At 40.2% G+C, this 51,921-nt stretch overlaps 1 protein-coding gene and 1 long non-coding RNA gene across 2 annotated transcripts; both read right to left on the bottom strand.

The window, feature by feature from the left end:
• Positions 1-15,749: 15,749 nt before the first annotated feature.
• On the bottom strand, positions 15,750-21,748 carry LOC114138499 (protein FAM161A). The gene is made up of 4 exons (XM_028007811.1): positions 21,322-21,748; positions 19,748-20,028; positions 16,983-17,159; positions 15,750-16,756 (listed from the first exon to the last, which is right to left on the bottom strand). The coding sequence occupies exons 1-4, from the start codon at positions 21,418-21,420 to the stop codon at positions 16,024-16,026; spliced, it is 1,290 nt and encodes a 429-aa protein (XP_027863612.1). The 5' UTR covers positions 21,421-21,748; the 3' UTR covers positions 15,750-16,023.
• A 673-nt stretch (positions 21,749-22,421) lies between these two features.
• LOC114138500 (uncharacterized) lies at positions 22,422-43,172 on the bottom strand. Its single transcript, XR_003594222.1, has 3 exons — positions 41,937-43,172; positions 24,400-28,604; positions 22,422-23,714 (listed from the first exon to the last, which is right to left on the bottom strand). It is a non-coding gene; the product is annotated as an uncharacterized LOC114138500 (long non-coding RNA).
• Positions 43,173-51,921: the final 8,749 nt, after the last annotated feature.

The raw sequence follows: 51,921 nt of genomic DNA on the forward strand, positions 1-51,921 counted from the left end.
CAAGATGACATGGGCAGGTCACAGACTTGTAGTAGGATGTACTTGAGACACTTGAGACAAAGATCCGAAAAATGAGAAAACTGAGTTACAAGACACAATCCTGACAATTCAGCTAAGTTATGGCGTCTGTCACATTTGCCTCTCCAGACACATTTTCTCAAGTTATCCGGTTTTATGAATAAGGGAGTGAGAGGAAGTGACTAATTTTACAACTTTTGTCTTTGTCAACAGGAATTGCATTAGAATAATAAAAGATTTCAATAACTCAAACTCCATCTCTTGATTCAGATGTCGAAAACAGCATCACTGATTCATTTCTAACAAAAAGCTTGTTTGATTTATTTTTTTTGAAGTTATGTCTATTTCTTATGAACTTTCTGCCTGTGTAAATGCAGAAATGAATCAGGTAACACTTTATTTGACAGGGTGTGCATAAGACTGACATGACACTGTCATAAATATGACATAACACCTGTCATTATTTTGTAAATATTGACACTTTAACGCAAAGTTGGCACTATTAGCAGCCTTTTAAGCCAACTTTTAAAGCCACTTTGCATTAAAGGGTCATTATTTACCAAATGACAAGTCATGACAACAGTCATAAACATTCATAAAGACTCCTTCATGTTCATAACAGATGTTATGTCATATGTCATTAGTCACTTCCTCTCACTCCCTTATTCATAAAACCGGATAACTTGAGAAAATGTGTCTGGAGAGGCAAATGTGACAGACGCCATAACTTATCTGAATTGTCAGGATTGTGTCTTGTAACTCAGTTTTCCTATTTTTCAGATCTTTGTCTCAAGTGTTGAGTGTACATCCTGCTATAAGTCTGTGACCTGCCCATGTCATCTTGCAGTTTTGCTTCGGCACGGATATTTATCCGTTTCAACCACTGAAACAACTAAATTAATATTTGTCCAGTAATCAGAACCTACAGATGCATCTTCTTATGTCTTTTTGCTTTGCTGAGAAAAACTGTCCAGAGCTCTGACTGACAGGTTCTGAAAGCATAAAGATAAAGATATGCTTTATCTTATGCACGCCCCGTCAAATAAAGTGTTACCATGAACCAAACAGCAGTCTGACCTGTTTGGTCTGACACTGAAGAACTTTTTGATACAGAAAACATTCAATGTGTGAGATCCTTAATTATCTATATCACATCTGTTGGATGGTTGGCATTAGTCATACTAGTGCAAGCTGCAATAGAAAAAAGCACAGATGAAGAAACAGAAAAATATTATTTTGTATTGTTGCCATCATGTCGCCTGTTTTTGTGAATGAAGGCTACGAGGAAGTGGTTTGTGTCGTAACTTCTGTGTCAACAGGAAGTGTAGATATGTGCCTTATCTTTATTTGGCTCCATTGACTGGTCATGTGATCAGAGTTCAAATAGAGTTATTGGTGACTATTATTCATTGTTCAAATTGATTCCATTCTTTAATGTTTTCTAGGCAGACAGGCAAACTTGTACATGCTATGGACATTTCTGACAGATTTCACACTAGATATTCCAATGAAATATCTATAAATATAAATATAAATAAATGAAATAGTGAGTAAAATAACTAAACTAACCTGTAAAGCGTGTCATTGACATTCTCCTGTAAATATGATGAGCCAAGACTCAAACGTGGCGCAATGTTTGCTTCTCCAAAAAAAAGGTTTCTCATTTCTTTTTTTTTTAATGAAGATTTGAGGATGTGGTTCTTGCACCATTTCATCATGTGTCAACAGGAAGTGTACGAGGTGCGGTATCTTTTGTTTCATTGACTAGCATCTCGTGTCCTCAAAGCTCAAATCATCTTTTGGTGTGATTCTGATTTGTTGTTGAAAGCAAGTTGATGAAACTCTTTGGCTTTTCTAAGCTATACCAGCTGCTTGGATGAAGTCGGTCAAACCTCTACGTGTTACAGAAGCTTCTGTCTCAGTAATAAAGAAAACATATCAAATAAATATCAAAAATAACTAATATATCAGTCATTCAAAGTGAATCTGGACCAAGTGATCCATGGTGTTTTATTTTATCATCTGCTTTGTCAAAACATATCAAAATTCTTCTCAACACTAAGCGAATGCAGCAGTGGTTAATATTTCCGTGTCTGGTCAGCAGTCAATAGTGATTTCATTGGAATAAACAAAACACAAGTTTTCTTGTAGAAACGTTTTTATTGTCAGTTTTATATTGCCAGTAAAAAGCTCAAGAAAACAGAAAGGTTGCAATATGATGTTTCGATAAAGTTAGCAGTGTTTGTAAAACGATAGCAATAAACATATAAAAACAATCGTAACATGTACGCTTATTTCATCCTCCGTATGAAGTTCTTAGCTTACTTTGTTTCCATCCAAAACGCATTTAAAACAGAGTGAAGCTAATGTTTTAGCTTTCTCGGCTGGCGTGAAATATTGCCATCTAATCCGTTCCAGTAGTTGAGAGCCACTGTCCTGCATTTAGTGGATTCCTCCCTCCTCCATCACACCAGAACTACTTCCTAATGATCAGCAGAGGCCTGATCATTAACCAATCACTTGATTCAGGTGTTTTGACGCAGGGATGCATCCAAACAATTGCAGGTGTGGCACTCATGGACTGGACTTTGAGAGCTTGTTTTAATAAAAAAAAGCATAATAAAATTTTGTAACAGACTGAAAGTGTCAAAAGTGCTTTAAGGTTTGAATTCAGCTGCACCAGAATCCTGAATTGATCTGAGTTTTCCTCTGCCTTGCGGTACACCCAGCAAGGAGAAAATCAAAATGTTTCAGTTGACTGCAAAAAAAACCCCAAACTGTTTCACTCGACTGTCAAAATGTTTTTGGATGGCACCATGTAAATGATATATTTATTAAAAGATAAATCTTGTCACTTTTCTAAAAAAAAAAAAAAAAAGAATGGCCTAAGTCATTTTTGCCAAAAGTGATTTTAGCAAAAATTGGACCATAATAATTTTAGGAAGGTGATAATATTTAATATGTATTTTCATCTGCATGTAGCAGTTGCTTTTTGTTCTATATATTATCAGATACTTTTTAATATTATGTAATAAAAATAGATACCCATATCAAAAAGAAAAAATACAAGGTAGGGATAGACTGCCTGGCCAAAAAAAAAAGTTGCCTCAAAATAAAAGTCCCAATATTTCGTTTGTCTGCCTTTATCTTTGATTATAGCCCACCTTTACTGTGGCATTGTTCTCGTAAGATTCTGATTAAGCTTCATCCAGGGTTACATACATTTTTCACAAAGTTCTTCTATTGATGATGGGAGAGTTTCACCGCTGAGCAAAGTTTTCTACGAAACATCCCAAAGGTTCTCCGTGGGTCTGAGGTCTGGACTCTCGGTCAATCTGTATGGGAAATGTCTCACGCTCCATGAACCACTCTTTCACAAGTTGAGCCTGACAAATCCTGACATTGTCATCTTGGAATGTGGTCATGTCATTAGAAAAGAAAAAAAAAAGGAATGATCTTTGTTCGCATTTGTTTTGGTAGATAAAACCAAAGCGAACGCGAGAGTCTAGCACTAGTGGGAGAAATGGTTTGTGGTTGTTCACCAGACAAAAGAGAAATTCTACTTCCGCTAAAATCAGACGCTACTCCGTTCTTGTTTACTTTCAGTGAAGAAGGAAGTTGTCTTCTTCAGAGGTTTTTGTGTCATTTCCTTCAGTGGTTCTTGGTGCGGCGCCTCCGCAGGCAAGGAGGGTGAACAGGCTCAGGGTTTCAGAGGGTTTGTTTGGTTTGACACAGTGCAGTGTGAAAGCGAACCACACCAAATGGAAAAAGGGACAAATGTTGCAATTTTGGTCTCCAATCAAACTGAGTCTATGAGAGTATCAGGCATGAAGACACCCCCACTTTCAGTAATAGACACAGTTGATTTCTCCTGTTGCTTTTCTTGACTTTGACAGTCATTCAGGATGTTTTTCCAACCACATTTCCTCCTCAACTTCAATGGTTCCCCACTTTCTTTCCAGTTTTTATAAAGTGTTGGACAGTTCTCAACCTAACTCTGCTCGTCTATCTAATCTCCTTTATCAAACGGGTAAAGGTAACACACAACCATGGGCTGAGTGAAAAGTGAATCACTCACAGAGTTGAGTGTCAATGACTTGTTGCTGCTTGAAAGATAATGGCCGATTAAGTAAATATTCAATCAGAGGCTGGTGTCTGTCTGCTTAGTTAAATCAGGGTGGCAACTTTTTTGAGGGGCCAGGCAGTGAATATCAAACGGGTAACACTAGCACGGCAGTTTAAAGCTTATAAAATGCATTATAAAGTTAGGTTAAAGCTTTAGCAAATGTATAGACATCCTGAGTAAGGATTCAGCTTCATACAACATGAGTAGCATAAAATCCAAGCTCTGTGTGTGGTACATTCAAGAAAGCTTCCACAGCTTTTTCTGCGCACCAGTTAATACTGACAGCGACAAAAACAGAAGTTAAAACCAAAAGTCAGACTATATCAGTGAGCTGAAATAATCGGTCAAATGTGACAGAGAGCAGTCCAAAACGTCTGAATGTAGACCAGGACTGGGCTCGACACACGGGAAGCAACGGACGACAGCGAGAGGCGAAAGTTATCGCCGCTCAGGGGTGAAACCCAAATTATGGGATGCGACTTCATGAATCGCGCTCTCGGATCATTTGTCTGCAAGAAATCTGGTTATAAAATTGGAGGGAATTTTGACAGTTTTCAAAACCAATAACATGAAGATTTTGCTGGGATTGACTGAAATCTCGCTGCTGATTGTACAAGAGAGTTTTTGAAAAAGACATTCAATCAACACCTCATCACAGTAGAGACAACATACTGCACAAGTTCACCTTGGCGCCAACAAGTTCCCATACGGCTGCCTTTTTATCTATACCTCTATAATCACTTTGTGAACCTTGACAGAGTACACCAAAGCCAGACACATGCTAAAAGTGGTGTTTGGTTTACTCCCATCTCATTGGTCAGTCATTGAAAACCTCGTCTACGGGTTGTAGTACCGCGTAACATCGAGAAAAGTTGAACAGTTTTTTAACTTTCTTGTGTCGTGATGCCACGTACGAACGTCTACGTGTGCAAAATTTCACATGCAGGAATGTGGACAGTCACTTTGTTGGAGGAGAGCAAGAGATTGTCGCCTCATTGTGCAAGTTTCATAGGAAATGAATGGAGAAGATGGGACCTTGCCTCCCGTGTGTCGAAGCCTTTAGACCTTTGGCCGTCACAGTAGCTTGTTACTGGTTGTAAATTATAGCATATATGGACAGGGTTAGTAAAATTTTCAGCAGGCATGGATAGAAAACTGTGTGATTTGTTAGTTGACCTATCATAATAGAAAGTGAAACAATATATGTGTACAAAGGGAGTACACAGTGTTGAAAAGAAAAACTCTCCTCCATCTTGCTGTTGACACTTCATAATCCATTTTGATTGCGACGTTGACGTCTGTAAGCAAACAATAGTAGCAATTTTAAAAGACGGTGGCAGCATCATGTGCCACCATGTGCCAAAGTCTTGACCTAAATTCAGTTTAGATGTTGTGGCAACACTTAAAAATTAATATTCATAGACTCTCTCCATCCAATCTGACTTGAGTATGTATACTTTTCCTTAAGCTTCACAGTTATGCTTTGTGTTTGTATGTCACATAGAAATACTGAAGTACTTGGTCATAATAGGCAAAATGTGAAAAGGTTCAAGAAGTGTGAATGTGTTTGCAAGGCACAGTAAAGTCGTGTGCCATCCTACATACCTGCAGCAATAAATCAACACAATGGCACAAAAGGTCATGACGATGCAAATCACCGGGATGACCCAGTGGTTGATTGTTCCTAAGAAAAACACAATGAGTTCAGCTGTTCATTTACATCATTTGTCTGATTTAGGTGAAATTAAGAGTTTTTAATTCCCAGATGAAACAAAAACTTATGTGAACAATGAGTATAGAAACTTATTTTGTTGTGGAAAATTCATTTTCTCTCATATGCATTTTCATGTTTTTCTAGTTATTAGTTATAGTAACTCAGCAGGCCTGTGGGGTGTGTGTGTGTGTGTGTGTGTGGGTGGGTGTGGGGCGTGTACTTGCTTTGCTCTTAGGACTATTTCTGTAATATTTACCTTCAATGGGCCTGATGTGAACCAAAGCCCAGTCCTAACACAGTGGAACTTCTTGTTTAGGACTCGGCATGTACAGTAACGGTTAAGTCATGATTCTGGGGTGAATTGGTTTATAATTATGTTATGGGTTTTGTATAATCAGTTTTTTCTGGTAGGTTTGTTTTTATAAGTTATTCTGGTGCTAACCTTCCTGAATAGTTTCTGATGTGTTTAGGTCATTCTAATTTAAATATTTTCATATTCTATTAAGTTTCTTTTACTTGTCAGATTTTGTCATGTCAGTCCACGTCTGGGTTCATAATTTATTCTTTAGCCCTGATTATTAGTTGTTGTTTTTTTCTCTTTGGATTATTCCTGTCAGGTTCTAGCACCAGTGGTTTGGTTTTCTTATTCGTCCTCATTAGTTGTGCTTTTTAGTAAAGGTTATGTTTTTCTTGGTGTTATCCTTCTTGTCTATATTTTCTAAGACTGTTGTCAGGCCTGTTTGGTTCCGGTTCCTCAGGTAGCTAATTGTCTTAGCAATCAAGCCCAGTGATCCCACCTGTGTTTCCACCATCTTAGTTATGACCCGCACCTGTTTGACCAGCTGTTTAGGTTCCTAGCTTTGCTTTCTTTTGCTCGACTGTCTGTTCTCTCAAACTCAGTTCATGTCTGTTCCTTGCATAGTTCAATACCGTTTAGGTTTGTGGGGGTTTTGAGAAAATAAATCTATCTAATGACACACTACAGCAGCAACTTGGCTCACTGAGGTCCACCATGACCGGTTAAGTTTAGGGTACGGGGCCAGGAGCGAGATAGAAATGAATGAATGGAAGACAATGCAATGTCTTTGTGAAGACAAAGTCATACTGCGTGTGTGACAGGAATGTTTAATCCTAGCTTTGCCGCCTTTTAGATAAGATCTAACCAAGGTTTGGGTTTGCAAATTAGTCTGTGATTCGAGAAACTTTATGCAAAAACAATGGCTGCTTACTGTGCTAACCTTCATTAAATTAACCTGAATATATAAATGCACTCAAAATGAATATTAAAAAGCTATTTGATTTATGTAAGAACCGTAGCACAATTCTTTGACAGCCACTTTTAAAATGTGCTTTACGTGCGACTGACAGTGTAGTGAGGATTTATGTTTGATGCAGCTGAACATGTTGACTTTACCAACATATTTGCTGACTGCAAAAGCAGATCCCTGGACTGACTGGACTGGATTTGTAGTTAATCTCCTTCCTTTGCATGATACATTGTCAACCCACACATAGAGACAAAGAGAGGATGTGTAGGACGACGTGGAGTTACACAGGCACACTCCATTAGTTACGTGGACCAACTCTGGATTTCCTACAGAAAAAAATAAAATCTATTTATATGTTTGTGTCAATTTGACATAAGTTTCTGCTCCACTGGGATGTGGAATAAACTGGACATAAACAATGAACAATACTTGAATTACATGAGCATTGTGACTCTATTGGATGGACTTAACTCGGTGACTAATGACTTTGTAGGAGTTTCTACATGACAGTCATTAATCATCGCATCCAGATGCATAATCTCTGATCTTGGTTCTGCTCACAAGTCGCTTGTCGTTCGCAAACATTAGCAGATTTGCTGTTTTTGGCATGCTTTGTTGGTAATTCATCTTCTTAAATATTTCAGTGGGTTAACAGTGAGTTGTGTGGAAAATCCCAGCAAGAGAAAAAAAAAAGAAGGTTCGCCGTTGCTTAATAATGCAGTCACTAAACATGCAAGTTATAAACTCAGCCCTGTTGCATTCTTGCACAAACATGGTCACTTTTCGAAGGGGCTTTTCCTTTCTGTGCTGATTACAGCCAATCAGACTGGCTGCTGATTGGCTACTGCCTATCTTGTGTTTGTGAGTCATTGCCGACAGAATCTGCTCCTCATGCATTCCATACAGAGAAAGTGGTACATATTAACCTCATAATTACAGCCTAACTTTTTTTTTTATTGTGGGCATATTAACACAAGTACCATTTAGCATTTGCACAGTTACTTACCACTGTGTTTTTGCCAGTCAGTATTAGTAAGGTGCAAAAAAGAGACACAAAGGAGAAAGTTGAAAGCAGATAAAGGAAATACTAGCCTCCTTCATGAAATGCTGTTTCTGTCACATTATTCGGTTTAAACCTGCTACTTTAGGCAGCTGCTCTGTGTGATTTACACTTGGAACAATCTCTGCTGTCCAAGATGTACGTAGGTTGATGTGAGTAAATGGCCAAGAATGTGCAGGGTAGAGATGAGATGCACAGCAGACAGGAGAAACAATGAATAGGTCAAAGATGAGGATCAAGATGAGCTGGTTAATATACTCTAAGCTTTTGATGTCGGTGGTGTGAGGGATTCCCATGTATTAATACCACACAACACAGACAATGAGTCAAAAGCCACCAGCACTGAGACAAACAGAGCAGGTCAAATGACAGACAGGAAGCTGAACCTTATATTGTCATTTTTTCACTTTGAACACCAATGTGAAGGGTGACATTTTTCCCTATCTTATCATGAGGAAAGGAAAGACCATATGAGGTAACTTTTCAGTCACAAACCGTTAAAGAAATGTAATTGTTGTGGCTATTTTGCTGTTTTTCTTTACCTTCTGTGTTGTCCGATGTACCGGAAAATCCAGCACTCTCAGAGCAGTTAGCTGTAAAAACAAGAAACTCATCATCAAATAAAGACTGAAATAAAAGTAGAGTGACTGCAATTAACACAGCTAAACTAAAAAAGAAAAAAAAATCTGGAGAATATCATAATTACAAAGTAACATCAGTCTCGGACGTGAAGAGAATCATGCTTCAGTTAGCATAACAAAGTAGACAGACCTAATGTTTAACCAGTAGGATTATGGCAAATCATTATCAGATTACAAGGTTTGTAATAATGGAAGACCACCACTGCATCCAATTAATTTACTAACCAATATATAGTAAAATAATTTTTCATTATGTATGAGAAATTATTCATGAGAAATTATGGCACAAAATATTGAAATTGCAATCATGAAGTTTTGCTTTGGTTGATATTATATTACAAAGTGACATGCATTCAGATTATGCATGCTAATAGTGTGCTAATTCCCCTTGCTGCAAATTATGTGATAAACTGATTGCTCTTGATGCTCATGCTTTGCGTATTTCTAATAGTAGTTGGGATTTGGTGATGAAGAATAAAGCAGAAGCACTTGAAAGCTTTTGAAACTACATGCCTTCCTCATATTCTGCTATAAGCAAGTGGATACTCACTGACACATGTGACCATTTTATTTAGCTGAGGAAAAGAAAAGACAGAACAAAGGAGTCAAATATTTTTTACTAATACGTATTTCACTTTGTGTTTCAGTATGATTACCTACCCGTGTCGATGGGTAACAGTCCAGAACATACTTGACGGCGTTGTGGCAGCTGCAAGTATGCAAGGTGGTGATGTTTGAGGAAACCACCAAGCTGTCATTTTTCTCATCACCATTTGCTAAGGTGTTGTTCTAAAAGAGGGAAGTGGAGTTTAAACAGGTAGAATTGTCTACTATCTGTTGGATAATTCATATAAAGACGAGAGACTTCTAATAGACAAATCTTGCAGTAGTTCAATATCAAGCTTCAGAACTTCTTGCTACACCATCAGCTGAAGGTAATACTATTCACATCCTTCCAGCGTCATTAGATACAGGTATTCTCTACAATGTGTACAAAAAAAACTAATTTATTTTACTTACATCAGCGTCAATCCAATGTGGGGTACAGTGGGGCTCGCCAAAGTCAGGGACCTTGTAGAAGGTCCCTTTATCAGTAAAGGTGGTGCTACAGGGCTGCTCCCCAGAGGCGATGCTTTTTGTTAGCAAAGCTGTGACAAAATAAAACAACATTGTTTGAAACAAAATTGTTCCAACACAGTTTTATTGCAGTTGTGTGAGAAGCCATTAGTTAAAGAAATCTTGGTGTTACGATAGCAATAAAGGGACTCTAATGAAAGACTAGCATAGTTTCAGACGAATGCAGGGCAATAAAAGTCAGATTAGGAAGCTAATGCCTCTTTTTAACCACACCAATCTACAGCTGTGAATGCTTATTTGGATAAAATAAAAATCAGACAGCATTACCTTTTAGATTTATGTTCAAAAAACATTAGGGTTTAGCTTTACATTAAAGTAGAATTAGTTTTTAGCACTAAAGTCAAATATCATTAGGCTTCAGCTATATCTTCAAATAGGATTAGCTTTTACCTTTATAAATGTTATGTATATTTTTCAGGTATTGAAAGTTGTAGTTTGTTAACTACTACAGATGGCCAAAAACGAACACGTTAGCTGAATATTCAGCTAAAAGCAAATGCTATAAATGACATGTATGTAGTGGATTAGTGAAAAAGCTAAAGAAGCTAATCAGGAAGTCTGGTTGGATGGATGGATGTTCAGAGTAGCACAATTCATAAATTGAAAGCCTTGTGGTCGGCTGTCAGCATCTGCTTCACAACAGAGCAACTCAACAACTCATTGTTTTAAGTCAGAGGCTTTTTTAAAGCCAGTGCAATACGGACAGCTACAGGTGTTATTTCTGTCTACGGTGATAACTCATCCATCCATCCATTATCTTACAGGCTTATTATCCCTAGTAGAGTGTGGAGGGGTTCTGGTGCCTGTCTGCAGGGGTCAACAGGCAAGAGGCAGGGTCACCACATCAAGTCAATACAAGGAGAGTTGTGTCAAGATCTCATTTACTTCTAATACATCCAGAAAAATATGAAAATGTACATGATGATATTTACCTGGTAATACATGGAGAAATATGACATGCAGTCGTTGTTGCTGTCTGATGAAACCATCAACTCTTTAACCCTTTCATGCATAGTGGTCACTACAGTGGGCAGCTTTCTAAAAGCCATTTTCTTGTGCTTCCTGTGGATTTTTATGTTATAAATGCACACAGACCACTGAAGTGGACACTAATGCATCATAAAATATACCATCAACTACTGGCCATCAGCTGCAAATGCAAGAAATTATTTTTGTTAAATACAATATGGCCGACAGACAAAAAAGCATGAGAACAGACCCGGTCCCTCCTTCTACTGTAGACGACTCTTGCAAGTAAAAAAAATATTGTGACATCAGATAACCCCTAAGGAACAATACTAATGATGTATTTCTCAAATAACAACTTTGTATTTGGACAAAATTACAATTGATCACATAAAAATAAAAAAAAATTATTTTTACAAAAAAAATTTCCTACCTTTTTTATGCCTTAAGAAAAACATTTTAAAAAATGGAAAAGAAATTCTGACACAAAGGATCATAATTCATGCATGAAAGGGTTAAGCCATTTTAATAAACTTTCATCAGCTTTTCAGTGATTCAAAAGCCACTAACACTTTAACCGATAACAGGTCATTAGTCATTAGTCGTGCTGTCATTAGTCAGCACGTGTGTGTCTGACTGACATTCACTAGCAGCTCCCGGTTGCTTAGTAACGACACCCGGAAGCGCAGTAGCCCCAATGAATGAAGACATCCAAGTCATGTATAACTTGGCTTATACACATGAAATCAGCGTACAAGCTAATCCAAAGCAATTTACCTATCTGATACAAATCCATGTCGAGCAATGCACTGTACATGTAAATACTGTAGGACGAGCAGCGCGTGCAGAAATCCGGGACAAGTACGTCACCCTGCTGAAAAGCTGTACCCCAAAAAACAAAGAAACTTACCTAACATAAGCCAGAGGACAGGGAGATGCATCGCGGCAAGATTCTAAAGACGTAGTTCAGAGGCGAACTTTCCTTTTCCGTCTGGTTTTATCCGGTTTTATGTGGCGGTGATGTTCCTCCTTCAATCTCCCCAGACTCACTGCGTGCCCTGCAGCAGTGGCTCGCTAATTAACTGCGCAGCGACTTACAGATGAGCAAAGGGGGCAAGATAAGGGGAAAGAAGGGCGCTCCGTGGAAGGGAAGGAATGAGGAGACATGTGCCATCTTGTGGACAAAGGCATAAACTATCAATCACGTCTAATGCAATATTGTTTTATCTAAAGTTGAAAAAATATTTCTGTGTAATGTGCTATATGTAGTAATAATAATAATGATAATAATAATAACAATAATAATAGAAGAAGAAGTTGTTTTTTTTAACAAAACATTTACTGTACAATAATTTAACAAATTACATAATCAGTTAGAGGAAAACTAACCAAAACAATAAATATTTACATTAGCAGCTCGTTATATTTTAGTTCCTCCTGATCAGAAATGGTGCACAAAACATTATTAAAACCCCACAGTTGTAAAAAAAAAAAAAAAAAAAAAAATCATTCAAATCCCCCATGGCTCTGTGGAAGCACATCTCCAACCTCAACCTGGCCTTGATGTTACACTTCCACAGAGCCACGGCCTCAAGTCGAGGTCCAGGATGCATTTTGTCTCTTCGAGTTAAATAAACGGCCATTCTGGCATCGGCTATTAAATAATTTAAAATCCGGGACTTAAAACTCGACTGTAATGCACAGCGTTGATAACAACGGAATTGGTTAAAAACCACGCCAAAGAGGCTAAAAATTCTCGTTAAAAAATTTGCAAAACTAGTTAACCGTACACAATCCATAAAAACATGAAACGGACTCTCGGACAAACTGCAAAAAGGACACTCATTTAAAACCCCAGGACTGATGGCCAATAAAAACGAGTTGAATCTGCCACTGCAGATCACCAGTCCGTTTTTTTATTGGAGGCTTGTACAGTATAAAGTCCTCCACTGAGGTTTTTGTCCTCCGAGTTGGTCACTCCATCCACTCACTGCTCTGTTGTGGAGAGTTTTCCTGTTCAGGATTTTTGTACACCATTTGTACAGTACTTTTGGGTTTGTTTTACATACGTTCATCCCTGAGTCTGTACTTTGCACCACTGTGCTCCTCAAAATTCGGATCCAGGAACACATCTGGGAACGGGTCAGTCGGGTCAGGCAGGCACTCTTCCATGATGTATTGCTGCAAGAGTCGCCTCTCCCCAGCTGCCATCCGCTCCTTCACCCACTCCAGGAAGCACCGAACCCCAAGCAGAGAGCCCACTTCCTACTTCCTGGATGTTACAAAAGTCTGGTCCAGCCACCTGCACCAGCCGCTGCAGGGTCACCGTCCCGGACCTGGACAACGCCTAAGAAAGGCCCGGCACGGTGCTGTCACGGACGTCCAGTCTTGCTCCACACACTAGCGGTTCTTCTAGAAGCCAATGCAGAGAATTATGCGTTGGTAAACACTCTGGTAAAACTGAGGCAACCCTTTTAACTTTAAAAAACTAAAATCAGTTAAAAATGGAGCACCATCCAGCCCCAGAAAATTTACACGTCTGAGAATGCAGCTGGCCACATCCCTCCACACAGGGGATCCTGTCAGGAACTTCTGAAGGAAACGTAAACGAAATGTAGCTGTTCTGCTGGCCAGGTGGACAAGGCCCTGGCCCCCCTACTCTCTTGATAAAAACAAGACAGACTGTGGCCCCCAATGTAGACCGTTCCAGAAAAAGTTGACCATCTCTGACTATATTTTTACAAGTAAACCAGATGGTGGGTCTAAAGCGGAGAGCTTGTGCCACAGCTGTGATGCAACAAGGTTGTTTACAACCAGCACCCTGCCCCGGTAGGACATTTGTGAGCGTAGCCACTTCCATTTTGACAACTTGTTTTTAAGTTTTTTTGCTCAATGTTCTCCCAGTTCTTACACACAATATCTTCACTGCCTAAAAACACACCAAGATATTTAAAACCGTCTTTCTTCCATAAAAGACCTCGAGGGAGAACCCAGCAGATCACTCGCCGACGGCCAGGGCTTCGCTCTTTCCCCAGTTCACCCTCGCAGCAGACAAGGCAGAAAACTTTTCAGTGATCTTGGTTCAAACACCTGACATCTTGCTGATCCTTTATAAAAACAACATCGTCAGCGTAGGCAGATAAAAACCATATTGTTCTTAAAACCAGGTAAAACCAGAAGATAAACACTTGAGCGTAGTTTCTGAAGGAGGGGTTCCAGGGAGAGTGTGTAGAGCATCCCAGAGAGCGCGCAGCCCTGTCGCACGCCTCTACACACCCTAAAAGGAGCACACAGGCTACCGTTGATCTCCAGCACACTCTCAATGTCACTGTACCGAACCTGGATCGTGGCAATAAGACCCTTGCTGAGTAATCATGTTAGTCTAAGAATCTAATATTTTCAATCTTTGAAGTCTATTTCTGTATGCAAAATCAATCTACTCAAGTAAGGACTACGGCATATTAGGATCAGTGTAGACCAGGGGCGTCAAACTCATTTTCATTTTGGGCCTTATTAAAAATCTGAATGTTCTTAAAGGGCCGTTTGTGTCGGGATCTATTGATGATACCCATTAGACTGTTAAAATATCAATAAACATTTGTTTGTTTCTGTATTCAATGCATGTTTCTTAAAAAGAAATATTAAACATCTTTTCCCACTGATCAGTCCATCTGGGATTTTGTGCTTTTGTTAATTTCTATAATGTTAAACGTGACATTTTTTAATCGATCAATGGTGAAAAATTTGCAGTAAAATCAGAAAGAAATGTGGTTACCAGTGGATTTTGCGTGACTTTGGAGATTTGTGAAAAAAACTTATTGATAAGAGGAACTACTTGATATAACTTGGGAATCTAGACGGCCACATAAAAAGCCACAGCGGGCCAGATTTGGCCCCCGGACCTCGAGTTTGACACATGTGATGTAGACACAGTACATTTCCACCCCCAAAAAACCTTGAATTTTTCTAGGGAAAAAAACCCAACAAGAAACACTTCTGAGTTCCAAAATGTGAAAATTTGCTAGAATCTTAAAATTTGGTACATTACTTAATAAGCACATTCTAAGAACTTATCAACTGACAGTTCATAAGTTCATGAACTAGTTTACAAGTATTTATAAGTTCACAGTCAAGTAAAAGTAAAAAGTAGACTGCAGTAAAACTATTTCTATGACTTCCCAGCCTCCTCAAACAATTTGCCAGATGATGCCTCAGTCGGTTTCGTACATTATTAATGACTGTTGCCCTGGCATCCCACATTCTGAAGGTCCTGCAGAGATTCCTGTTGGTCCACCTGAGTGGATTGTGAGACCGAAGGACTATGTGCTGACCATCTTGTCTAACAAGACGTTCAGGACTGTACCCTCACCATTTGTTTTCACTCTGTACACTTCAGTCTTCTAGCACAAATCCGACTTCTGTCGCCTGCGGAAATACTCAGATAATTCTGCAGTTGTCTGGTCGTCTCCAGAAACAGACAAGAAGCCATTTCTGGTGGTAAAGAAGGCTGGTTATGTTCTGGGAACTGCTGTGGAACCACTGGAGATTATGGTGCAAAGAAGGATTGTACATAATGTCAAGAAAATTATGGACACAACCCTAAGACTCCTCTTCAAGAGACTGTCTTCATTCTGAGTCTTCTTCAAATTCAGTGTAACACAGACCGCTCCAGATAAGTATGGTAGGTTAATGGGTTTTCTTAAACTCACAGGTTGAAGTGTGTTTTAGCTGGAACCAAATGTTACTCACTCCACAATGTGCTGAGGCAAGAAGCGCTAAGAAACAGAGACTTGAAGATTGCAAAATTAATCACATTTATTTTGCACAGAGCCGATCACATGCTATTACACCAATAATGCTCTAAAACATTAGCATTACTTCAACCAAGTATTGCCGTTTCATAAAGATGTACACTTCCTGAGCTACCAGCTGTTTGTACAGAGAGCAACGTAGCTACTGCTCAACTATGCAGTGCAAACGTATTCTTCTACACGATAAAAGAATAACTTGTTTGTGAGAAGAAGCTGGGATCCACTTGGCTACAGATGCTTACAGACGTTTCTGCCTCGGACTTTGAAATGGATAGTGACAAACTACTTCCTCTCCTTCATCTCTATGGACAGCTCTATCTGCTTCTTCACTGACTTGGACGACAAACATCTCTGCGACCCGCTGAAGTCTAGGGAGAAATCAGACTGCTGGGGTTCTTGCTCTGGGTCGGAGCTCTGATCACTCTGGCCCTCTGTGGCTTCTCTTTCCATCATGAAGACAGTTTGAAGTTGGTGGTGGCGGCGGCTTGGGCTCTTGGCACGTCCGCCGCGGTACACGGAGCTGGGCAGCGGCGTGGCCTTGAAGCCCTGTCGCTCCTCTCTCCGACTAAAGTTTCCCAACTCTGCAGCTATCCTGGCTTCCCTCTTTTTCCTCTCCCTCTCCAAGAATTGGAAAGGCTCCTGGCCCCTTTCAGGGACGCTGCTGTTGCAGCCGCCTCTGGGGCGACGGTTGATGACCTCGTAGAGAGGCAGGTGGATGTGAGCCGGCGCGGGCGAAGCTCTGAACTTCTTCTGGCATTCTCGGAGCTCCTCCAGCTCTCGCCTCAGCAGCGTGTTCTCCAGCTCAACCTCGGAACGCGTCCGCACCCTGTGCCTCTTCCTCTCCTCTTCTCTCAGCATCATCTGGAAGGGTTTGGGGACGGTAACTTTGGAGCCAGACTGAGCTCTGGCACCTGTTGGATGGGGCAATCTTCCCTGTGGTTTGGGACAAGAGGCTTTCGGCTGAAACCTGAAGCTCTTCTTGGCCATCATGTGTTCGGGACTGTGCATCATTTTTCTGGATGAAAATACAAGAGAATACTTTTTGACACTGGTTCAACTCAAGTAGCACAAAATATTGAAGTTGGAGACTTACAACCCAAACCAGAAGGACTGATAATAAGTTTAACAAGAGAATTCTCAAGGACAACACAGACAGTCTGAGGAATAGTTTTTTTTTAAGAGTTATATCTTCAAAAGTAACAATCTGAACCTTTCAGTGAAAGCTGACTTTCAGGACCAACCTCTGAAGGGTTTGCTGCTGGTTGGAAGTCCAGCCCAGTTCTCCTAGGAAATCCTCTCCGCTGAGTTCTGATTGGTCAGAGCCGCTGGATGTGTCACGGAAGTCCAGCTCCTCCTGGGAATTAATCCTCTGCAGCCTCCTGGTGGGGCCGCTGCCGAAGAAGGCGCTATTACCCTTCCTGTCATGAAAACATTTACAAGTCCGGAGTTATTATACGCTTGACTTGCATTTATTTGCCTAACAAATTGAATGACATCCGAGAGAGCCATTACTGTCATCATTATTATTTAGTTTAGTACTTTTTCCTATGTTAAGTTACCATTACATACATCGCTGAATTTGGCGAGGATCTTATGGGACAGACCAACACAAAGCAGTGCATATTTGTGTACATGTGAGGTATTTTAACCACATGACAATAGTAGAGATGTCTCAATCTGATATCATCTGTATCAGGCCCAATATTTAAAAAAGAATTATTGGGACTGATGCCAATGTGTCTGATTCATAAGAGCAGATCTATTCAATCTAATTCCATCATTTGTGCTCTGAGTGAAGTCACGCTTTATTTATTTTATTGGCTGTTATTCACCTAATTGCACTGAGTGCAAATTACTGTTGTCTTGTGTTTACGTTTGACCAAGCTTGTGAAGGTATTGGTGTATCTAAGTGTGCTGTACTGTCCAATTTGTAATTCAGGACATCTGTGTCTGCATTTGAAAAAAAGAAACATTTTAAGGGGATTCAGCACCGTGTTTTTGTATGGGATCGGTGTCGGCCGACATTAAAACTCAGATATCTTCATCGGTATTGGAAGTGAAAAAAGTGGATGGGCGCATTCCCACTTCCAAGGTTGGAATCGTTGTGAAATAGCCTGAGGAGACATTTCCAAACTCCACTGTAGGTGTTAGAAAGATGAAACCTAAGAACGTATGCTCTTTTTATTTTTCTGTGTTGTTATTTTTTCAATTTTAATGTAGATTCTTTCGCTGTGAAAAGTGCCATTTTCTCTACAAATGCAGATGAACCGACTCAGTCTTGACCCGAACCAGCTGCATCCTGTGTGATTCCCTCACCAAAAACACACCTGGAGTGTTGCCTTGATCCTTTCATGAGTGTTTGAGAAATCCTTTAATCTCCCATGGCAACCATTCAACTGTCCAAAATGCCTGGCTGGACCTAGCCCCGCCTTCAAGGTGCAGCTCCGACAGACTAGCCAGCAGCAATTAGCAAACACCCTTTGCATTTGTGTCTCTCCTGAGCTCATTATACGAGCAACTTCTCAGTGAAACGCTGGTAAGAAAAAAAACGTTGCTAAAGGGTTAATAGAGGAGCGATGTTGAGATGACTTCCTGAAGGCGGAGTTTCAGAAAGAGTAGGAGTTTTTTTTTTTTAAGCGACAGAGTCCTAATTTCAAGGCGTTGAATAATTAAGTTAAATTGTTTTTAAGTGATATATATAGCGACACCCTGCTACAGACTGGCGAACTGTCCAGGGTGACCTCGCCTCTCACCAGGAACGTTAGCTGGAGATAGACACCAGCACCTCCCGACCCCACTAGGGACAAGTGTGTAAGAAAATGGATGGATGGAAGGATATATATATATATAATAACTGCAGTTAACATAATTACTAGATTATGCTACAAAATAGCATTACATGCCTGGAGAACACAGAATACTGCCCTTTTAAGGTCTGTAGATGTAACATGACAAAATATGCAGCTTCTACAACAGGGGTGTCAAAGTCAAATGGACGGAGGGCCAAATAAAAAATTTAGCTACAAGCCGAGGGCCGGACTGATCGAATGTTCATTGAAATTTTTTTAAATGACGCATATAGTCTAGTGAACCTAATTGAACCTACTGAAAACCTAACAAATATATTCCAATATGATCAGATAAATAAAGCAACATTTTCTTATGGCTCTGTCAGTAATCTTTAATTTTCAACAGACACAACTGAAATATTTTTAAAATATAATTGGATTGAAATACAATAAAATAAAGAGCAAAAATCTATTAATCAAAAACAGCACTTTCATCAAGGAGAAGTAACATGCAGTGAAAACAAATATTAAACTTTAACTTTTAAACTTGAACTGAGTAAAAACTCTAAATATGTGATTGCACAGTAATGTTCACTTGTTTGAGGTTGAGGGTGATACTTGGTGGTGTCCCATCTTTTCCACAAGTTCATCAATGTTCGGGGTAAGGCTCTGAGCTGAGGAAATCCTCAGAATTGAGTGAAGGTGTTCAGCAGTAAGTTGACTTCTGTGTGATGTTTTGTTCAGGTTTATCAAAGAAAACAGTTGTTCACACAGGTATGTGCTGCCAAACATAGACAACGTTTGAGCAGCCTGGATGCGCAGCTACACGTGTCGCCGGCGACACATCTAAATTTGCAGTACCGTAATTCCGCAGAGAGTGTAATTAATCCGGGGGGCACTCCTTTAATAGATGGTATATTTCGGCAATAACTTGGTGGATATTGAAAGTTCCGGTTGTTATGGATACATGGGTAAGTACATCATCTCACAGAACATTTAAAGAACTACTTACAGTTCAAATAAGGAAGGTATTTTTTTTTCAGACGGGGTGCCGGCTTACTGCGGTCTGCGGGCCGGTTCTAATAATAAATCAAGATCATTCCAGGGGCCGTAAAAAACCTTCTCGCGGGCCGGATGTGGCCCGCGGGCCTTGACTCTGACATATGTGTTCTACAACATGAACCAACATCGATAAGGAACAGCTGAACGTTTCTGACCGGATCATTTGCTTCTCCTCACTGTTTCTCCCTCTCCCCAGAACGTCGTCATCCTCCCTTCCTCCGTGCCTGTCCTGCCCCTGGCTGATGTACATCCTCTCCAGGTCGGCCATGTTCCTCAGGTGGGCGCTCTTCAGCTCCTCCAGCCTCCTGTAGTACTCCTGGTTGGAGAAGAAAACGCGCTCCTCCGTCTGCAGGCCGTAGATTTCCGGCGACAGAGAGCTGCGGCCGCCTCGGCCGCCGCTTCCGTCCTCGCTGCACCCCGAGTCCTGGTCGTTCTCCTGGGGGGTCGGAGGTACAGTCAGTGCGTGTTGAACACTGAGGATGTATTTTGCATTATTAGAGAAACAAACCTTCAGATGGTCCTAGTGTGAGCTGACTGTACGTAAAACAGGAAGACTTTATTTTCATGGTTTTCTCTTAGAGTATCATTTAGACGCATAGATGCAACCATGCTTTTTAGGCTGAAGCCGATTTTCAATTTTATTAATGCTGATGGTTTTCTTTTTGTTTGTTTTTTTAAAAAAGGATTTTAACACATTGTGCTGAGGTGATGTACACATAAAAAGTGCACTGAAGTTTATGCTTTTTTTTTACTATTAATTTGCTTATACCCCAAAAACAGTTAGAAATATGAGTTTTAATTAATTTACAGAAAGTAAAAATAGGCTGTTTTCCAGTGTTTGGAATGCCATCACCAGCTACAGCCAATCATTTAAAAAAATAACATTTTGTTTCAACCCTCTTCAGTAGTTCTTGTGAATTTTGCAGCAGATATACGAGTCCTATTTTAAGCTACATTTTTAACACTGAAACACATTTTTAGCTGAGATATTAAAATATAGTGAACTAAATAAGATCATTTGTATTATTTCTATGAATTAAAGAAAAATCAGCATAAGACATAAATTAAGTCTATTTAAAGTTGCAAAATGACTCTACTGCAACTTGACTTCCATTTGTGTCCATAAAAATAAATTCCTCCCTGTTCATTTCCTGCAAAAAGTGTCCTACCAAAGCACACGGTAGCGTAAATGCCCATCACTTGAAAGCAGTTACATTTTACTAAAGTGATATTTACTGTCTGCATGTAATCTGCGTCTTTTTCTCAACTTAAGTCAAGTTTATTCGAATTCCAGCACCTCAGCAGTTCAAAGTGGTTTACAAGATAAAACATCATACAGTCTTCAACTACGAAACAAGCAATAGACATTACTTGTCTATTGCTTGTTTGACGTCACCATCAAAATCATCAAGCAAATAAAACATCAAATGCATTTCAATGTACGATGCAAATTACATGCATTTCGTAAAAACTACACAGTTCGGTTACAGTCTTGTATTATTATTATTATTAATAATCTTGTTTTGATTATTGCTTTTAACACTTTATATTTGTTGCTGCTGTTACACCTGCACCCCTTTGCAGGACAAGAGAGAGGCTGTTTCTTCTTAATCGGTCTGATTCAACTCTAAACTTCAAGCTGAAAAATGCTGAACGGAGGGAAAAAAAGTTGCGGATTTTAAAAACAAGGGTGATTACCATTAGAGCCACTGTGGGTACAAAGCCTCACCTCACTAATGCAGTCCTCGTCCTTCTCAAAGTAAATTTCTCTCTGCTGCCCGTACAAAGCCATCAGCTGATTGTTCTCCAGAGCAGGCGACCGGTACATCACTGCCACGTTCTTCCTTATTTCCTCTGAAATCAGCCAGAAGCGTGTGTGTGGGTGTGTGTGTGTGAGTGTATCCTCCTCTGTCACCTTGGTGTACACACTGACCTGCTGAACAAACAGCCTGTTAAGACGGCAGCAAAGATTAGCACGGACTCCCCATCCCTCTCCCTCTCTCTCGCCCTTCTCTCACACATGCAGACTACCAGCGTTATCCTCTTACATGCAGGACTGCGGGCCAGGTGGGCCATATGGTCCCTCTGGGCTTTTCACTTATAGGGGCGTAATCATGGGTGTGTTAGATGTCAGAGTGAATTTTGCCTGATGTGATTTTCAGATTAACTCGACGGTGCGAGAGCTGATCGGCAGGCTGCATCTGTTGGGGCTCGGAAGGGGTCTGCAAGGCAAAACGGGGTCAAAGCATCGCAGAGATGGAAAGAGAACGACGTACGCCGCTGCACATTTGTGCCAACTTCTTCATCTGACCAAGTTTATCCACACCCAGCGTGCTCAAGGCTTTCCACGGCTCTGTGTTACGAACGTCACTTCAGAGGTTGTGTGGTCTGTGTGCGCGTTACCTTCAAATGCAATGCTTCGAGATCATTTTTTAGGCCGATCATTACAATATTTGCAAGGTGTTACGCAAAGAGTCTTAATAGATTGAGAATATATTTAGAATTTATTTAGAACATATTTGATTTTTAAAGTGAACAGGTTTATAAATGCACTTAAAATAACATCAAAATGTCTAATTCTAGCATAGAATAAGCACACAAATACATTTAAAGTATAAGTGTACATATAGTTGTACTTTAGCACATAAACGTAAATGAAATACACTTCAAGTTGAATTTTAATTGTATTTAAATTCTACTAAAATTTACCAAGCATGAAATCAATTGTTTCAAAATAGCTCTTAAGATTTACTTCACTATAATTTATGAAACATATTTAGTGTGACATTTTAGTACAGTTACGTATATATATATATATTTTCCCCTGGGTAAGTTAACACTAAAAGATGTTTCTCATGCAAAAGGGTAATCAAAAGCAGATTGTTTATTTATTTTTTTTACTGTGGTTTTTGCAGATTGGCTCATACGTTAAGCTCAGGTGAAAACAGACTTGGCCTCAGGAGCTGACAGATGAAGTTGGAGAGTTATACCACCAGCCACAGCCAACCGATAATCCTTTTACTTTGCTTTCCTGACACACTTGTTCATCTCGTGCTTGGGCAGCTCTCGCCATCTGTCTCCTATCTTCTTTTGCTTCCACCACCTGTCTGTGTAAGATTCCCGGACTAACGGCTTTGTAACCCTTTCCTCTCTTTACACAGGTGTGTGATATTTGATATCAGTTTGGTCAGTAATTGCTGTCTTTCACAAGTAGAAGTTTTGTTTTCCACTTGTCCTGTCCTGATGTTTGACTTACATATTTATTATTTATTTATTACCTGCCACCAACAAGCCCACAGGACAGCACCCAGGTCACCCCCAAGAAGTTATCATCCTGGAGGAAAACACAAATGATACTGCATTCACAGCATCAGGCTGTAAAACGCCAGCGCCTCCTTCTACAAACAGGTCTGTCAGAAGAACAGATTTTGCTGGACAATAAATTGTCCCAGAAGTTATTGCGATAAATGAGCATCTATAATGGTAGTGGTATAAATGAAGCAATGAAAACCCGGGTACAAAATGGACCCACTGGGTACCAAATGGGCTAAAAAAGTGTGTTTTGAAGTGGGATAGTCTGCAGGTTTCATATTGGCCCATGAAGGTCCTATGTTGGGGAAAATCTGGGCACTGATTTGGGTCCAACAGGTAAAAGTGCACAAAAACTCATCTGGGAGCCATTTTTCAAGTTCTTAGGGTGGACGTGTTGGACTCTATTGGACCGACAGCAGTTAAACAATAACGATAAAAAATTGTTAAAGTGACTGCAAATTAAAACAAGTCTAGAAATGTAACCGTTACAAAAAAATTATGAGGGCACACATAACACCTTCTTTTTTTTTTCCACATTTATTTTGTCCAACAACTAATAATGTGATTTAATTCAATTGCAAGTCCTAAAAGTGTAAACTGTTGGAAAAACATGAAGAATCAGACTGAACTAAAATCCTTGCATAGTGGGAACAATATGGGGAAAATTCAAAAGCTTTGAATTTTATCTGAGATAAGCAGTGTTTTGTTTTGTTTTGTTTTGTTTTTTCAAAGTGCCGTAACTCGTTTCCAGCTCCAGTGAACCACTTGGCCTTCTCTGCTTCTTCTTGCTGGTTGACTTTTGACGTCAACCTGAAAAACATCGAGAACAAGAAAAAAGTACGTTTAGCACTAGTTTGCTTCTTTGCTGTCATCTATTTTGTCATTCCAGTTGATCGTGCTAAATAAGAACATATGGTTTAGACATTGTTTTGCTACAACATTTGTGAGTACAGTTGGTGTGTAACTGCTCAATGCTAAACTGTTCACTCTTCCACAGGAAAACGCAAAAGGTTTTAAAGAACAGGCGCCCTTGCCTCAAAAATGGAAACGATTGCACTGTAACTAATCTAATTTGCACTTTATTTTAAAAAAAGAAAAGAAATGAACACAATTTCAAGTGTCTGAAGTTAAAAATCTTCAGACAGCATTGAAAACTTGCCCGTCTTTGAGCCTTTTACATCCCCATGTCAGCCAGTTCAGGCGACATGAGGAATTTCATCATCCTTCTTGTGACGTCATCCGCTCCCAGACACCGCTGAACTTCATAAACTTCAACCAAACCAATTTCAGGTGCAACAATGCAATGTGTCCACTAGATGGGGATGTTACGCCTCTTTTTTTTTTGTGCTTCCCTTGGTAACAGATGCAGCACCGGTGCAAAGTGATTTTCAACTTTGTGCCGGAAACATCTTTTACTTTCAGATGAGACGTAATCAGCCCGCAGTGTTACAGAATTAGATAAATACATCTGTGTTTGCCCGTGACACCTACTCACATGGAGACGTCTCGTGACACTGGAAGCTGCTGCTGCTCCTGGCTTGTTTGTCACCTCTGGAAATCAGCCTGCCTTTTCTTTTTCTGCCCCATGCAAGTCTCCTCAAACACCTGGCTCTAGGTTCACGTCAACCTTTCCTTCACAGCATCTGAGGTACAGACGCTCCTTTGTGTGAGAGAGAGGAACACACTCCAGCTGCGGTGAAATAATCCATTCATTCAGTCTGGTGCTGTAGTTCAGCTGAGGCCAGTTCAGTTCACGATTGGTCAGATTCAGGGCTGTTTAGTGATGGCACATAATAGCAGCATCTTTGAGCAGGTTGGAGGACAAACGTCGGTAAATTTGTTAGAAGGTTTTTCCATGAGTATGCTTCAGCGTTACTCCCTGCACTCTGAAATCCTTACGATACATATAAGACATTTTCTGGCATAGTCACTAGAATGTCTGAAGACCGATGGGCCTTGTAGGGCAGCGGTCCCCCACAAGGTCCGCTGCCCGGGGTTAGGTTTACGGCTAAGGTGTGAATTGAGTTTAGGGTTAGGCGTGTACTGATAATGGTTAAGCTTAAGGTAAGAGTCGGAGTTAATCTGTAGAAATTAATGAAAGCTGAATGGAAGTCAATAAATAACCATTGTGAAAATAGAAAGACACTTTTGTGCATGTGTGTGTGCGTGTGTGTGTGCTTATCCAGAGTGTTTCTTTTGGATGAATGGATGCAGTGTTCGGTCAGAGTGGGGCAGAGTAAACAGTCGTCTCAAGACTGGATTTTCCTTCTCCTCTCAGGCCTCGGCGGAGTCTCTTCTGCACCAAGTGGGAGGTTTAGAAATCTGAAGGAGCTCACAATCCTCAACACAGATCCCTCAGCTGTTTCACCAATCTTTTGATTTGGGGATGAGTTACTGTAACCGACTGCTTCAAGGGTGTTTTATCAACCACAGTGCCTTCAAGCAGACAATTACGTCCCGTCAATTAAGAGAATTAGGCATGGTTTTCAGCACTTGTTACCAAGGAACCATCTAAAAAGTGCAGCATTTTATTTTGTAAAACCACAGTGTTCAGACTACACCGTTTGTTGCAATTACAGCTGCAAGGTTTTTTTGTTTGCTGTACATCAAGTTAGCGCATCCAGACACAACGGCGCATGGAGAGGCTCAAATCTTTGCCCATTATTCTTCACAACTCAGCACAAGCTGTGTCTGATTGGATGAAAGGTGCCTGTGAATATTCATTTTTAATTCTTTCGTCCAACAGTCAAATCCACAAGGCTGTGGGTAGGTTGGTGTGTGTATGCGTGTGTTTCTCCTGACCTCACACTCCAGGGTGTGACTTCTGCTTAAAGTGTTCCTTGGAGTTTTGATAGTTGTTGTTTTTCCTGGTAGAAACCAGTTCCTGGCATCCAGCCCTCTTTCTTGTTCCCTGGGATTATTGAGGAGATCTACATATTTCAAGGTCAACAAAGTGAAAGTTGACTCAACTTCGAGAAATGCAGGAGGAAATGCTTCACACCAACTTCAAACAGGGTTGTCCAAAGTCGATCCTGGAGGGTCGGCGTCCTTCATGCCTTGGTTCTCTCCCTGGTGATAGTAACTACCTTTTCATCCACTTGTGTTGAACCGGGGGGGAAAACTAAAACATGGAGGACGCCGGGCCTCAAGGACAGACTTTGGACACAGCAAACACTTGCAAAAGACAGTTTAGTCAGACGTCTACTGACTTCTAAAAGGAACAAAAAAACATCATCCTGGGCTTTTTTGGGCAGCAGTGGAGCAGCGCGACGGTCTTCTGTCACCGTGGTCCGAAAACTTGCACAGAATCCTAACTTTTTTCTAAAGTTTTCTAACTTTTTTCCTAGCCAGTTTTACAACAGCTGGTACTAATGATCGGGCATATGCTCACCTTGGACACCTGCAGCTATCCATCCATCCATCCATCCATCCATCCATCCATTTTCTAACACCCTTGTCTCTAGTGGGGTCAGGAGGGGTGCTGGTGCCTATATCTCCAGCTAACTTTCCAGGCGAGAGGCGGGGTTCCAGCTGCAGCTATTGGGAGTCAATTTATTAAGTTTGCTTGTTGTTGAAGGCAAATGTCTGTCCTTCTCTCATAATGGCATTGCTCGTGACATTTATCAACCAAACAGAACTGTTTATGTGCTCATTTCAAGACAGAGACAGTAACAGACAAAAGTCATCAGAAATGTGAATTTTTCTTGCTTCACTAAAACGACTCTGCTGTCTTTTGGTTATGAATTGGACTTCCAAAAATAGAGTTGCTCTTTCCAGATAAGCCGTCACAACATCTCTGGAGAAAAGTTTGCATGCTAGGGGAAACCCCCCTCCCAACAGCTTTTCATTCCTCTGAGGTCACACGGACTTGTGGTGGAGGAGAAGGTGCTGGTGCTTTCACAGAAGTGCGTACAAAGGCAGCCTTTCACTTGTGAAATCGTGGCGCTGAACAGCAACGTGGGCGAAGACACTCATTTTAGTCCTCTGCAGGACTAAACACTGACGTAACTGCTGGGTAGAGAAGTGGCTCTTCAGCCTGCTAATTGCTCTCTGCACAGCAGCACTTCACAACCTGTTTGTGTTGGACAGGAACACTCCACCCTCAAGCCAACCAGTTCCTCTCCTCAACAACTTGCATAACACAACCTGCTTTAAATGAGACCCAAAATCCAGACTGACGTCGGGAGTCAAACGGGGTCCTCCACTCGGAGATATTCCCAGCAGATAAAAGCTGTTCACATGATTTCCTGTATTTTAAGATCTTGTTTCTAAATATACCATACTGTACTACAAACAGGAAATAAGCAGCTAGAGCTTGCGCAGATTGGATTAAAAAAATTTTTTTACCGTCAATTTCTACCAGAACCTTTGTGTTTGAAGGGAGTTTTCCAAATAATTAATACACTTAAACCCTCAAGCCCTAAAAGCAACAGTCTTTTAAACACAGAAAGGTAAATATAAACGTTGAGAAATAAAAGTTTAGGGAAAACAACTTGTACCATATTTAACTGGTATTACCTGACATTAAAAGTCTATTAAAATGGACTTTTAATGTTATTGGGTTGTGTTAAGTCTCACTAGAGAATGAATGGTGTATTTTTAGTAGCATTACTATTTTATACAGACAGTTTTTAGTCATACAGTAAGTAATGCCATCATAGTTTTCTGTTTCAAGCACCAAGCATCATCAGGTGAGTAAAGTGTCTCCATAGCTTTGCCTTAAGAAAGCTTTACCTTATTGCTGCAGCATTTAAGTAGCAGCCGTGTTGATTCTCTGGCAGTAGTGGACGTGTTTGGTATACAGGCTGAGACGCTCATGCTGAACATCCCCAAAACTGGTGATCAGATTGGGTATTCAGATTCATTTTTATTCATATCCCAATTTGGGAAACTGATATTCATCCAGCCATCCATTCATTTTCTAACACCCTTGGCCCTAGTGGGGTCAGGAGGTGCTGGTGTCTATCTCCAGCTAATGTTTTGGGCGAGAGGCGGGGGTCACCCTTGACAGGTCGCCAGTCTGTCGCATCACGGCAGTCTGAGCACGGCTAAAGATGAGCTTTCATAGGAATTTTTCTTATTCCTATGCATCAATTTTATGCCAGTAGTTTGTTTTTATCTCATACTTGCAGATTAGTTTACTTCCTACTTCAGTGTCACTGCAGGTTATTGATGGTAATCAGCTGATACCCATCATTCGTATGGTTGAGTCCCGTAGTTTTTCCCTCTTTACTGTCTATTGAGCCCCTGGTCAATTTGCCGTTAGCCTTGTAAATCATAGAAAAGCATGTTTTCTCCTGAGAGGTTTTACCTTTGCATTGGATCCCATCCCCGTCCACGGTCTTACCTTTGTCATGTTCGCAGGCAATTTCCTGACTTGCATGCAGAAGCACACTCGAATGCAGTAAACCGAGGTTTTAGTAACAGTATATACAAAATATGAAAATGTGCAGCTAGAGATGCCCTTTTCTCTGAACAGGACAGTGGAAGTTTGGGGGATGATTGCAAGGTGGATTGCTTTTAGGGGGAATGAGCTTACAGTCTTGATGGTGGTTTGCATGCGCTGGAGGAGGCAAAATGGATTCTGGTGTGGAAGTCAGGTCCTGGAGAGGTTGTGGGTTTGAGGTGAGTCACCAGTTCTGGAGAAATGAGAGGATGAACTTTTCTTTCCCGAGAGGTTTGCTGGTCACGGATGTTGACCTGAATGCAGAGAGAGAGAGAGAGAGAGAGCGAGCGGAGGTAAGTTTGACCTCAAATCAAGCTTTAGTAAAACCTCTTGAGATTTTATTACAATCTCAAGAGGTTGTAATAAAGGGAATACTAAAGAGTGGCAGCAGGCTAGAGACTGAAGGTTTATCATCCGGCAGAGAGTGGATGTCCTGCAGCTTCTTATATCCTCAGAGGTTTGATGGAACTGCAGGCTTGCAGTTTGCACAGAGTCAGGAACCCGATCTGCCAAGATCCACTCTAGAAACCAGAATCCCACGCAAGCCAAAACACACTCACACACCCAAGTCCAGACGAGCGGCTTTCTGAACCATCAATCATGAGCACATTCAAATGGTTCTGCTCCCGGGTCTGACTCATTTTCATTAAAGCAGCTTTTCATTTGAGTGAAAGAACATGCTGGGACACAATTTGGCTTAAGTAAAATATAGGTGCAAGAGGAATTCCACAATTAAAGGTTTCCTGTGAGTAGGACAGCTACAAAGGGCCAAAACGCAGGCAGGTTTAGTGGTAGTGATTTAACAGTAGAGATAAGTAGAGACAAGAGAAATGATAATGCCCCGTGCACATGCTCAGATTAAAAACCACAAACCTGTCAACTCACATCCTCCACACTTTCGCAAAGTCGCTATGCCACTGGCTCAAGTGTCACCTGATATATATATATGTTTGTTTCTTCTTTTTTTTTAGACCTTCCCACAAAGAGTTATGTAAAGGATAAATGATCTGTCTCAGATCCATGCTATTCCTGGTAGTATCTCATTTAAATGTACTTTAACATTCATGGATGTTCAGATTAGTCAACCTTATACCAGAAGTTGCTTGTGACGTTTTCGTTTTTAGAGATGAGATGTTTCCTTTCCTCTATTACTACTTTAGCGACTCTTTCCCACATGTGCCCAGCATGCCCTTTTACGGCCCCCACAGAGCAACAGCAAACGACCCAGTTGGGAATGGCTTTAGTGGTTTCACATGAGAAAGGATCATGCTAAGAGCTCCACTCACAGCACTTCCAGCACGTACACCAGCTTCAGTCTTTCTCTTTTGTTGCCCTTCGAATATTCCTTTTTCTGCTCACACTCGTTGACGCCGCAGCTCGTACATGCACAGGCGGGTTACGACACAGCCGACGTCTGTGCTGCCGCTTTGTGCAGCAAAACCTCTTTGGCAGAGGCGCTGTGAGGGAAATCTTAGCTCAAGTTCGAGGCAATGTTTGACACATTTGCATTCGCCACCACCTCCACCACAACCCCAATTCAAGGAAGAAATTTAGGTCGGTCGCAGAGTGACAGATTTCCACATTTAAACCATAATGAGTGCTGTATGTCGTGTTACCGTTACTGCAGGTGCTTGCACGAGCAACAACCTCAACCTGGAAGTGAAGGCAGTGGGGAAAACGAGAGGAAGACTGTGCATTTCACTTGCCAACGAAGAACAAGCCACTTCTTCAAAAGGCCTCTCACACACTTGATGTGGGTTTTTGCTTTGACTCATTGAAGTGTAAGGTATTCTCCTGCTAGCCCAATGATCTTGACACAACATGTGACTGTATCTGTTAAAAAGGATTTTGAAGGGTTCTTAGTAAAGCAGCGACCCGTATAACACATTTACAGCTACTGGAAGAGAAATACTAGATGGGGACGGTACGTCACACAACGCTTTAGGACCGCTAGTAAGATAACTGTTGACTGAAGGAAATGATCGATCCTGGTGGCACGGATTTAAGCCACTCAAAATCTGACAATGGCGAAAGGTTTTGAAACCGGCGCAAATAATGTTCTTCACTCTTTACTCTTGTTGTGCCTTTATGTCAGAGGCTTTTTGAATAATAAACACTTAAGTCTTGATAATGATTCGATAGATTTTACTGAGAAACACATCTACCGTATTCTCCGTACTATGAGTTAAAGTTAAAAGCCTTTTTTGTGTTTTTATATCAGAAAACAACAGAACACCTTATAATCTGGAACACCTTCTACATTGTTCTGGAGTGAAACAGCACCCTCTAGTGATTGAAAATGGATTTTGTGTGGTGCACACATCGCGGAGTGATACGTACTGTGCTTTGACTGACTGACTTATCTGACTTTTGTTTCGCTTAATGTGCCTTATTGTCCAGTGCGCTTAATATGTGAAAAAAGATCAGAAATAAACTGTTCATTGACTGTGCGCCTTATAATCCAGTGCGCCCTATAGTGTGGAAAATATAGTAGTTGCCATTCCTTGCTCTATCGAGCGCCTGCTTGCTGGCGGTCCTGATCCAGCTCTGCACTGGTGGCAACTCGATCCCTTCGTTGAACTCTTTTCCAGTGTTGTATAGTAACGAAGTAAAAATACTTCACTACTTTACTTAAGTATATTTTGGAGTACTTCATACTTTCCTCAAGTATGAAAATTTTTGATGACTTTCACTTTTACTTCACTATATTTCCGAACTTAATTGCGTACTTTTACTCCGATACATTTTCAATGTGTGGTTTAGTTACTCGTTACAAAAAAGCGAGAGAGAGAAACGCAAGTGTTTTGATCCCACCTACTGATTAGCAAGTAGCAAGTAGGCTACCGAACAAAGTCGGTAGCCTACTTGCCTGGGCTTGTTCATCACCTCCAATAGGATACACCTGTTTCGCTTCTCCCATTAAACACAAAGCAAGTCTCGCAATCAGCAGCAGCCACATGGAGGAGGAGACGGAGACCACAACGACTGCAACTACGTCGGACACGGATCCAGGGGAACCACCAGCTGGTGATGAGAGCCCATGGCCTTATTTAAACACAATATACTCTTTCGTGGGTGTTAAAGATTCGTCGTAGCGCATGAGGTTTATGTTATTCCTGCCCGAAGATGTGGAAATTCTATCTTACAAAAACTCCCCGTCCAACTTGAAGAAACACATCGAGGTAACTTATGAAATGGTTATAATCCTCCTGTTTCAGTAACTATAGCTTGGTCACTAGACACTACTGTATTGTGAAACGTTGACCATAAATGAACTTTGTTTGGCATTGTTTCAGTTCCACACGTGGTGTATTTAGCTTAGGCCTAATGTTGACTGTAGCAGGCTACCTAGACTCCTCTGTTCAAGGGGGACAGAAGCCATAGCAATAGCAATTTAGACTAAATTTAAAGAATATAGGAAAGGCATGCAAGTTCAAAACCAGGTTTACAGATGCCAATAAGCTGCATTTCCCTCCCAATTCTTTTTTTCTTTTGCATAGTGACCAGTTGTGTGCACCACCTACTGACTGTAGCATTGGCTGATTCACTGATTTGTGAATTAGAGTAATCGTAACAGCTCTTTTTCTTCATGTTGGCTGCATTTTCTGTACTATTTATTTTTCTCATTTTCAGCACTGACCTTACTTGAAGGGGAAACTTAAGGCTTACAAAAACTTTGTATTTTCTGTCCTGGAGGGTTTACTAAGAAGCTGGTTCAGTTGTAAAGCAGGTTAAGTTAACCTTGTGCTATAGGTAAAGCACCTAATTTTCTTAACTAAATGATGCCTGCAGGTATATCTATTAGCAGGTTTCATTTTGCCTGCACTTGGTTGGGTACATTATTTTAAGTGTATTTGACAAGTTTACCAAAATATAAAAAATGTCATTCAAACTGCATTTGCTTTGTTTTACTTTTTACTTGTACTTTTCATTACATTACTTGAGTACATCCATTTTTACAGTAATTTCCATACTTAAGTACAAGAAGTTTCAGATACTTTAAGACTTTAACTCAAGTAACATTTCAGTCAGTGACTTTGACTTTTACCAAAGTCATATTTTGGAGAGGTACTTATACTTTTACTTGACTCTGAGATTTCAGTACTTTATACAACACTGCTCTTTTCAGGACGCAGTCCACTCACTTGCTGAACATTTTTTTTTGGCAGTTCTGACGTTTTTCTCACAGCACTTGAAACCTCTCTCCCATAAGATGATGATTCAGAAGCTTGTTGATTTTTGTAGAATCAGAATCAGGATCAGTCTTTATTGTCATACAGAAGCACAACGAACTTTGTTTTAGTAGAACCCATCGAAAGAACAAACAAACAAAAGAAGATTAATTTTTGTTGATTTGGGTGGATGGTTAAAAATGAGTAAATAAAATAAACTCAGAAGGACAATGTATGGCAGGAGTCTCAAACTCCAGTCCTCCAGGGCCGCTGTCCTGCAACCTTTAGATGTGCCTCTGCTGCACCACACCTGAATAGAATAATTAGGTCATTAAGACTGTGGAGAACTGATCTACACAAGAAGGAGGTAATTAAGCCATTTCATTCCAGCATTTTGTACCTGTGGCACATCTAAAAACTGCAGGACAGCGACTGGAGGACTGGAGTTTGAGACCCCTGATGTATGGTTTAGTGATTCAGGTTTTGCTTTAGCTACTAAAGCAAAAACCTGGTTTGTGTTGTCGATATCCCTTGCTTTTTAAGAAAGAAAATAAAACGTTGGACAAAACTGTCCAAACATGCAATTCCTCAACCCAAAAATGATGGACCAATGTCTACGAAAAGAATGAACCATAACTGATGTAACGGAGCCACTTTAAACTTGCTGCCACCAAGAGTGGGATGCATCTAGAAGTTTCCCTGGAAAATCCGACTATCTAGATTTTGTGCTTAAACCTATTCCTGCGTAACAGAATAAATGTGGTTAAATTAAGCCATCAGCCAGTGAACGCCTGAAGTGAACCTGAAATGAAAAAGGGAAGTAGATTTTTCTAAAGGTATTTTGTGACATTAGTGTCATGTTTAGAGAGTCATTTTCAGGATTTCCCATCAATGACTGATATTCACAGCCAGTGGTGCTCACGCCAGAGACAGCCTGTCCTTCATACACCACAGATGTCACAAATCACAGGAAATGAGAAAAAGGGGGCACTGTGAGCACAAATATGCGCCTGAGCACCATAGGATTCAGGTTTCATTTCCCCTTCCAGAATAAGGCCTCCTCCTGTACATCAACTTCAGCTACTCATCGCACTCGTGTGTCCATGTGCCTTGTTCACAAGTCACCAGGCCTATATATATATATATATATATATATATATATATATATATAAACTCTAGTACTTGGAAGGCTCAGCTTAGTTATTGGCTTTTGAATGTCGACTGAGGTGGCCGTCGTAAACTACTGGAACAGACACAAAGACTCCTCTGTTGCTGTGGCCGCAATAAAAAGAATCCCAGGAAGGAGAAAGAGAGAGTCTTTTCTGTCCTGACCTTTCCAGGGAAGAGGGTCTGTGATTCATGTTCCCTTTTATAGGCATCATTGTTGCTCTTCCAAAGAACACAGGATCTGATCCTAAAGATGCCATCCTCTATTTATGCACTCATTTTCTCCTCTTTTAGTTCATCTGAATGCTAGCCTGAAGAGATCCCTTTACTCGTCTAGCTAACTTTTCCACTTCTTTTACTTTGATTTTAAAACTCAGTGGGACAGCTGCATAATAATGATGGGTCTTCTCTCGACCCTGGTCTGTAATGTTCAGCATCAGGACCCGACGTCTGGTCCCTGAAACCAGTCTGTAACATTTTCACTGCCTTTAAACTCGCCTCTCCTGCTTGAAAGCTCAAAACTAGTCGCCTGCCTCAAAATTAGACAGCCTGAAACTGAACCTGCCTCAATGACTGGCGTCCCAAACCAGGTATCTACCTGTAAAGTCTAACTAACCCGCCCTGTAAAAACTAAAACCACGCCTCTGGCAAATTTAGAAAAAGTCCAGCAGACTGAGCCAAGAGACGCAAAGGGTTGTGGTGATGAGAGGAGGGGAGAAGTGGGACAGAAGAAGCACTATAGCTAACTTATAAACTTTATTGCTACATTTAGTGACGAGTGAAGTTTCATCAAAAAATTAATAAGTGACAAATCTAGCAACTTTTTTTTTTTTTTTGCATTATTGGCAGCGACGCTCTGCAGCTCTGAGTGAGAAAGTGTGACTGTGTGAGACGCTTTAATACCCAAACGCAGGGCCGTGTAATGTTTTAAACAAACAGCCCTGCCTAACAGGAGCCAACTGTTTAGGCACCGTTCAAATCAGGGGGCCAGCACTGAGATTAGTTTAGGCAAAATATAGAAGAACTAAACAACTTTACGTACAAATGTCAAAAAGACAGAGCCCTTCCTAAACTATTTAGACAGCTTATCAACAGCCAAAAGTTGATTTGGGGGTTAGTTACACTTTAACATCAGGCGCCCTGCTACAACCTCAAGCTAGGACCCTGCCAAACAGGTTTCCTGCTTCAAGCCCAAAACAAGGTCTCAGTCTTAACGTCAGGAACCCAACTACCAACTCAAACCTAGTTTCCTCTCTAAGGTGTCCCAGTACCAGTTTCAAGGTTACGATCCCAGATAGGGTCTGAGATTAACGTCTGCAACTCTAAACTGAACAAATTAAATGTGATCATTTTTGAACTGCAGTCGCATGCAAAACATTTTTGCTGGAACGTTTTGAGATCATGTCATGACGCGTTGCTTTTTGAGATCTTTTTAACCTCCTGTACTTCATCAGTCAGCTCCTCTCTGCGGGGACGGGGGGTTTCGTACCTCTACAGCTGGGTAGTTACTTTTCACAAAGGTCCAGGTTGGCTTGGGTAACGTTGATGAGCAGAAACAGAAGGGAACAGATGCGTTTTCACCGCATCAGTTGGTTATTGTGCCTTCATTCGGCATTGTAGAGCCTAGTATTACATCATGAAAAAAAAACTAACAGCTATTGATATGTTCACGGCAGCTGAAAGCAATGTTATCTCCTCCTGATAATGACTGGAGAGTTACTACGACCATGAACATCATTTATCTCCGTGGAAACAGCTTGGTAAATGCTGATAATTGTCTGAGAGAGCCTTACTTTAGAGGGAGTGGCTCATTAGAGATCTGGTTTGAAACTGTTGGTGTGTGTGTGTGTGTGTGTGTGTGTGTGTGTGTGTGTGTGTGTGTGTGTGTGTGTGTGTGTGTGTGTCTATAGAGAGCCTGATTCTTTGACTTCTTGACAACCAGTCACTCCGGCACCCTGGCTGCTCTGTTCAGGTCCAAACTGGCCGATTAATCTGTTCTGTTCACGACGCCTGTTGCACCTGGTTTATATCGTAGCTACACAGCGCTAACTGGTTGTCAAAAAGAGCTAAGCCAGATGTATTAATTGATACATACGATGCTCCTACAGCTTGTCTGTGTTGGTAAAAAAAAGAAAAAAGAAAAGTTTCATTTTTCAAGGCTTGTGTCACACCAATGAAAGAACACAGCATCTGTGTGGCTGTGGTTCTATTTCTATTAGTCTCAAGTCAGTGTTGATCAAGGACGGTGGAGAAAAACCAGGATCTGGATATGGGCTCTCTGCCCAGGACTTCCTGTAAAGAAACGAGCCTGTGTACAGATGCCCAAACAAAGCACAGGGTGGAGCGAATGCTTTCTCCTGATTCAGTTTGCAAAGAACTTTTTGCTTTTTTTTGCTTTTCCTCGCCTTGTCTTTTTAATACATGAAAGCATCTTTAAAACATAACAGTGAAAGCAACAAAATTAAAAAAAAAGTAATAAAAGAGCTAAAATCTTCCTGCATCCTGGTAAGTTTTGTAAACTCTTTTTTTTTTCTTTCTTTTTTTACCAATTTCTGCTGCAGAAATTTATTGGATGTGATGCATTAGGAGTTTCTGACTTCTTGTTCAAAGGTTCAAATCTGATTCATAAAAAATGCTGTTAAAATTACAAGTTATATACAAGCCAAATAAATGTTTCTGACATTCTATTGAAACCTTTATAACTTCAACAATATATAACATAGAACTCAAAACTTAAAGGAAATCTTACTTTCTGATTTAACACTAGGAGGGCCGAAGGTAGTCCACGTAGACAACACTCCTATTCAGTCTGAGATTGTCCAAATGGCCTAAGTACCCTTAAGTACCCTTAAGTACCCTGGTAATGGCCTCAACGCATCTCACAGTTGCACAATTGTTCCTTAGACTTCGACTTCGACTTAGACTGACTTTGTTGTCATTTTCAATGCACAGGGTGTATACAGAACGAAATTTCGTCATTTTTTCTTTATTTCAAAGAGAAACATTACTCATTTCTTTTAGAAAAACCTTTGCATACTTTTTGAAACAGATTGTATGTTTTGCAAACTCTATGTACATTTGGCAAAATGACCTGGATAATGCAGCACAACATCATGGATCAGCTGCAAAAAGTCACATCTCTCCAAAAACACTTCATGTATGCTTCAAAACTAAACTGACTAGTTGTAGGTATCATAGATACCCACCCCCAACATGGACTATTCACATCCCTACCTTCTGGCCTGACGGTCAACGACCACATGTACAATAGAACAATAGAAGAATAGAAGAATGGATGAATGGAGGCTAATTTGAGCCATCAGAGTCGTCAGTTTGGACAGGGTCTTGAAAACCTGGCCCTCCTAGTGTTAATGCCTTGAAATTGTCTCTTTAGAAACTCCACCTTCAGGAAGTCATCACACGGCTCCTCTGTTAACCCTTTATCAACCTTTTTACCAGCGTCTCACTGAGAAGTAGCTCCTATAATGAGCTCAGCAGATCCGCAGCTCCACCAGGTGTTTGCTAATTGCTGCTGGCTAGTCTGAAGGGGTAGAGTGGGGGAACGAATAATGTCAACTGAAGAGTAGTAGGAGAAGAAAGTAGCATAGAGAGGAAAAGTTTGTCTTCCACCAACCCAAGCCTGTACAGAGACAGCTCAGGTTAGCCAAACCCGCTGGAGTGAGGCATGAGAGAGGCAGAGACAACAGAAAATAAGATTGGACATCGACGTGTAAACATGTCTCAGTAAAAATGAAAAATAAAAAACTGAACACCTGATGGGTTGTGTATCTGTAGAATAACAAAACCATTCCTGTTAAATAACAGAACGCCATAGTGGATACCATAATCCGGTTAAGTACCGATCGCAAAAGGATCAGAGTAATATCAGCCAATAAAACCAGAACCAGACAAGTTGAGGCAGAGATGGACGAAGGTTCTGGTTAAAAGGTTAAATCCGACCAAGAACCGATTAGCTGAATGGCGTTGACTGGTGATAGAGTGGAAATGGTTGTGAGGTTTGAACCCCAGCCCATGTGTGTTCAGACCACAAATAAAACTCTTTAACTGCGACGCTTGAAAGAGAAACTGTATGCAGAAATACTTCATGACTGCATGAATGGTTCCTAACGAAGGAAAGCTTCTGGAGGTGTGAACGCTGAGTAACAAGCCGGGCCAGGAAAGCCCTACGCTAATGTTAAAGTGTTTATTATTCAGAAAAAAGTCACTTTTCATTCCACTTCACACATGGTTTTTACTTGCTTAGCCAGAAACATGAGGGCATTTAGAAAATTTGCAATTTTCATTCACAAACGACAGAACAATGCTCGAGCGCTTTTCTGCTTTCCTTGATTTCTGGGACACCAGAGCGAGAAGTGAGAGAACACCTCACCGACCGCACGCTGCCTGGAACATAAGTTTCATTTCTTGCCAAAACCCAACATTTACTTCACTTTCACTTCACCTAGACGGCTCCCACCCATCCTCCACCAAGTACTAAACACCATCTAAAAGTCATTTCCTCTACTTTCTTTCTTTAGATTCGATACACTACATCGGAGTATTTCAGCTGGAGCATTACTGCCATTTAACCTGACAGTAATGTTTTGGGCCTATTGTCTAGTTAGGAGTGGATGATTAAAACAAAAAGGAAAATGAAAAAATAAAATAGATAAAAGCAACATTTTGTTCAGTTTGTTTCAAAGGGATATGCTGTGATTTATGCTGGGACTTTTCAGAAAACACTACATGTTCAAATATCTCTACTGAGGATCAAGTCTTCCTCTAAGAGAAAAACTACCTCAAGCAAACGTAGAAACATTTCTGAGTAACTGGGGGACATTTTCAAAATTCCTCCATTTTTGATCATTCTTTCACATGCAAAACTACGAAAAAAAAGCCAATTATGTTAATGGAAAGCCAAAGGCATGAATAAATGGGCGTCAAGGTGACTCGGTTTCGTGGAATCCATTTGACTGCAGCAGGAGTTAATTGTTTCAGGGAATGTCCTAGTTTCGATTTAGTCTCTGTCCAACAGGCTTTTCAACTTCTCCGAAGAGTATTTCCAGAAAACTATTTGTTTTTAACTGTGAAACCCGGCAGAAGGAACACTGACAAGTTTCTGCTTGTTGCATCAAAACAAAAACGATTCTCAGACTAAATGGCCAAGATCTCTTCTCACGCTACAATGACGTTCCTGGACCCTTATCTTGCTTCTCGTTTCCTCTTTTGTCCCCTTTAATTTTTGATTTTAGTTGTAAATCCAACTGAGATTAATTTGACTAATCTCAATTTGTTTTATACTAATGCTCTGGTTTGGAGTTGGTCGCTGGAATGTGTGAGAACCCAAAAAATGGCTGCAACTGTCCTGGAAAAAAACAAAAAATTCATTTCATTAAGCCTATCACTTTTTTTTCCCCCTCATAAAATCACAAACGCAAGTTGCAAAACCACACTTTCCGTCCCTCCTCCCATTTGTCATTTCCTGTGTCAGAATCTGTGCATGTATCATTGCTTTCCTAAAGCCACGATTTGTTAGAGCATCATTTTGACCATTAACAAATACCAGCTAATTATAGCTGTGAGAAATGGAAAATTACATGTCATTGCAACAATGTCTCAGAACTGAGAAATGTGCGGTCCTTTTGCCGCATCCCAATTACTCACTAAAACTAAACACAGCCACCGTCTAAGTCAGTGGTTCCCAAAGTGTGGGGAGCGCCCCCTACTGGGGGGGCTGGAAGCGGTATGGATGAATGAAAAAAATTTAAAAATTACACAAAAGTGTTTCATTGTAAAGATGGTTTGTAGGGTGTTTTTTGCAACCTGAAGTGTGAAATAAACTTTAGTGGAGTTTGAAAACAATATATATATATAGGTTTATGTCTGGTTGAACGATGTGTGTGCCCAGTTGATTTTTTTTTTTTTCTTTTTTGGGGGGGATTTTATTGTAATCCATGGAGGGGAGCAGAAAATCTTTGGGAACCACTGGTCTAAGTAATGCACACAAACACATTTAAATGAGCCTGGCCGCTACTTTCTCCCTTGGTGCTTGATTTCTCCAGTAGAATTTCAACCGAGCCAATCAGCAAACAGAAGGAGAAGTCGTGAACAATGGCGACGATTTTCTGCGCTGCTTCAGAAATTCGAGTTTGCCTGTAGTTTTAGCAATGGCAGCGGCGGAATTGAACGAAGCCGTTCAGTTTGTGCTGGCCGCGCTTCCAAATAATGTACTGACAGTAATTAAAGAAAGAATGTACTTTATCAGTCCCAGAGGGAACAGCCGCCTCGTTCATCTCGGCACTTCTCTCTTCGTAGTGAGAATGGTTGTTTACATCTCTGGTCATTTCCGGTAACCTCCATTTTGTCGAACTGGTGCATTTCGTACGTCACAGCCAAACGTTAGCGGGGAGGTAAAATCGCTAATTCTTGGTCAAACAGGCGCAATTTTACCAAACATTAAGGGTTTTACCCAAAGTTTTTGGCCAAACATTAGAAACTGGGTAAAATTTCAAACTTTCAAACCAATCGTTTCTCAACGAATCGTACTTTGTTTTGTACTGACTCTCTCTGCCAGGTAAACCATGCAACAAGGGGCTGGTTTTTACCAGGCTGCCTCTTTGAATGATTGACAAATTTGAGCTAAAAGCGGCTGACATCTTATAACTTCGCAATGATATTTGAAAAGATGAACAACTGACCAAAAAACAAAACCGCAATGTCTTTGAACTTTGTTCTGTAACATCTGATTTGCTGAAGCAACATAAATGTTACTGGCTGCACGAAAACGAAGACGTGATGAAGTAGTTTACACAAGGAGGAACTCATACACACTTTACCATTTTACAACTACAAACTTTAATGTTTTATTGGGATTGCAAGTGATAGATCAACACAATATTTTTAAAGTAAATACTTAATATCTTTATGGCTTATTTCAAATGTTTTTGATACTTATATGTGTTAAAGATCTTCCAGAACAAAACGATCACTGGTTGACCTTATTCAACCCCAATGGCTTGTGTTAAAACTTTGTTTCCCTGACAGCACAGAGACTCTGATGTCACACGAAGGACACAGACATCTTACCCACCTGCGGGTCAAGCCTCCCACCTGAAGCAAAGAAGGACACACTCCTGTGGAGCTTTCTCATAACGGTGTGTCAGACGATATGCCTGGAAATCCCCTGACTGATCACAATGAAAGCAGCACGCTGTAGAAGTGGGAGGCTTTAATGTTTGCAGCTTTTGTCCTGAGTAGCGAGTCAAAAAAATGCTAGGTGCCGCTGTCCCATTTTGTGAAAACGTCAGGTTACTTAAAAAAAAAAAAAGACGTCCAGTGAAATTAGTTTTTGCTTGTTAATTTCATCCCATTAAAAACATAAACACAAAACGTGCCAGAAGTGATCACAACTGAGCCTGGGTTATGTTTTTTTTTTTAAAGTACAGACAGCAGTGAGCGTAAGTCATATTTTCATCAGTAATTAACCTTCTTTGGACATTTTAACACATTCTTACTGCTTTACGTCGACAATACTTCCTCTACGTAATAATATATGGAAGGGGGGGAAATGTCACTGATTTATATTGTTACTTTTAAAGAAGCTGTAGGTTCAAATCCAAATGATCAAAACAAAATTATATACAGATGGAATACTGGTAAGTTTTCACTGTCACAGCTCATTTGTTTGTGTACATGTATGAATTTACAGGATGTTGATCAACAGCTGGGTTTTTGTGTGTGTGTGTGTGTGTGTGTGTGTGCGTGCGTGTGTGTGTGTGTGTGTGTGTTTTGTTTTATTCTGGTTTCCACTAATCTGCCACAGCTCTGCTCTTTGATTCCAGGCCGCATCATGCCGGGTGTCATGTCTTATGTTCTAGCAAGGAAGCTGATCAGTTTCGATTTGCATCTGGATGGAGGTAAAACGCAGGATAATACAGGAAGAAGAGGGACCACAACCCAAAGATATACAAATACAGTTTCAGTGGAATTACTTAAATCCAGACAGAAATACAGTTCAGAATCTGTGGACAAACTGTGGAGAAGACCGTGGCAGAAATTTGCAGCTGTAATTGCAGTGAGAGACGGTTCTACAAAGTATCGACTCAAGTGGATTTAAATACAAATGTCTGCCACAGTTTGCTTGATTTAATTTGAAATAATCTGCGCAATCATGCATTACTTTGTGTTCTGTCAAATTAAGATTGACGAAAATGTGAAAAGGTCACGAACAGCTGCTGTGATGCTCACCATAATGGAAACGCTCTTCATTTTTTGTTCCACTTCTTCTTTCTTTTTTTCTCTCCAAATGACATTCCAGGAACACATGTTCCAACCACAACGGAAAACTCCATTTGTGGATAATTGCGAAGCTTTTAGGAGAGAACTTGGGAGACCACAGCTGAACAGCGTGGCGTTCGCAACGGCAGCGGTCGCAGTGGATGGTGTCTGAGGAATTTCCTGACTGTGGGAAAGTCCTAATAGCAGCAAATTTGCGTGCTTGTTTAATTGTTTTCCACAGGAGACAAAGAAATGCCTTTAACATTAAAGGGTTATTTTGTGCATTTTAAAAATAATTAAATAGCAAATCATGATTGATTTGTAAAAGGAATAAGACGGTAAAGCATCCGAGTGGGTGAACACTGTTTGTAGGCAATGTAAATGTTTTGCTAAGAATCAGTCTGAAAGGATCCAAGGCATGCTGTTTACAATCCTCAGGAGCAGAAAGATGGGGGGGAAAGGTCAATATTTCAATGCCTAGCCTCTGCTCCTACACATTTTCCTTTGGTAACGCATGGAAATGAAATCTCTCGATAATCGTCAGGCTTCTGCAGAAGCTCACTGACAAGCTGGAAGGTGTCTAAAAGATAACAGACAGGCCGCAGGAGAGCTTCCTTTCTGTGACGCACAACAATACGGCTGTGCCTACGTCAAAAAGAAACTAAATCAAATTCTCACTGAGATTGCTTAGTCTAATGGGTGGACAGGGGACGTCAATTCTTTACTCCTGGAAATGTTCTTCAGGTGATCAAAGGCCAACTTTGTCACTGTCTTTATGTTACTCTGAAAGTCCAGGTCTGAGTCCATCACTGCACCCAGATTTCTGGTCTGATCGCTATTTTCTAGCTGCAATAACTGCAGCTGTGTGTTGACTCTAGATAGATTGTTTCTCGTCCAGGTCAAATGATAGTAACTTCAGTTTTGTTTCTGTTCAGCTGGAGAAGGTTATGGCATCTAAGCATCTGATCAGTGCTTGGATGGGTTTGGCGCCACCCGGTGACCTTGTAATGTAGAGCTGTGTATCATCTGCATAGTTATGATAGCTGATCTTACTTCTTGTTATAACCTGAGCTACAGCCCGGTCCCAGGATTGAGCCTTGGGGTTCCCCACATGTGACTTCTGCTGCGTGTGACTGCTGGAGGCAGCACTAGTCTCTTGCTAACCCCTGACTAACTTGTGATAGAGAATGGAAGGATTGATTGTTGATTTTCTTTTATATATATATATATTTGTTGCATCAAACATTGAAAGCTTTAGCAAAATTTAAGGAGCTAAGTAAAATGTCCAAATGTAACCAGGTTGTATTTGTACTTTGGTACACCAAATCTTACTAAGATAGTTTTGGTTCTATCTTATTTTTCCTTCTGTGCTACACTCAGATCCGTTTACCAGTTCTGACCAAAGCTTCTCAGTGTCATTACATAGAGAAATAATGAGATTTGGTTAAGTATAAAATAGGCGTTAGTGCTGAAAATAATCACGTTACGCGTTACAGAGTAACATTCACATTCCAGCACTGAGCCCGTTCAGCACATCTTAAGGGTGACCCCAAGTAAAGCAAAGATTGTAGCACATGTTCTGTTCTCATTCTGCCTTAATCAGTTTTTGTTTATGTGTAACATAGGAGGTAAGGTAATTTTATTTATATAGCACATTTCCAGCAACAAGGCAATACAAAGTGCTTTATGTGAATTAAAAGGAAATACAAAACAAAACAACAAACCAGAGGAAAGAGCAAAAGAAGAAAAAGAATCTAATGTTGATCTAAAGTATGTAAACTTGGTGCTCCTGTTCAGGGTTGCCAGATAAGTATCCTCTGGTCTAATTCCATCTCTGGGTTGGGATAACAGGAGTCTAAAAAGAATCTAATAATGTTGAGCCAAAGTATGTAAACTAGATACTCCTACTCAGGGTTGGTAGATAAGTATGAGTAAGTATCCTCTGGTCTAATTCCTTTTCTGGGTTGGAGGAACAGGAGTCTAAAACATAGTTGCTGAGGTTGCTGTCTCCAGTCTTAAATGTTATGGTTATGTAACAAGCAGCAGTGTGCTTGTGAGCAGCTAGAAGAGATAGAGAAAAGATACAAAAAAAATGTGTTCCATAAACAATACCTGACTGTAGACACTGTGAAAACCACTGTGATTTCTGTAAGCCTGTCTCTTTAAGTGTAGAAGCCCTTCCCATATATTTCTTCTTCGGTGGTATTATTTTTGCTAACCTCTTTGTGCCCACTGGCATCTCAAAATTTTGTATTCCAGTTTAGCTATTTATTTCTTTTATGGAAATGCTTCCAGGTAATTTTTTAGATTAATTAAGTACATTTTTGTAATGTTTATGAATCTTTATAATTTCTTTTGACTTCAGACTCAAAGTGCTCCTTTGAGTCTGAAGTAACTAAAGTCGTGATTTGGACACTATCGTACTGTAAGTTCTTCCTTCACATAGAAAGTCCACGATAGAGGCAGCAGAGTAAAAACTATAGAACTGATCAGTGACGTATAATATAAACCAGACTGTTGGTGTTTTATCCTAAAAACGGCTCAGTAGTGCATTAAGAGAAGCAAAGCCAAACAACATTTGGCTTGACAGTTGAAAAACGCAACTGTACATTTCTTGACTCTGTCCATCTTGTTGTTCAAAGATCTGTGGATGAAGTTAGGATAAATGCCACGTGCCAGAGAAGAAACATTCTCGCAGTGTGCGGAGAATTTTTTGCAAGACGTGTCGCTGACAGTTGTTCTTGATTGGTCGCGTTGTATTTCCATGTCTAGCCAGAAGCGCCTGTCTGAATGGCTCATGTCAGAAAGCACAAGATCCATAATTAAATCCCTTTAATTGGGAATTTTTTTATGCAATATTAAAATTATTTTAAGCATTTTGGCTAATTTTGATATTTTGTTCAACTTAATTCATACCCACACAAATCCGGAATTACAATCAGGCACACATTAAGGTTTCCTTGAACAGTCTCTATGAGCTACAGGCTTCAGAAGGTCACTGAACTCATTTAATATGGGCTGGACTTTTCAGTAGCCAGTTGTGGCCGTATGAGGTTCCCTATTGAGACATACAACACCTGTGCTATTTACAGAAAGAGGACAGAGCAGGAGGCTGAGATCTTTTGGCCTGCAGGGGGCGCTCCTGAAGCCCTGTGTTCACTCAGTGGTGGCATCGGCCATTTTCTAAGGCACTCAAATCCTGAACTAAATGGAAATTTCCCCACTGTGGGACACACAATTTTTAAAAAATGTTTTTGTTTCCTATTTCTTCTCATGACCTTGTTTTAACTCCAAAGTGCATTCGAGTCAAGTCGGAAACCCTTCCATAAGAATTCAGATGTTAATAACGTTAGGCTTTTTCTAACTGAAATTAAAGTACATTAAGTTGGACTCTAATGAGACGGTTGCTTTCTGTTCAGCAATTTCAGATTAAAGGGGGCTGAATCCAGTTTCTTGCCTCATCATTCAGATTTTATTTAGGAATAAACAAAAGTCAAATAAAATAAAATTCAAATTTACCAAAATTCACCACTTTGTGGTGATCTGTCACTTAAAATTCTGATCAAATACATTGAAGTTTGTGACTCCAGAGTGACAAAATAGGTAGGAAGCTCATGAAAACATGTGGGCCTGTTGGCCTCTTGTTGAATCAAATGTCTTATGTAATTTCAAAACGCCTTCGTCAAAGTATGTCCATCATTCGATCAGCTGTTTTCCTTCCGGGTGTTTGTTGACACGCCTGAGTGTTGCTCCGATGCAGCTAATGATGCAAACTAAGTAGCAACCTTGTGGTAATGAGACAACTGTTAGTCACTTGACACTGACACAGTAACCTTGTTAACCCCTTGGGAAGCAACTGCATCCCAAAGAGACTTTTCCTTTTCCTGACGTGAAAAAAAAAAGAGAGAAAACAAACATGTGATTGCTGAAAACAATCAGAACGGGAAGTTGAGTTTCAACACGTTCGCAAATGCTTATGTCTGACTGTGAATGCATAGATGGAAGGTGTAAGGCGCAGATTTATTTATTGAGTGAATAGAATATTATTTGGTTCAACACCTCTTCCTGACGTGAGCACCACACATGCACGCCTCGCTGCAGTCTCAGTGTTTCCATTTCTGTCTCTGTAATAAGAGAGCATCGCCATCGGCGTCAGAGTGACAAAAGGATCTCCTTTCAGTGCATCGCTCGCGTGAGCAGGGATTTGGGACGGTGTGAAAAGATGAGAGGCTGACACACTGCGTAAGATAAATTAGGCTTTTTTTGTGCTTGTTTTGGATGAGCTGTATGGAAAGGAGAAACTAAGGAGAACGTTTCAGGGTTGCACATCTGCAAGTATTCAAATTTCAAGATCCAAATGATCACATTAAACAACTTAACAAATTAAACATTTTCTCCACTTTATAGCTAAGAAAGCCCTGCAGTCCATACTTTAGATTTTATACAAAGGAAAGGAGAAACTCTCAGGTTTATTTGTTTTTTTATCATTTACATTTTTCAAGACTTTTCTTAAACATTTTAATGATAATTCCACTATCAAAATCTTTTCTTTCCTTTCTTTTTTGCATTTTTTAATAACTTACCTCTCTCTATCAAAACCAATCTGCTTCTACTTCAGGAAGCTGTGATTGACATAAAACCATGGCGATGAGGCCTTTCCAAAAGCTGGGAGCGGACTGTTGCGCAAGGAATTCTGGGTAAATACAACCAAAACAAACGCACAAGCCAAGTGCTAGCGGGAGGAACAGCTCATGGTCTTTGGTCTTTTATCAAAGACAAACGAGTAATCATAAAAATTGCTAAAATTGAATGCTACTCCAGTTTTTATTTACATTTCGTAAAATGTGCCTTCTTTGGAGGTTTCTCTGTAATTCCCTTCGGTAGTTCTTGGTGCAGCGCCACCACAGGCGAGGATGGGTAGATGTTTTTTTAAAAGGGTTTAGTTCATTTGACAGTGCAAACCACACCGGCTAACAATGCAATAAATGCTACAATTTTGATGCAGCCAAGTCTATCAGACTGTAAAGTGCGAAAACACATCATCTTCTTTCCTTCCTCTCTCGTGGTTGATCAAAACCACTATAAATTCTGACTTTTTTCTCTCTCTCTCTCTCTGCACGAACCTTCATCCCCGTTTTCATTACCTAAAATCCTTGGAATTGCATATTGGAAGTTTTTTGGGGGGTTGTGTCTCTTTATGAAACAACATAGTTCCAATCAGACTTGAGATTCAAATTTCAAAACGTGCTTTCGGCAGAAATGATGACTTAAGGCAGGAAGTGAAGTTTGACGCAACCTGTACGCAGCAGCATTTCAAAACCAAAGTCATGTGAACTTCCTCTCTTTGGGTGACTGATCACATCCCATGACCAGTTGGGTAAAACTGTGAGACGCGCAGTGACTACAATTATTTTTATCCTTTTCGGTTTGTGCTCACATGTACCGAGGCGCCAAAACCAGAACAATGCACTTGAGTATACAAGCCTTCCTTTAATTAGTTTGCGGGTAAAACCCATGATTTACAAAAGCATAGTACTTAATTAGACACCGAACTGTAGTTACACCCCCAGAGCATCTGCAGATATACAGTAATATATAAAAAATTTGAATTATTTCAGTAGCTCCACTGAGACACAAACGGATGTTTTCAAGCCTTTATTTCTGTCAACTGTGATTATTTTCTGCTTCCATTCAAGATTGATGCCAGACTAATAAAAAAAATCATTTTGAATTCAGAAATGTGGGCTTAATGAAAACTATGTTGAAAATCATCATGGTTGTTATTTTCAAAACGTACTTTTAATCTGGCCAATAAGCCTCATCACTTAATTCAAATTTATTGAGTCTGGTTGTAAATAACTAATTGCACATAAATGTAGATGTGAATATGAGGAACATCTTTAGTAACATAAAAAAAATATAGCCCTATAAAAGCATCATCCTAAGAATGGTAATAAGTATAACAATCACTTACGCACTATAGTATTCATACCTTCTAACAATAACACAAAGTTGCATGTACAGTTGAGTTTAAAATACATCATTAAACAGATTCATGCATTTTTCAAGTGCAGAAAATGAAAGGCTTTTCAGCTAAAGCAAGTAAAAATGGAAATTAAAACCAGAGATATGGGGAAGAAATAAAAGATTACCAGTCAAATGGAAAATGAAAAACACTATGTCGATTATTAGGTTGTTCTCAAGGCATGTTTACAGTTAACCGTGGGCACAGTAACAATTAGAAGAGGCCGATGTAAAGCCAAGCCGTAGGGAAGACGACCCCACAAAGTCAAATGATTGAATAAAAAACATGGATCAAACCTTAATATAGCAGAAAACTTGAACTTGGTGGACTTCGTGAAGCAGTTATCAGATATACAACAAAATATAGATTTAGTTTTTCAAAGGAAAGTTAAATCCTCTAGCTTTTTCCAATTTAAACAGTAAGTGTCTATACTAGAAACCCGTCGGTTTGGACCCAGTGTTCTGATGCTAAAAATGAGCAGATTTAGAAGTACACCGAAAGCTACCGAATGTGTTAAAAACTGTGAGCTGCGCTGAAGTAAATAAAAGAGAGAAGTTCAAATACATGCTGACAGTGGAACTCCTTCCTATAGATGAATATTTATCACAAATTTCAAAAGAAAATAAGAACGGGAGACCGCGGACAATATAGGAAATAGCGCCCTCTTCACTTCCGGAGTGCAATGGTCCCATTTCCAAATAAGGTATGAGACTGACAGCGCCCCTTTTTGTTTGCTGCAGCGAGCAAAGACATGAATGGCAGCGAGGTGTACGAAGTGCACTTGCATTTTTACGGACTTCGGCGAAATGTACTACCCACAATTCATTGCTGCATGTGACGTTTTGAGTTAAAAGGCTGATTTATGGCAATGTTTTGTTGTTTTTTCCAGTCTTTATAGAAAACTCAAGGAAAACAGCATGACAAGACACACACTAGAAAATTAATGAAGAAATTTAACCGGGGCCTGCCAAAGTGTGCCCTTCGGTTTGGACCCAGGTTCTGATGCTAATTTTTAGCATCAATGCTAATCTTATGAATTCAGTTCCTCCATGCATGGAGGCAGTGACTGACTGCATTGCTATGGCCAGGCCCCAATTAAGACAATCCTATTTTTTCTGAACAACTTTATATTACATTTTCCTCCATTTCTGTAGACTGATCTACACTTTTTTCAACAGGAACGTGAAAAGTTCCTGTTGAAGACATTTGGGAAACACATAATTCTGCCTTTACTTCTCAATCGTGCAAAAATTCACACAGGTTTGAGACTGTAAGGAGAAAAACATGTAAAAGGTCCCAGGTGAATGACTTTACAAGGCACCGTAGGCTTAAATGTGAGAAACGGAATCAAGAAAATAAATGCTAGAAAGACGTTTATATACCTTGTAATTCAGAAAAGGCTAAATAAAAGCAGATAAGTGACTCAAAATAAAAGTCTTAACTGGGAGGAAAAGCCACATTAGGATAAATGTTTCAGTGAACAAGTGCTGTCGTCAGAGTAACGTAGCCATTTTCTTTCCCCAAATCTCCACTGATGTGGCGTTTCAGACAGGAGAGCTTTCCAGACGTCACGACCAACACTGGACGCTTCGTCACAGAACGTTTTTCGGTTTGATGGGAGGAATGCAGAGCGGTCCCGCATAAGAAAACCTTCAGTTGAACGACAGGACATAACAAGGAGGAAGTTGGATAGAGCAGAAACAAGACTTTTACAAAAATCTTTATTTTTATTTTTTTCCCCTCTCATTCGACGTCGAATCAGGTTGCGCTTTTCCTGATGTGGGTCTGTTTGGACGGCCACAAGTATTTAAAAAAATAATAATTAAACGCCACAATACTAATAGAGAGAGAGAACTTTTTTAACATCTGATTTTTTAAAATTATTGCTTTAATTAATTCAAGATCTTTAAACACCAGTTTATTTTTCTTCATCATATATATGCCATTCTTCTGAGGGTCAAAAATAAGCCCAACCCCAAAGCTTTTCCCTTGTTCCTCCAAATGTGGCAATGGTCATTACATTTCAGTTTTAGTTTCATAAGATCTCAGGACTTTTCCTGAAGCTGACCTCATTGTCCTTCACTCTAATCTGGCTTTTCATGTTGCATTCGCAGTAATGGCTTCTTCCTCACTGATCGGTCTTTCAGTTAACGTACTGGGCTCTTTTCACTGTAAATAAGAAGTCTATGCTCACAGCACATTTTGCTTTTGTTCTGAAGTTGATACTCTCATCTCATGCCAAAAAACACACAAACCTGCCTCCTTCCTGGATGATGGCGTTGATACGTATGTATGACATGAAGAAAACAAAAACACCAGGACCTGAGTGTCCCTCAAGCTGATAAAAAGTGCATTCATCTTTAATTTAGCTTAGTCTGATTTAATATTAGACACTGAGATATTAAAAAAAACAGTGTCATGTTTTATGGTTTTTGTGTGTGTGTGTGGAGGTGAACATCTGGTTTCAGCTGTAATTAGTAAGAGGTAAGGTCATATAGGGACTTTTATTTGAGAGAGGGGTTTTTTTTTTATCTTGCTCAAGATCAAACCGGCAGCCAAGAGAAATACGTTTTGGGGATCTCTCTGAGAAATCACACTTCACAGTAACAGTAAACCTTGAGGGCTTTGAAAGAGGAATTAGTGTCGAGCTAATTTCTCTGAACTTTATGTAACTTTCATATAGTTTTATATCTCTAGACATGGTGCGTGTTTGGTGTTCTTTGAGGCCTGCTGATTGGATTTTGATTGGTGATGCTCGTGGAACACATGCTTCCATTTATGGTAGATCGTCAGATCTGGTTTTGATTGGCTGAGTTGTTGTTTCTGCCCTGTAGATTCAGGGCTGCTCACAGTTTCTCAGCCTGCGAGCTACTTATAAAATGACCACGTCAAAAGGATCCACCTACTACAAAAATGTAAAAAAAAATATACATTTATCTACTAATATATTGAGGATTATTTACATGTACAATGTATGTTTATCTACCTTGTATAACAGCATGAGATATACAAGGTGCAACTCGTGCTTTGTATGAGTTGCACACAACACAACAATGTACATTTTTTTGTCATTACCTGAGTTTACTTTGATGACTTGCACTGAATGGAATCAGCTAGGGATGCACAGTCCGGACGATAGCTGCTGACAGCCAGCCTCAAGCACATTCCCAAGTGATCATCAGTCATGGTGAAACGACGCTTTGACTCAATGATCTTCACGTGGAAAAAGGCTGACTCACATCAATGAGCGGAACAGAAAATTGCAGTCAAGGAGGAAGTACATTTCCTCATGTCGGGGTGCTTTGCCTCTGTGAGTAAGTCCACGAGCTCAGGACTTCATATCGGCTTGTAGTGTCAAAACGGCACCTTCCACTCCAGAAGAGTTCGGTCAAAACAGTGTTGAGATTTTGGATGCGAGCGAATCAGCCTTCCGTTTGACAGCATTAAGTGAGCTGATCATATTGATCACTGCTTTGTCTTTTCCTTGCAGCTCTAGATTAAGGTCATTCAACATGTTTGTCAGATCAGTTAAAGTCTAACAGCCACTGACCGTCAATTAGTTGCTTGTATTCTGCATATCCAGCTACGTGGGAAAAAAAAATCCTTAATCTCTGGACAGAGCTCTCGAAATCTTTGTAGGAATTTCCCTCGACTAAGCCAACGTACATCAGTGTGTAACGTCAGCTCAGTGTGTCACACTCTCCAGATGTGCATGGAATAGCCATCTTTGAAGAGATCTGACACGATCTTGGTTGCCACATCCACGATCTCTCTCATGTTGAGCATTTTATCGCAAAACGCTTGTTGATGAATTATGCAGTGGTGATTGAGGAAGTCCGGAAAAGCATCGTTCTGCCTACATTTGACAATAAATCCATTGAAGCAGCCAACCATTGCGGATTCTCCATCCGTGGTGATGGACACCAATTT

Source organism: Xiphophorus couchianus, chromosome 22 (assembly GCF_001444195.1).
Source record: "Xiphophorus couchianus chromosome 22, X_couchianus-1.0, whole genome shotgun sequence".
NCBI classification, from domain to species: Eukaryota; Metazoa; Chordata; class Actinopteri; order Cyprinodontiformes; family Poeciliidae; genus Xiphophorus; species Xiphophorus couchianus.

Bases quoted from the DNA above. Each gene is read 5' to 3' on its own strand.
- LOC114138499 (XM_028007811.1), bottom strand. From the start codon at position 21,420: ATGTACCGGTCGCCTGCTCTGGAGAACAATCAGCTGATGGCTTTGTAC. The intron at 17,160-19,747 runs GTCAGAAACGTT...TTTTCATGACAG, and splicing joins GAGGAGAAGCAAATGATCCG to GAAGGGTAATAGCGCCTTCT. The intron at 16,757-16,982 runs GTTGGTCCTGAA...ATTTTCATCCAG, and splicing joins CAGCAGCAAACCCTTCAGAG to AAAAATGATGCACAGTCCCG.